Source organism: Molossus molossus, unplaced genomic scaffold, assembly GCF_014108415.1.
Source record: "Molossus molossus isolate mMolMol1 unplaced genomic scaffold, mMolMol1.p scaffold_m16_p_2, whole genome shotgun sequence".
Classification (NCBI taxonomy): domain Eukaryota; kingdom Metazoa; phylum Chordata; class Mammalia; order Chiroptera; family Molossidae; genus Molossus; species Molossus molossus.
The window spans coordinates 69,965,045-70,037,133 of record NW_023425355.1 but is presented as its reverse complement, the minus strand read 5'-3'; the positions used below and the strand labels follow the sequence as shown (position 1 = coordinate 70,037,133).

At 37.1% G+C, this 72,089-nt stretch overlaps 1 protein-coding gene and 2 non-coding genes across 8 annotated transcripts; all 3 read left to right on the top strand.

Annotated features, from left to right (window-relative positions):
* The first annotated feature begins 14,669 nt into the window (after positions 1–14,669).
* Positions 14,670–55,406, top strand: FAM122B (family with sequence similarity 122B). 6 transcript variants are annotated; one of them, XM_036271168.1, is made up of 9 exons: positions 14,670–14,767; positions 17,352–17,430; positions 22,628–22,671; positions 22,756–22,810; positions 23,081–23,182; positions 24,596–24,681; positions 25,662–25,723; positions 29,546–29,642; positions 55,337–55,406. In XM_036271168.1, exons 1-9 carry the CDS (start codon positions 14,670–14,672, stop codon positions 55,404–55,406), a joined length of 693 nt encoding a protein of 230 aa, XP_036127061.1. The 6 variants fall into 6 exon arrangements, with proteins under 6 accessions (XP_036127061.1, XP_036127059.1, XP_036127060.1 ...); XM_036271166.1 differs by having other exon boundaries at positions 25,659–25,723; XM_036271167.1 differs by having other exon boundaries at positions 17,352–17,442.
* Positions 29,277–29,422, top strand: LOC118636867. Its single transcript, XR_004960831.1, has one exon. It is a non-coding gene; the product is annotated as a small nucleolar RNA U109 (small nucleolar RNA).
* Positions 33,084–33,217, top strand: LOC118636866. Its single transcript, XR_004960830.1, has one exon. It is a non-coding gene; the product is annotated as a small nucleolar RNA U109 (small nucleolar RNA).
* Positions 55,407–72,089: the final 16,683 nt, after the last annotated feature.

The window sequence follows — 72,089 nt, the reverse complement described above, 5'->3', positions numbered from 1 at the left end:
AAATAACACACATGCACACAAAAACTAGGGCTAATAGGACTAACAATCTCAGAGTAAAATATAGAACCTTCCAGGAAAAGATAATTGGCAACTACATAACCACATATTTATTTTTTCTGTATTGCATTTTTTAAGAACACAGATTGGTGAAAATGTCACCTGGGATCAGCAATGATTAGCAGATAGACATATAGGAGCCAGTGATGCAGGCAGAGTTGACCAGCTATCTGTAATACAGCTTAGCATTTCTGCTTCCAGTCCTGTTCCATATACTTGGAATGCTGACACAGCTCTCCAACCCCCTTTCTTTTAGTCTGTATCCTATCAGTCCATTGGGATCCATCTCAAATGCCACCCTCTCCAAGAAACTTTTCCTTTCCCTCACCAATTCCACTGTAATTTCTCATTCTCTTCTTTGAATTCCTCTGGTGCTTTCTTTCCCTGCTAAGCACAGGTCTAACTCTACCATACATTTATGTCCTTTGTGTCTTTATTTTTTCTATTAAATTAAAAGCTTATTGAGCCTTGAGATACATTTTTGCAGCATGGTAATTTGCATATAATAGGCGGTAACAATTTTTATTTATTTATTTTATTTTATTTATTTATTTCTTTGAAATAAAATCAGCACTATTTTTATTTTTTCATTTAATTAATTTATTTATTTTTGTTACCGATGTCTCAATGTCTCTCCTTTCCCCCCACTAATTCCTCCCTCCCCCTCCCTCCCCGCCCTGTCCCCAGCTTTGTTGTCCATGTTCATTGCTCATGGTAACTCAATTTTTATGAGAGGAGATTTTATATATATATATATATATATATATATATATATATATATAAATTTTTACTTCCTTTCCCAGTTATGTTCCCTATAAAAACAGGAATATATTCTAGCAGTCACTTATAAGGAAGTTGGGGGATATTAATGGGTTATATATTTCAACTATCTTTTGTGTGAGTATGGAGGTAATTCTTAAGGCTGGCAATTATATTCCCCCCTAAAATTTTGTCTGCTGATTTTATTTAACAAAACTATAAGTAAAAGAAATTGAGGCATCATATATTCAATTGGTATAAATCACTCAACATGAATTCATAAAATCTTAGGTGATATCTACAACTGAATTAAGTGCTATACAACTTACAATGTGTAAAAGGTAAAGGTAATATAACTAGATAGATGTTTAATGCTCCACATAAAATGATCAGTAAGCAGCTCTGTCTAAACTACAATATATTTATGTCAGTTATATTGCCCAATCATCTTTCATGATCACTATTTCTCTTTCAGGTTTGTAATAGTTTACTAAATCAGGTGATTGGCAAACTTTTCTTACAAAGAGCCAGATAATAAATACTTTGGGCTTTGTGGACTACATAATCTCTGTTGCAACTACTCTGCCATTGTAGTGGAAAAGTGGCTCTGAATAGTAAGTGAACATATGGGCATGGCTATGTTCCAATAAAACTTTGTTTACAAAACCAAGTGACAGGCTGGATTTGACCCAAGGGCAGTAATGTGACTTTCAAACAGAAGTGATTCAGTGACAGTTTAAATGCAGGGATCAGGCTAGAAGTATTTAAAGTGGGAAGGCACTGGAAGAAATCCAAGAACTTAATTTCTAATTCTGATAAGAGCCAGAGAAGAAGAAAAAGCTACTACCTTTAAATACAGTTATTGACACCAGTAGTAAACTGAGCCAACGAGAGGGCTAAAGAGTATAAAGAATCAAGAGGTGCAACATTTTAGACATTTGTATTTCTAGTAATATAAGATGTACACAAAACAATGCGGAGGGGGGGACTTCTTAAACACAATAACACATGTATTAAAGAACTGACATTTAAGGACATTTAATTTTGCAAATACTGGTGCAAGAGAGGTTGAGTCTTTATATACAGGAAGTATCAAGCAAAAGTGAAAAATTACTTTAAAGACATTCAACAATATTTTATGACCTGTAAAAGAGGCAAGGCAACAAGTATTAGAGGCCCAACTAAGGGAAGGTGAGAAAAGTGAGCAATGTACATGTGTAACTGAAAAGAACTTGGGTGAAAATAAATTCAACTAAGGCTTAATGTAATTCTACTATGACCTTTTCTTCCTTCAGGTTAACCTCTCTGACCACACACTAAATTTGCTAAAACAACACAAAATATGCCCATAGATCATTGGGACAAGTTTCCTGACCTCAGGCATGTCATATATCATTCCTATGTTACTTCTTTTTCATAAACAAGAGGCTTGGGGTTGGTCCACTTTGTGGTTTCTTTACCTTTAACTTCTTCTAAAGACACAATTGCCCCACAACCCTTCTATACAAATTTCACTTTATGAATCAGGATCTTAAGCTATAGAATTTGATACTGCAACCATGCTCTCATTATGATAAAAATAAAAATTTCAAATCCTTTTCAGAACAAAGCAAAGTATGAAGGGATAACTAAGATCACTCTCTTTGTTTCTAGGACTTTGGAGGTTGGGGAAGGGTTCTGCCACCTGTGCCCTGCTCCAGCACTTAATATATTAAACAGGATCCACATGTTCCTTCAAGTCTATATCCTCTATAATCTATTTACAACTTTTTTTTTTCATTTCATAAGGCTTCCAGGAAAACCAACATTCTCCCCAAGTGTTTTCTTCTACTAGCAGAGTGAGTCCATACCAACTAATTTGAACTCGCTATAACAGGATTACAGTAAAATCCTGAATTTATAGGATGTTCTTGTTTTCAACAGAACATGCAGAGTTTCCCCCCATCCTTTATTTTTCTATCTACCCATTAAAATGGTAATTTATTATTTTCCTTTGGTCTTAGTTTGCTTTTCATTTGAGAACAATATATTTTCCCTTACCTCAAATGACCAGAAAGCTGCATTTGTTTAGAGTTAATCAGCTTAGATGTTGATTAGTAGTGGACAAAGCACTAGCTTAGGAGTCAGGAGACACAGATTCCTAATACTGGCTCGACTACTTTGTTAATTTGGAGGTTTATGAACCTCAGTTTCCTCATATGTTAAACAAGGAAGGTAGATCTGGTCTCTGAGTTAACTTTTAACAAGTTGTGATTTACAAATACAGATTAGTTTGATGCCAGAAAAAGGCGAGGAGCAAAGTTAATAACATATGTAATCAATATATTTTTGACATTTTTACAATATTGAGAAAACTTTGATACTGGGATGTGAAATGTGAGATTTCACAGCGAAAGATACAATCATCAAAACGGAAAGGCTACTCACTGTATGGGAGAGCATAATTGCCAATGATATATCAGATAAGGGGTTAATTTCCAATACATATAGAGTGCTCATACAACTCCACAAAAGGAATACAAAGAATCCAATTAAAAAATGGGCAGAGGAACTAAATAGACACCTCTCCAAACAGGACATACAAATGGCTAAGAAACATATGAAGAAATGCTCATCATCACTAATCATCAGAGAGATGCAAATCAAAACAACAATGAGGTATCACCTCACACCTGTCAGAATGGCCGCCATCAACAAATCATCAAACAACAAGTGTTGGCGAGGGTGTGGAGAAAAGGGGACTCTAGTGCACTGCTGGTGGGAATGCAGACTGGTGCAGCCACTATGGAAAACAATATGGTGTCACCTCAAAAAATTGAAAATTGAACTTCCATTTGACCCAGTGATCCCACTTCTAGGAATATACCCTAAGAAGCATAAAACACCAATCAGAAATAATATATGTACCCCCATCTTTGTAGCAGCACTATTTACAATCGTTAAGACCTGGAAACAGCCCAAGTGTCCATCAGTAGACGAATGGATCAAAAAGCTGTGGTTCATATACACAATGGAGTACTACGCAGCGGTAAGAAAGAAAGATCTTTTATCCTTTGAGACTACATGGAGGGACCTTGAAAGTATCATCCTAAGTGAAACAAGCCAAACAGAGAAAGACAAGTTTCATATGATCTCACTGATTTGTGGAATATAATGAACATAACAGTTTGAGGAATGGGTAGTCCCAGAGATGCGGAAGCGGGGTACAGACTGACAATCCCCTAAGGAGTGGGGAGGTGGGGGAGGGATGAACCACAGAACTTATTCGCATGTATGCATGAACAGTGGACATGGACAACAATCTGGGGAAGGGGCAGGGAGGGAGGGAGAGGGGGGAATCAGTGGAAGGAAAAGGAGAAACATCTGTAACAAAAATTAATCAATAAAAAATAAACAAACAATAAAAAATAAAATAAAATTCTATTTTAAGAAATAATAAGCTTGAGTCATGCCAGACCTTTGGATATGTGAAGAAAATACAGTTTAACTATCAGTTAGGTCAGTGTTTCTAAATCATATTTGTTTTATTATCAGTCCTCTAAGGAGCCTTTATATACATTTCTCCCTCAATTTCACTCCCTTGAAAATCCCCACAAAGTTTCCATATATATATATATATATATATATATATATATATATATATATATTTCTTATTTACACATAAAAAGAGTTGTTTTTTTGTCACACACACCCAAGATCCAAGTTGTGGGCTATATTGGGCATTGAAAATGCAAAACTTAGATCAGCTTTCTGCAGTACTTAAATTTGGGGTTCCAATAAAACCTAGGTATAAAAAAGGCCCAAGCTTATTTGCTTGTCAACCATTTTCATTTGTTGAAGGTGAATGTCAGAGGTGACAAAGCAGCTGAGAGAATAACAAAAATTAGTCATCACAGAAGATGTGGAGGTGAGGGTGGGTGTTTTCAGTTTCTTCAAAGAAATAGATAAGAGATGAGGTGAAGTTAGAAAGAGTCAAGCTCCACAATTGGTTGATGCTTTTGGGTGCCGGTAGACTTTCAGAAGAGGAGGTTCAGGTTCACATCAACCTCAGGGTGGGTGTGCTCTCCCTCTGGCCAATCCCTCCCACTACCCTCCCCTCTAGACTGAGCATAGGATCTTTGAGCACCAAAACCAAAGCAGATACCTGCAGAACCTCAATGAATACAGGGATGGGGATTTTTCGGAACTCACTTTCTCCAACTCTTGCCACCCACTCCCTTGCTTGCCTCCTCCAGTATCTCAATCCTGCTCACCCAAACTCGTTGATCAAAGGGGTGTTGTTGGATCTTCTTGGGATATTGCCGGCTGTGATGGTTGAACTTGGCAGCAGTTCCACATCTAGTGCATTTTCTCCTGTGACATATCCATGTTGAAGAAGAAGCTACTGCTTAGTTCTAAGATCTCAAAGTTTTTTGGCTCCTGTTCACATATGGGCAGGTCAACTTGGTGAGGAGATGATGTAGGGAGAAAGGGGGAGAAGAGAAGAGAGGAGGAAGCTATTAGACAACAGAGGTGCTCACCTTTGCAGCCCTACCAGCCCTAACACTAGCAGGAGCAAAGTGGGACAGGGCTGCCTCCGAACCGATACTCCTCACCGCCCAGCCTTCAAGCTCAGGTCCACTAACGCTGAGCTCTTCCACCTCCAAACCTATAATGAAAATGAGGAATTTATCTTAGTCATGTCTGCAAAGCCTTCTCTTTTATTTCTCTCAGCCAAGGGAAAACGAAGTAAGCCTTTCCGGCTAAAGCAGACAACAACCTATTATTTCCGTATATCAGTTGGGCACCGTTCCTCTGTGCATGTGCCTAGTGCCTGCCCCTGGGAGTAGGCTTACTAGGAAAGCAATGAGCATTATTGCTGTCACCTTTGTCAGCATGGCTAGGGACCATGCCCAGTCTGGGAGCTGCCATTTTTTTTTTCTTTTCTACTGTATTTTATTTTTATTTATTTATTTTTTTAATGAATTTTTATTTATTTTTTTGTTACAGACATTTTACCTTTTTACCCCATTGGCACCCCCCACGACCACCCCCTCCACCCTGTCCCCGGCTTAGTTGTCCATGTCCATTGGTCACGCAGACATGCATATAAGTTCTGTGGTTTATCTCTTCCCATCCCCCCACCCCCCATCCCCTCTTCTGAGGGATGTCAGTCTGTGCCCTACTTCCATGTGTCTGGGTCTACTGTATTCCTCAGACTGTTATGTTCATTATATTCCGTATATAAGTGAGATCATGTAGTATTTGTCTTTTCTGCTTGGCTTCTTTCACTTAGGATAATACTTTCCAGGTCCCTCCATGTCGTCTCAAAGGATAAGAGATCTTTCTTTCTTACCGCTGCATAGTACTCCATTGTGTATATGTATCACAGCTTCTTTATCCATTCGTCTACTGGTGGACACTTGGGCTGTTTCCAGATTTTAGCTATTGTAAATAGTGCTGCTATGAACATGGGGGTACATATATTCTTCCTGATTGGTGTTTCAGGCTTCTTAGGGTATATTCCCAGCAGTGGGATCACTGGGTCAAATGGAAGTTCAATTTTTAATATTTTGAGGTAGCACCATATGGTTTTCCATAGCGGCTGCACCAGTCTGGATTCCCACCAGCAGTGTATTAGAGTCCCCTTTTCTCCACACCCTCGCCAACACTTGTTGTTTGATGATTTGTTGATGGCGGCCATTCTGACAGGTGTGAGGGGATACCTCATTGTTGTTTTAATTTGCATCTCTCTGATGATTAGTGATGTTGAGCATTTTTTCATATGTCTCTTGGCCATTTGTATGTCCTGTTTGGAGAGGTGTCTATTCAGCTCCTCTGCCCATTTTTTAATTGGGTTCTTTGCCTTCCTTTTGTGGAGTTGTAGGAGCACTCTATATATATTGGAAATTAACCCCTTATCTGATACATCATTGGCAATGATGTTATCCCATACAGTGGGTTGCCTTTCCATTTTGATGATTGTTTCTTTTGCTGTGCAGAAGCTTTTTAGTTTGATGTAGTCCCATGTGTTCATTTTCTCCTTTATTTCTGTTGCCTTAGGTGATGTATCAGTGAAAATTCTGCTCCGTATGATGTCCGAAATTTTGTTGCCTACATTTTCTTCTAGAATTTTTATGGATTCACGGGTCACATTTAAGTCTTTTATCCATTTTGAGTTTATTTTTGTGTATGGTGTAAGTTGATGGTCTAGTTTCATTTTTTTGCATGTAGCTGTCCAATTTTCCCAACACCATTTATTAAAGAGGCTGTCTTTACTCCACTGTATGCTCTTGCCACCTTTGTCAAATATTAATTGAGCGTATTGCCTTGGGTCCATTTCTGGGTTTTCAGTTCTGTTCCACTGGTCTATATGCCTGTTCTTGTGCCAGTACCAGGCTGTTTTGGTTACAGTTGCTTTGTAGTATAACCTGATATCTGGTATTGTGATCCCACCTACTTTGTTCTTCTTTTTCAAGATTGCTGTGGCTATTCGGGGTCTTTTTTGGTTCCAAATGAATTTTTGAAGTATTTGTCTAGTTCTATGAAATATGTCGTTGGTATTTTGATGGGGATTGCATTGAATCTATAGATTGCTTTGGGTAGTATGGACATTTTAATGATGTTAATTCTTCCAATCCATGAACAGGGTATGTGCTTCCAGTTTTTTATATCTTCCTCTATTTCTTTTTTCAATGACCTGTAGTTTTCTGAAAATAGGTCCTTTACTTCTTTGGTTAAGTTTATTCCTAGGTATCATAATTTTTTTGGAGCGATGGTAAATGGGATTGTTTTTTCAGTTTCTCTTACTGTGAGTTCATCATTGATGTACAAGAATGCCGCCGATTTCTTGACGTTAATTTTGTATCCTGCTACTTTGCCAAATTCATTTATTAAGTCTAATAGATTTTTGATGGAGTCTTTAGGGTTTTCTATGTACAATATCATGTCATCTGCAAATAATGACAGTTTCACTTCCTCCTTTCCAATTTGGATCCCTTTTATTTTTTCTTCATGTCTGATTGCTGTGGCTAAGACTTCCAGTACAATGTTAAATAAGAGTGGTGAAAGTGGACATCCCTGTCTTGTTCCTGTTCTTAATGGAAATGTTTTTAGTTTCGGTCCATTGAGTATGATGTTGGCTGTAGGTCTTTCATATATGGCCTTTATTATGTCTAGATATGATCCCTCTATTCCTACATTGCTGAGCGTTTTTATAAGAAATGGATGCTGGATTTTGTCGAATGCTTTTTCAGCATCTATTGATATGATCATGTGGTTTTTATTCTTCATTTTGTTTATGTGGTGTATCACGTTTATTGATTTGCGAATATTGTACCAGCCTTGCATCCCTGGAATGAATCCCACTTGGTCATGGTGAATAATTTTTTTGATGTATTTCTGGATCCGATTTGCTAATATTTTGTTCAGGATTTTGGCGTCTATGTTCATCAGGGATATTGGCCTGTAGTTTTCTTTCTTCGTAGTGTCTTTTTCTGGTTTTGGAATTAGAATTATGCTGGCCTCATAGAACGTGTTTGGAAGTCTTCCTTCTTCTTGAATTTTTTGAAATAGTTTGAGGAGAATGGGTGTTAGTTCTTTTTTGAATATTCGGTAAAACTCCCCCGTGAAACCATCTGGGCCTGGGCTTTTGTTTGCTGGGAGAGTCTTGATTACCTCTTCAATTTCCTTAGTTGTTATTGGTCTGTTCAAGTTTTCGATCTCTTCCGGGAATAGTTTTGGGAGACTGTGTGTTTCTAGAAATGTGTCCATTTCACTTAGATTGTCGAATTTGTTGCCATATAGTTGTTCATAGTGGTTGTTAACGATCTTTTGTATTTCCGTGGTGTTGGTTGTTACTTCTCCTCTTTCATTTCTGATTTTGTGTATTTGGGTTCTCTCTCTTTGTTTCTTGGTGAGTCTAGCTAAGGGTCCATCAATCTTGTTTATCTTTTCAAAAAACCAGCTCTTTGTTTCATTGATCCTTTGAATTGTTTTTTTGGTCTCTATGTCATTTATTTCTGCTCTGATCTTTACTATTTCCTTCCTTCTACTTGCTCTGGGGTTTTCTTTTTGTTTGCTTTCTAATTCTTTAAGTTGTGAGGTTAGACAGTCAATTAGAAATTTTTCTTGTTTTTTGAGGTAGGCCTGTAGTGCTATGAACTTCCCTCTCAGAACTGCTTTCGCTGCATCCCATAGATTATGTGTTGTTGTGTGTTCATTTTCATTGGTTTCCAGGAAGTTTTTAATTTCTTCTTTGATCTCCTCGGTGACCCATTCATTGTTTAATAACATGCTATTTAGCCTCCATGTGTTGAAATGTCTTTGCATGTTCTTGTTGCAATTGATTTCTAGTTTCATGCCATTGTGATCTGAGAAGATGCTTGATATGATTTCAATCTTCTTGAACTTGTAGAGATTTAGTTTGTGTCCTATCATGTGGTCTATCTTTGAGAATGTCCCATGTGCACTTGAGAAGAATGTGTATTCTGTAGTTTTGGGGTGTAATTCTCTGTAGATATCTATTAAATCCATTTGGTCTAGAGCTTCATTTAGAGTCTCTGTTTCCTTGCTAATTTTTCGCCTAGAGGATCTATCCAGTGCTGTCAACGGGGTGTTGAAATCCCCTGCTATGATTGTATTGTTGTCGATTTCTCCTTGGAAGTCCTCCAGAAGATTTTTAATATATTTTGGTGCTCCTATATTGGGTGCATATATGTTTATCAAGGTTATATCTTCCTGTTGTATAGATCTTTTCAATATTATGTAGTGGCCGTCTTTGTCTCTAGTTATGGTCTTCATTTTGAAATCTGTTTTATCAGATATGAGAATTGCTACCCCAGCTTTTTTTTGCTTTCCATTTGCTTGGAAAATTTTTTTCCATCCCTTCACTTTCAACCTATGTGAGTCTTTTGTTGAGAGGTGGGTCTCTTGTAAACGACATATAGATGAGTCATGCTTTCTTATCCAATCAGCTACTCTGTGTCTCTTTATGGGAGCATTCAATCCATTTACGTTTAAGGTGATTATTGATATTTACTTATTTATTGCCATTTTTGTTTAGTGTGGTTCTATTTTTCTTCCCATTTCTACTGCTAATTACAGCAGTCCTTTTAACATTTCTTGCAGTGCTGGTTTGGTGCTAATGTATTCCCTTTGCCTTTTTTTTGTCTGGGAAGCTCTTTATTTGATCTTCTATTTTGAATGATAGCCTTGCTGGGTAGAGTAGTCTTGGATTCAGATTCTTGTTTTTCATGACTTTGATTACTTCATGGAGCTGCCATTTTTTGCCAAGCTCGGTCCTCCTTTTCCTTTTTCTTTTTCCTTTTCTTTTTCTTTTTCTTTTTCTAGTGCAGATTCACAGTGGCCATTACTCTACTCCTATGTTAACTTGGAATCATTTTGTTAACCATTATTTAGGAAAGAATGGGTGGGTAGGTGTATGCTCCCCACCCATATGGGAGAGCCATCCTTTCTGCCCTATGTCTGATAATTTTCTCAGTTTTGGTTAACCCATTAATCCCTTATGATTGAGGCTAACAACCTTGTAATCTCCCATGACTAATTTTCCCACCTTGTTACAGCAAACACACTGCATCTTTGTAATTTTTAAAAAGTTGAAGCCTGGGGGAGAAAAACAAAACCACTTTTAAGTGCATAGAGGCCACATACTCACAAAAAGCCCTAACCCAAATGAATCAATTGTGCAGACAAATCATTATTTTTTTTACTATCATCATACAGTGTATAAAATCTAGCTCTTTAAAGCTATTCATCTAAGAAAAATATTAGAGTTAAAGCAGGAGGCTTATTTTCTTAAATATCTCACAATTTAGTATCCATCCAAATCAGTGTTTCCATTTAACAATGCTTAAAATATTTTAAGAACTGTTTTTTTTTTGTTTGTTTTTTTTTTACATTTTGAGTACTGAAATCTTAACTCCATGCTAACAATTTTATAAAACCACTAATTTTAAGAATCAAAGAGAACTGGCAGAGAAGACAAGTGCAACTAGTGGCATCAGAATTATTAAAATAGTCATAACATGATATAGTACTTTAAAGTTTAAAAAATGATTTCACATACTGTGTCAATCGGTTCAATAATTAACCCTGCTCAACTGATTACAGTGGTGAACTTAAAATAATGAGATTATTTTGAAGAGTTCAAGGCAAGTTATGACATGAAAGATTATAATAATTTTTCATTCATTCAGAGAATAGAATAGAATAAGGAAAGCTTAATTATATTAGGCAAGATTAGGTTACCTAAATCCCAGATACGAGGACAATTTGGAATCATCAGTCTTGATGTAAGACAGATTAACAATAGCTACCATTTTTTGAGCACTTACTCTGTCCCAGGTACTGTCTCTCCTAAGCACTTTAAATATGTGATTGCATTTAAGACTTACAATAACTCAAGATAGATACCATCACAATACCAATTTTTCAAGGAAGACACCAAAGCCCAGAGTAGTTACTCAAATTACAACTACTAAGTGGAAAAAGCCTTTCTGTTTAAGCTAAAAGACAGACAAAGTGATTCTTGATATTTCTCTGGCCACTGTTTCTGTACTCATAAGCACTTGGTTGCCACTTATTAAATTATTTCATGAATAAATGAAGGTGCAAATAATGTGTCCTTCACAGCTATCTTATGAAGTAGGTAAATCATTTCTATTTTACAGTTGATAAAATCCCAGAGAGATTAATGTCACATAATTATGTAGCAGTAGAATCTCAGCTAGTACCAAGATCTCCTGAAAGCCAATGTTAAGATTCCCAGGATACTTGGAAAGTTTATAAAACATGACAGCTAAATGTGAGTAAAGTCAGAATGTATGCAGGAGGCAATAGTTATATACAGAACAGAGGATCAAAAACAGTCTAATTAGCAGGAAAATATGGAGTACATCAGAGAACAAGAAGGTCTTACCTCCACTTTGCTGCTCATTATACTTTTTAAAGAGTTTGTTAATATTCTTGGCAGGTAAGAATTATTAATGGATATATTTTGAATGACTAGACAAAATCTCATCATGCTTAAGCATTATAGATATCTAATTTAAAAAATATAAATACCATAACACTAAAAAAATAGGTATAATAAAACAAGAAAGAGCAACTAAGAGACTGTTTCTGGAAAGGGGGTAGTAATATGAAATGACTAAGTACATGAGATGGCAATAAGTTCCAACTATTACCAAACAGGAGAAATTCTCTTTATAGTGCAGCTACATGTGAGGAAACAAAAACCTGTAAAGATATAGATGGAATTCATAATACATACACAAGTTGGAATGTCAAAAGGAACAAGTACTACAAAAACAAATAATTCTGTATACTATTATAGTGGCAAATACATTTAAAGAAATTATTTTTGCTACTTCTCATTTCTACCCACATATTATTACTGTGTTTTATGATCAGTTCTTGGTGTTCCATAATAATATGACATCATCTCAGATCCCTGGTTTGTTTAGATATACCTTGACACTTATGCTGCTCCTCTTTTTATGGCCCAATCTGCTGCCATCTGCTCCAGGTCTCTTGTAAAAGATGTCCCACAAACGTGTCATAATTAGCTCTTTATTTTACCAGTTGTCATGGCAACTTTTAAGCAACATATTAAATCACAAGAGCAAGTTGACCCCAAGCCCACAATTCACAAACACCCCAAACCTCCCAAAAGTTTATATGGAGAATAAAAGAAACTAGGTAGGCAAGAGTGATATGAATAAAACCTGGTAATAATGGCCAAGGTAGTATCCATTTTCTAATATATCCTTCAGTTTCTCCTAATGTTAAGCTCCTGAAAATTAGGGATTCTACTGAATTGTTTGACTCCTCAGAGGTAGGGACTGTGCATGTGGTCAACAAATGATTGTATAGTTGCTATTGTGAACAGTAGAATGTACTATAATTTTTTCTAACAAATTGGGTGGGGGGTTTGCTAAGACCATGAGATAAAGAGGTACACACATTGATCAAAAACAGAGTTTGCATTTCTAATCTAGCTGGCAGGAGAATATAGGCAAAATTAAAGGAAACTTTCCAAAAGTACTTTTAAAAACTCTCATATTACAAGTAGAAAACATAAACATTGAGAAATAATATGATGACTGGGCTTGGCAAGTTTAATATGAAACTACTGAATTAAAGGCCAGGTAAAAATAATTTTGCTAAATTTTGAAACCAACTTTATAATTATTAAATTTCTTGAACTTTCTATATATTTATAATTAACACAATACAATCATCATATTTCTCTCAGGGTCGTTCCATTGGTGAGGATTAAATGATTTAATATTTCTAAAGCTCTTAAAATAGTGCCTAGCACACAGTAACTGCTATCTAGATGTTTGTTAAATAAAATAATTCCAGGTCTCACACATGTTGAATCATGATGATTAGGGTTTCAATAAATCTTAGAAAGAAAAACTTATTCTTCAGGATTTTTCGTAATATCTATGAAGTAAACAGCACTTGTAAAGTGGAGATGAAGTGCTTCTTAGTATGAACACTCATTAGACTCTTTGTTTTTACACCATTGCTTTTTTACTTCTTCTTCACTTTCCTTTACTCTAGTGCACCCAAATAGATCATCGGGGGAAAAACAGGCCTCTCCTGACAAAGACCAACAAAATCGAAGGGTTAAAAAAATGAGTGGGGATCACAGAAATCAGAGCACACAAATTGGTAATGACATTTAGCGGAAGCCGCTTGTTTCTGTTTTCCTTGAATATTGGCTCAAACTTCTGAAACACTATGCTCCACTGTCTCTAAGCTATTGGTTCTATTCAAAATCGGGAGCCAGGTTCCCCGGCCAATTCCATCTAGGAAAACGCCAGGACCCCAGGAAACGCTTCTTTCCTTTGGAGGAGGCTTTCGGGGCAGGACTCCCACGCATGCTTCGTGCCCCCAGGACAATTGCTGAGGCTGCTGGGCACATGCATAGGACCCAATGGGTGCCCCAACACGGAATATCTGGCTTTGCGGCGTTTTCCGCTTCAGCAGCGTGGGAGGAGCAAGAGAGGGCAGGCTGTAGATTTTGGTCTTGGCTGGAAGGGGTTCCCCCGGGCCATTAGAAACCAAGAAAGGAAGATAAGGCACCGGAGTGGTGGCTAAGGGGGCGAACCGAACCTCCCACCTGTCCTCCAGGTGGGAGGGGGGAAGGAGGGGAGAAGTACGGATAACAGAGCTGAGGAGGGTGTGAGACCAGGTCCTGGAGGATGGGTGCTGGACCCCGCCCCTAAGCATGGGGAGCTGGAGCCTCCCAGGGCGCCCGGCTGGGTCCTGCTCAACTGTCAGTTCCTCAGCGATAGCGCTGCCTGGCCAGCTGTGTGTCTGTAGCTAGGCCTCGCTAGAGGTTGTTGGCCACAAGATAGCAGGGGTTTTGCCGCTGCCTCCTTTTCTTCTTCCCCTGTCCTGTTTCCTCTCCTTCCTCTTCTTCACAGTCTATCCTTCTTCTCCCCCCTCCCGCGTCTCTTTCCTCCTTGCCCTCCTCCTTTCCCCCTATTTTTCCATATTCTCCCTTCTGCCCTCCACCTTTTACACTGTTTTACTGCTTTTCCATCTATCCTTTCCCCTTCCTCACTTCCATCCTCTTTCCATCCCTCTCTTTCTTCCATCCTTTTCTCTATTACAACCTCTCCATTATCCTGCCCTCCTTCAATATAACCCCTCCTCATCCTCACCCTCCTTTCCGGCGATTCTCTGCCTTTTAGCCCCGCCCCCAAGCCTCCGCCCCTTAGCCCCCGCCCCCAGCTGCCAGTCCCTGGCCACTCAGTCCTGCCTTGAGTATATTGGGAGACTATACCTAAGCACCAAGAGCTGAGCACTGTTGCTGTGCCTGCCTGCAAGTCTCCAACATGGCTCAGGAGAAAATGGAGCTGGACTGTGAGCCTGATACATCTAATGGGGGCAGCCTGAGGAGATCCAACAGCGCTCCCCTGATCCATGGGCTCAGGTGAGCAGGGATGGGAAGGATGGACTACAGGGTTCAGGGGCTCCTCAAGCCCCTGCAAGCAGTCTTCCCTAAAGTGAGAGTTGGAGCTCTGCACTCTCCAAACTTGAGGGGATGATGACTTGTCTGCTTGACAGTGTCTCATGGTGAAGTGCAAGTTTGACCCCAGGCTCTGCGCAGTGGGGACAAAGGAGCCCTCTCTACCTGAGACTCTGTTAGCTCACTCTAAAAGTAATGACAAAAAGCTTCTGGCTCTTCTAACAGGTTGCCTGCCTTGCCTAATGTACAGCATTGAATGTCAGACAGAAAGAAACCCCTGGAACTAGACTTGCAATCTGACACCTGTCTCTAAGACCTGCTATTTCTAAGCCTAGTTTAGGAACCCTGGTATTAACAGTGGTTTACTTCAATAAATCACAGTTTATTTAGTAACTTGAAATTAAATGGTGTGCTCATGCCATATTAAGTGATTCAGATTTGTCATAATGTTTTCAGATCCTAAAACTGCCTGAAATGCATTCTAGTGAATAAAAATGAAGGATAGCATGTAGCTTAGGTCAGAGAAAACACAGGTTTTAGAAAACAATATAGAGTCCACCCTTGAATTTTAGTAGTAGGGTCTTGTGTTTTCATGGGAATAAGTCATCAGAGAGTCTATTTTAAGGTAGAATATTGTGATAATGAAGATTAGGTTGGCAGACCTCCTGAGTCTACTACATTTCACTTTATAAGTAGACAATTTATCTTAGGTAGAGAGCCAATTTGCAAGACCCTGTAGAAATGGAATTAGTCCAAAAAGGGGGATAGGAGTAGAGTTAGCCAAAAATATTAATCAAGCACAAGGAAGACAAAGATTAATGTTTATCAAACTGGTTATAATATCCTAATTTGGGGGAAAAACAGGTTTGCTTTTTTTCTTTTATTTAATGTTAAAACTGCAGATGATGGAGTAAACCTTTTCTAATGCTGACTTTGGTTCTACATTTATTTTTGATACTGTAGGAATAAATGGTCTTTTTTGGTTGTCTTTTAAAATCTAGTAGGCAAGCAATTGCTAGGGACTAGGGTAATCCTGTTGACTTGAATTTAGACTACTGTAGAAATAACATACTGTTTTTGAATCACTATTTAAGTAATTACTTGAAAGGTAGCATGATGACAGAAGAAGGGTGAGGAGACCAGGGCCAGTCCCAATTTTATCCCTGATTGGCTATGATTATGAATGAGACATTTAGCCCTTTTGAATCTGTTTTCTCACGTAAAATGTAAGAGAGTTGGATTAGGTGATACCTATATCCTCAATTCCAATAATCCTTCTTGAGCTCTTAACATGGGCATGACACTCTGCTGGGCATTGCGGGATATTGTACAAAGAAGAACAAAACACCTCCACCAAGGGGTCTTAAACACATACATAGTTTTAACTTATAAAAGGTAAAGTTGGGCTCGACTGGTATGGCTCAGTGGTTGAGCGTTGACCCATGCACCAAGAGGTTGCCGGTTCGATTCCGGATCAGGGCACATGCCCAGGTTGTGGGCCAAATCCCCAGTGGAGGGAATGCAGCAGGCGGCCAGTGGATGTTCTCTCTCGTCAATGTTTCTATCTCCTCTCTCTCTCTCTCCTTCTATCTCTAAAAATCAATAAAGGAAAAAAAGGTAAAGTTGGTATCTCAGGAAGCATCTAATTTTCCATTGTGCTCTTTGGGTTCAGAGGAGGGAAAGATTTCATTAGGTTTATGGAATGAAAAGACTTCATGGAGGGCATGGCATTTGAGATGGGTGTTGAAGGAAAGGAAGAATTTTTTTTATCTTCACCCAAGGACATTTTTCCATTTTTTTGTTCAAATAGAGTGGGAGTAAGAGAGAGAGAGAGAGAAACATCGATGTGAAAGGGACACCTCGAGTGGTTGCCACTCACATGACCCAACCAGGGCCGGAGACAAACTGCAACCATGGTACATGCCTTTAGTGAAACTAAACCCGGTCTCTCTGGACCGCAGGTCGACGCTCTAACCGCTGAACCAAACCAACCAGGGCAAGGAAAGGAAGAATTTTGACAGATGGTGTTTGGAAGGAGGGCATTTGACTCAGAAGAGGCAACATGAGCAAAACTCCAGATACACTTATTTATTTGGACACTGGTATTCAAAAATAGAACATGTGTTTAGGACAATAGAGGGAGATGCTGATTGGGCTCACATTGTAGAACATGGCTCCCCAGTCCTTGTCATATCATGGCATACACAGTACTGATTGTAGATCCTCTGGAATAAACAGATGAGGCTGCCAGTTTGAATCTGGTGGTAACCAGTTTGGAGGGGGGTGGTAAGTCCTGAGCAGAAGCAGCTGGAGTTCCACCCCATACCTCTCCTAGCTGTCCCCCAACCATTGAGGAGATCAGTATCTCCACCAATCTCTAATCTACAGCACACCACTCAGGAAGCTCTGAAGAGGACAGTGAGGAGTTTATCCATTGTTTGATATGAGAAGCCATCAAATATTTCATTGTTAACTAGAGAATTGGCATTAATGTAGTTGAAGGATATCTTAAATGAGAAGACATTAATAATTTTATTTTTATTTTTAGTGACCTTTCACAGGTTTTTCATCCTTATGCATTTAGAACTCGGAGAAATAGTGCAACGATTATGAGCTATCACAGCCTGGTGAGTATAGAAGTAAGTATCCTTAGTGGTTTCCATTGGGGAAAACATTTTCAAATGCACAATTGTTTACAAAAGAAAACTTAATTTATCTATCTTGTTTGCTACTTAATGCTATGGTCAATTTCCGCTTTCAGTGCAAAAGAGAAAACCTTGTTAAAATATTTCTTGGCTGTAGAACTTTGTATTTTTAAACATTGTTCTTTGTTTTGTGCCAGTACTTGCATCATGGTTGTAAGGTAAGTCAGGATTAACTTCTAATTGTAACTGAGAGCAGTGGTCTTAATTTGTCCTACAGTACAAAAGTCAAATAACTGGTGGTAGAGTGTTTATTTCTGTTGATCAGTGCTGTTTATCCAAAGAAAGACTCCTTTCAAATGCTTGTATTTGTATTCTCAGTAGAGTTGCTAATCCTGACTGTTCTATATAGCCAGAGCTGTCAAGGATCACCTTATTAGTTGGTTGTGTTGGGAGAAATTATGATGAGGTTTTTATATAGCAACACTTCACATGTGGAACCCACTTATGCTGTAGCTGCATTGCTCTGGAATATATCGGAGATGTACGCAAACCAAATTCTAAATGGCTGGACTAGATTTCCATAGTCTGTTCACAAATGTTCATCAGTTTATTTATATGAGAGCCTCTCTGACCTCTGAATCATCTAAAATTTAGGCACAATTATAAGAAGCTTCTAATCCAGTAGTGTGTGAGAAGCAGCAAATCAGAAGAGGTACATTTGAGTTAAAGGTATACTGACAGCTGCTAGCAAAGGAAGAGAAGGGAAAACTAAAAAACAGAGACTTTCTAAAAAAAAATATCTGTGGCTGAGTATAAGGGCTAAGAGTCTGTGAATGGACCTTGAAGTGCTAATGTCATAGAACCGTAAGATAATATATTCTTAAGGATACCTGGGTCTTCCACCTTTTCTTAAATTATAATAATACCTATTCTTGTATGATATTTTACATGTTACAAAGTACTTTCACACATTTAATCTCATAGTATCCCCATTGAAGTAGGCAGGGCAGAAGATGTTTTTCCAATTAAAAGAAGCAGCAGCTAAGACTCAGCTGATATAAGTGACTTGCTCAGAATCACACAATTAGTAAGTGGAAGATCTGGGATTAGAATAGATTTTTCTGTGCCATTCTATTTGGTATAATCTGTTTAACAAGGGGGAAAATATCACACTTATAAGAAAGATTTTCAGCTGAAGTGGCTAAAAATACTTAAAGGGGAAATGTTAGCTATCTGGAGGTTTAATTCATTTCACCTCCTTCCCTGAGGATACTGGAAAATATAAGTACTTATTTTTTGCTGTATATATGAAAAATATTTCTGCATCAGTAATATAGCAAAGAAGGGAAAATGAATTTGTCTCTCTACACTTCACTTTTCTATTTGCTATGATATGAATATTCTTACCAACTCTGTCTAGGCTCAGTTTTCACTGCTTTCTGACAGATACCTACCACTCTAGGCTCTGGCTACACTAAAATATCTAGTTTGCTGAAGGGATTTTATTGATTCATTGCTCTTTGTTAATCCTTATAATACCTTTCACCCCTTCCTCTTCTCCTTTCTAGCTATCTGGTGTGGGAAGGATTCCACAGCACCATTTGGGTACTTATATCATAATATTAATCCTACCATATACAGTATATCACAATGTACTCTATAAATCTTAATACCCTTACCTATGGGCCTGCAAAAAGTACGGTATTGAATGAAAGTAAAAGAAGAGGACCAATGAAGGAGACATGGAGAAGTAAGATCTTCATGATTTGATAGCTTATTAGATAAAACGACAGAGAGAAGGAGGACTCAAAGTGACTGCAATTTTATTTCTTGGTGACAAAGGGAAAAGTGTTGCCTTTATTTTAAGATGGGAAAATGAGAACAATTGGACAGAAGATAAATTACTTCTTGGCATGTTGGGTTCAAGATGCCACTGGCCCCATGCTCTTTTCCAAAGCAATATTCTAAATCCTTTTCTTTTCTTTTCTTTTCTTTTCTTTTCTTTTCTTTTCTTTTCTTTTCTTTTCTTTTCTTTTCTTTTCTTTTCTCTTCTCTTCTCTTCTCTTCTCTTCTCTTCTCTTCTCTTCTCTTCTCTTCTTTTCTTTTCTTTTCTTTTCTTTTTTCTTTTCACTCTGCAAGCTTCCTATCTCACTACCTTTCACGTTCAGTAGATAACCCTTCTCACTTCACAGAAAAGGCAGAGACCTATCTTGTATTTATGTCAGCTCTATTCTCCTTAAAACATTTTTATTTTCACATGTGGTGCTTTCTCCTAGAGTTTCATATATTTTTTGACTCTCCTGTCACTTTGCTTGGTCTGTCATCTTCTCTCTATTTTGTGTCTTCAGTCTGTTCCTCACTGGCTCCTTTCTTCCACCTTCTCCCAACTTACACCTCTAATATCTGGAAAACAAACTGTTCTTTGTTTCATGGGTCTCTCCTTCCCTTCCCCATACTCCAGGAGCTTTTTCAAAACTTAATCTACACTCCACTGCCTCTAATTCCTTGTTAACTATTCAGACAGTTTGCAATCTCATCATTCTTACCACAACCTGTTCTTGCAAAAGTCACCAATACCCATTTGATTGCCAAAGTCAGGGACTTCTTTTCTTATCACACTTGAGCTCTTTACTTAATATCATTAACCTGCACCTCCTTGAAGTTCTTGGCTTTTTTCTCAGCCTGTACCTTACTCTTGTTTCTGGGACTAGATATGGCTTTACTCCTCTGTCCCACTTTCGCATCAGCTTCCCAGTTCTGTCTAAAATTGACAAGTTGTACACCATGTAAATGCAGCATCTAAATTTCTAACTTTCTCCACAAGTAGGTTTGGCAATCTTATTTTGGCTTTCCTGATTATTTCACTGCCTTTGGGTTTCTTTTGTTGTGTGACAGACACATCTATGCTCTCCTTTATATTATCCTGTTAGAGTCTTTCTTGCCTTATTTACTTGCCTAGTAGCTTAGTGTTTTTCAAATGACCTTACTAAGAGTTGACCAGTAAACATGTATTGCTTGCATAATAGAAAAAAAGTACATTTTAAAAGGATTTTACTAATAAAGTTTTTTTTTTTCTTTGCAAAGCCTAGGAAAGGAAAAAGTCAAAGAAAGGGGTGGGTAATGAAGTAATATCTTTTGAAGTAAAATCATATTTGAGTGAATAACTTAAAAAAATTTCACCTGAGCCATGGCCAGTTTGGCTCAGCAGTTAGAGTGTTGGCCTGTGGTTCGGAGAGACCTGGGTTCAGTTCCCGCTAAAGGCGCATACCTCAGTTGCAGTTTGTCCCCAGCCCTGGTTGGGTTGTACAAGTGGCAGCCACTCGATGTGTCCCTTTCACATCAATGTTTCTCTCTCTCTCTTTCTCTTCTCTCTCCCTCCCACTCTATCAGAACAAAAAATGTCCTCAGGTGAGGATAAAAAAAATTTTACCTGAATTGTCATTTGCCTAAATAACTTAAAACGGTTTATCACCATTTTATACTACATACTCCATTAGTATTCAAAGAAGTTTTAATAGGATAGTGACTATTGTAATAGGACAACTGTCTTATTCGGTTTTATAGTATTATAATTTCATCAGGGGATAAATAGTAGTTATTTATACTGTGGCTATCAGAACCCTGTAAGATCCATTGATATGAATTTTATCTTACATTTTATGATCAGTTTGTGATTATTTTGAAGGAACATAATTTAGCCCCCTAAATCATTTCAGCTTTGTGTTATTAAAAAATGGTGGTCTAAGGGAAAGCAACAGTTATTTTAAAAATACATCTTGCCTTCCATGATTTTTCTTAACTACTAAGGTTTGTGATGATAGTATTAGTGACCAAATTTTAGAATTGATTTAGGTCATGAAAACAAAATCTTACTAAAGTTTTATATTTATTTTTTATTTAATTAATTAATTTATTTTTGTTACAGATGTTTCTCCTCCCCCCCCACTGATTCCCCCTCCCCCTCCCTCCCCATCCTGTCCCCAGCTTTATTGTCCGTGTCCATTGTTCATGCATACATGCATATAAGTTCTGTGGTTTATCTCCCCCCACCCCCTCTTCTGGGGATTGTCAGTACCCCACTTCCACGTCTCTGGGACTACCCCATTTCTCAGACTGTTATGTTCATTATATTCCACAAATAAGTGAGATCATATGAAACTTGTCTTTCTCTGTTTGGCTTGTTTCGCTTGGGATGACACTTTCCAGGTCCCTCCATGTCATGTCAAAGGATAAGAGATCTTTCTTTCTTACAGCTGCATAGTACTCCATTGTGTATATGTACCACAGTTTTTTTATCCATTCATCTACTGATGGACATTTGGGCTGTTTCCAGATCTTAGTATTGTAAACTTATTGCAGTTTTAAATAAACATAAACCATAGATACAATATTATATTGGGCTTCTTAGTCTGTCTTTGTCCATTGATGAATTGGTAATAAAAATGAGTAAAATTAGTTTTTTCTTTCCCTTCTTGTATGGTTCCTTATTTTAAATTAGTATGGTAATGGGTATTTCCAAGGCCTAGAGGTTTTTGTTTGTTTGTTTGTTTGTTTTTCTCTTTTTTTTACATAAATGTACGCAGCTCTGCATTCATTATGGAAAAGTGTTAAAGGCAGTTCCTGTCTAACAACATATAGTTCCTTGAGGTTGGACACTTGGTGTACTTTCTAAAGACTGAATGTATTGCTTCTAGTGCATCAACGTTTAGTAATTTAAAGAGCTAGTTTTCGAAGAAGAATATGAAAAATTATGAAGAGGTCATACACTGCTACTGACAGCAGATTGCTGCTTTGTGATTCAGAAAATAGTAAATGTTTACTTTTTCTTGCCAATTGCTGTCATCCTCACCTAACTGGATTTCTAATAGCAGACTGCATCAAATCAAAAGGGTAAATTTTAATTTCTAGCTCAGATCTACAATTTTCTGAATGTTACAGTTTGGTTTTATTTTCATTTTGAACATTTAGATATGAAAAATGCAGTAGACTGATATAGTTTAGTTGTAGACAGATCAAAATTCCTCTGTGTGTTGAGATGTGTTATGTATGACAGTCTTAGAATGCCATTTCTGCTGTACTGTGATTATGTCAAATAAGGCAGAAAACTCTTTTTTCTTTTCTTTGAAATAAAGAACTTTGTGGATAAATATTATGTTTCAGTACACATTTGTCTTTGCAGGAGAAAGGTGTAGATGTGATGAACAGAGAAACTTCCCCAGAAAGGTTAGTGCTTCAAAAGAGTAGGGGACAGCCTGGTACGTGTCTTGTTTCTGAGCACTGATGACCTTTCATTTTTGTTTGTTTTAGAGAAGTGCAAATGGCTATGCAGATAAGCCAAACATGGGATGAAAACTTGAGCCTGGTAAAGTTTTCACATTTGCTTTTTTTTTTTTTAAATTTATAGAAACCTTTGTAGTGTTCATTGGCTTTTTTAATATTTTTATACATTTCTGTCCCTTCTACTTCCAAACATGTATTTATTTTTATCTCTTATTTTCCACCAGAGTTAGTATATTGCAACATTTTGGAGTCTATACATTTGTACTCTTAAAATATAGGCACGTTTGAGTAGTAAAGAAGAGTTGTGATATGCTGAATTGTGAATTATGATGAAATAACACTATATTTGCAGAGTGATAGTGATTTCGACAAGCCAAAGAAATTATACTCTCCTAAAAGGATTGACTTCACACCAGTTTCTCCAGCACCATCACCCACCAGAGGATTTGGAAAGGTAGGCTCATGGACAAGATATTAACTCTCTTTCATATACTGAACTTTTTACTCTCTAAAACACACACACACACACACACACACACACACACACACAACCTCACTTTTTCTTTCTGCTGCCAGGATCCAGGTGGTGGTAACCCCTAACCTCCCTCTACCCCAGATCCCCAAGCCTGAACCTCAACCTCTTCTCCCTCACCCCACATATGGCTGTGGTCAGTGCCCATCCCCCAGGGGTCACCTCCTCTGTGCCTTTCCTGGTGGGCAGTGTGCCCAGCAATCTCTACTAGCTGGATGCTACTGGTGGAGGCTTTGCTCTAGGAAGAATCTGGGTCACAGATATTGAGGGCAGATGAAGCCGCAGCAAGAGGGCTTTCAGATATATGTCAAGAAGGACATCCCCTTGGGAAGAAAATAGAAATGATCAGACAGAAGTGCCTCATTATCTACTTTCCAAGGTTCCTGAGGAAAGCAGGGGATGTCCCCACCAAGCCCTTGGTGGCAGGGAATCTCTACTCAGTGGTGGCACACTGTCTGCACCAGAGAGGAGTTTGTTCCAATACCTGATTGCTAAGAGCTCCATAGGGGTGAGTGGGAATCCTTAGCAGGTCAGGCAGATGACTGACTACTGCCAGGCAGGCCCAGGGGTCAGGGGTTGTGAGAAGTCTCAGAAGCAGCCATGGTCCTGTGCTTGCAGGCAATGCAGCATGAACATCCCACCATCTAGACCCCAAAGCCTAAGCAGGCTGGTGGTGGAGAGGTGGGCAGGGAGAAGAGTAAAGAGACACAGGGGCTGAGTGATGGAGACACAGAGGGGGAGATGGAGACATGGAAAAAGACAGAGATACAAAGGGTGGGAGGAAGACATCTGTAATACTTTCAACAATAAAGATAAAAATAAATAAAAAGAAACTTAAAAAAAGAGAGAGAGACAGAGATATAGATGGAAACACAGAAGAAACAATGAGCAAAAAAGAGGGAGAACGAGACAGGAAAATGTGGGCATAGAAGGCAAGATGGAGCCCCAGGGGAGAGAGGCAGATATAAAGACAGGAAGACAGAGACAAGAGGGACAGAAACATAAGGGGATGATAGAGACTCAGGGAAAGGAGATGGAAACAAATGAAAGCACAGAAACATGTGACAGAGACAGACAGATATGAAATCACCTCACTCTTAGAGAATCCAATTGCTGGAAGAAAAATCTGTTGAAAGCCTATGATAGTAATTTGGGAAAAGAAGTATATATGTATATGTGTGTGTGTGTGTGTATTCTCATTCATAAATATATGTATATATGAGAGAGATAGACAACTAACAATTCTAAGGATGTTGTTTCTGTCGTTTTGAGAAGAATCTTTTGAAAACTGGAGCATTAGAGCTAATTATTTTAATACAAAATATATTTTTCTAGCAATGTTTTTCACCATCCTTACAAATGTTTGTGAGCAGCAGTGGGCTACCACCAAGTCCCATTCCTAGTCCGAGACATTTTTCCAGGTAGGTAAACCTGCTTTTTAAATGTGGGTGAAATGCTACTTATTAAAATTGTTTCTCTGATGACCTTTTTTCCCTGACATTTTATTATGGAAAATTTCAAACAGAAAGCAGAATCGAAAGAATTGCATAAGAGAACATTCATCTACCTATCACCTCTATTCTACCATTAACGTTTTACCACATTCATTTTTTGAGACTTAGGGCCAGTTTATATTTAGAGGACACACATGTGCACACGTGATAGTATGTTTTTTATATGTAAGAAGTTTAAGCTTGTAGACTAGTCAAATCCAAACAATTTTTTTTAATCCTTATCTAAGGATATGTTTTTAGTATTGATTTTTAGAGAGAGGGCGAGAAACATTGATCAGTTGCCTCCCATACACACCCCAACTGGGGATCAAACCCGAAACCTTTTGGTATACACAACAGTGCTCTAATCAACTGAAACACTTGGCCAGGGCACACATAACTTTTTAAAAATATGTTTTTATTGATTTTCATTTTTTTAGAGAGAAAGGAAGGGAGAGAGAGATAGAAACATTGATATGAGAGAGAAACATCAATCAGTTGCCTCCTGCACGCCCCCTACTGGGAATTGACCCCACAACCCCAGAATGTGCCCTGACCAGGAGTCGAACCGGGACATCTCAGTCCATGGGATGATGCTCAATCCATTGAGCTACACTGGCCAGACACAAATATCTTTTTAATAAGGTTTCTATTTTTTTAAAAAAAACTGTGGTTGATATTTTGTGTTATAGAACGATTAAAACAGCTTAAAACACCATGTTCTTTCCTGTTGCCATATGACAGGTCAGATCATGTATTGACATTTCATTTACTCAACCTACAACACATGCATTTTCTATTTTCCCTATATGAATATTAATTTTATTGACGTATTTGGTGGGCTGTGGTGTTAATCTTGCATCTTAGAAGTACTTCTTGCCGTTGTGCTTATTTGTTCTTTGAAGCAGGAGGAGTCAGAGTCCAGTCAAGTGCATTAGGCCCAGTGTTCTTGGTCCTCTTAAAAGAAAAGGTAAATATTACATTTCTGATATTAAACCTAGTTGAACTTGAATTACAAATTAGAATTTTTGTCTGAAATTAATTTCAAGGCAGGATTACATTTTTTTCTAAAGAAATATGCAATACTCCTATCCATGTATGCTTTACTAATTCTAAATTTTGTAAATTAGTTATTTTATACTGCCCATCTTTTTTATATTTCATAACTGAATCATATTCATATATTTGTAGTATCAATATATATTCCAGAATTTTGCCTCTTGGTGATCTGAATATAAAAGAGATGCAAATAGATATGTTGCAGAAATATATGCTTATGTCATAGAAAATAGGTTTATAAGCAAGCTGTATCAAATATGAGCCACCACCAAATGACACTTTGACAAAGAGAATGGCCTCATATTCAAGTCTATAGGGTTTTTGCTATAACTATGGTATTCTCTTAATTACCTTATTTTGAACCACAAAGCACTAAATTAAAATGATCTCCCTCAATGCTGTTTTTAGGTTCTTATGGGCACCTGATGTAGTCTATTTAAAAAAGGCAAAGAAATGTAACATAGTTTTAGTCATTATTCCTGGGGATATGACCACATGTTTGCAAGTATTTGGATGTCATTTTAAACAAGAGTTTTAGCAATAATTTTTAAAAGCAATTCAGTAAGTGGTTTCTTTGTGCAGATAACTTTTAGGGCCAGTAAACAAATCAACTCTCCTCATGGTAGGTAAACGGATGCATGCCAGCTTTGGTGAAAATTTTCCAGGGACAGCTTCATACAGAATTTTAAAAAGTGCTGAATTTCAGACAACTTAAAAAAGATGGTGTGTTCTGGAAAACAGATCTTGAGACAGTGACAATATTTGTATTAATGAATAAATTTATTTTATAAACCAATAGTTTTTTCCCCTTAATTCTTTAAGGAATTATTTACAACCCTAAGAACCTTCTCAGGAGCTATTATGTGAAAATAACACTTGGAAAGTAAAGCTATTATTATTGTTGTTATTATTATTAATTTTAAATTTGTTGCAGGAAATCAATAGAATTAGTTGTTTAATTTCAAAGCTATTCCAAAATATACCAGCAGATGGAGGAATCCTTTGCTAAAAAAGGGCTGAAGTGTTTTGCTAATAAGGCGTCTCAAGCCAGGTGGCAACTTTTAAAAATTGCATATTAAAGTATGGAAAGAGCCCAGAGACATGGAAGTGGGGTACAGACTGATAATCCCCAGAAGACGGGGTGGAGGGAAGAAATAAATCACAGAACTTATATGCATGTATGCATGAACAATGGACATGGACAACAAAGCTGGGGACAGGGCAGGGAGGGAGGGGGAGGGGGAATCAGTCGGGGGGGAAAAGGAGAAACATCTGTAACAAAAATAAATTAATTAAATTAAATAAATAAATGAATAAATGAAAATAAAAAAATAAAGTATGAAAAGAGCATATAAAAATACAACCTTTCTTCAATTTTAGTAATATTCAGAATAGCTCCAGAGGAAAGATACTATGAATTAATTGATAAAAGGAAAAAATTTGAATGTTGAATTTGTTTTCACTTGATCTTTTTCTATCATAAGAATCTTGCACAGGTTTAAGTTCACAGTTATTAATTTTCTACTGGAGTGTAGATAGGTTCATGATTTAAAATTTCTTTAATATTCTATTTTAAGGCTCAGATAAAGAGCTTCAAAACCAAGGTATGTGCATGTTTTAAATTATAGTTTATTTGGAAAAGGTCTTTTTTTTGTCTAACTTAGGGTTGTTAGTGTTTGCACTCTTGGTGGCAAAATGTTAAGCACTGCTCCTTTAATGCAAAGTTTTTCTATTACCAGTTCTGAGAAAATCTATAGATTGAGGTAGCCAGCATAATACCTATTTTGTGAATTCGTTAATAATTGCTTTCATTTACAGATGTGCTTTCAAACTTATACAGTCAGGCATCCCTTAATAATGGGAGTATGTTCTGAGAATTCGTCAGGTGATTTCATCATTGTATGAACATTATAGAGTGCACTTACACAAACCTAGATGGTATAGCCTACTACACATGTAGGCCCTATGGTATAACATATTGCTCCTAGTATACAAGTCTGTACTACATGTTACTCTGCAAAATAGTATGAGATCAGATCTAACACAAGAGAAAATAATGCAATCAAGACACATGGTAAACATGAGATGTACAAAGTTGCTACTGGTGCAACACGACATACTGTTTTTCAGCAAACTTTTTTTTTTTTTTTAAATCCTCACCAGAGGATGTTTTTCCATTGATTTTCAGATAGAGTGGGAGGGAGGGAGAGAGAGAAACACTGATGTGAAAGAAACACATCAATTGGCTGCCTCCTGCGCGACCCTGTCCAGGGCCAGGGATCAAACCGCAATTAAGGTACTTGCCCTTGACTAGAATCGAACTCATGACTCTTTGGTCCACAGGCCAATGCTCTAACCACTGAGCAAAACTGGCCAAGGCTTTTTTGAAAAAACATTTTTAATTACATTTATTAAAGCTGAAACACTGACACAAGGATGTGCTTAGGATAGAAAAAGCAACAGGAGTGCCTAGGAAGGGCTGATTTAGCTCTCCAGAAAGTTAGAGAAAAGGGGTTCTTGGAGACAGGTTATGGGGTTAGCCTGGGACAGCCTGCCACTGCCTGTTGCTCCCCTGGTTATAAGTCTCATGGGGTTCCTTAGAGTTTAGGAAATGCATGCCTGAGGGGGAAAAAGAGAGGAAAGGGAAAGGCACAAGCATGTTTTGGGGAGGGAGAACACACCAGCCGACTTTTTAAAAAATAAATACAAAGAATAGACTCTAAAAATAATGATAAAAGGTATCATATAGTAAATAAACCAGTAACATAGTCGTTTATTATGATTATTAAGTATTATGTACTATACATTGTTGTAAATGCTATATTTTTATATGACTGGCAGTGCAGTAGGTTTGTTTACACCAGCATCACCACAAACACATGAGGAATGCTTTTCACTAGGACCTTATGATGGCTGTGACCTCACTAGGTGACAGAAATTTTTCAGCTTCTTTATATTATGGAACTACCATCTTATACGCGGTCTGTCATTGGACAAAATGTCATTATGCAGCCTATGACTGTATTTTAACCTTTATTTTCACTAAGTAGTCTAAAGCAACCTTTGATTTATACAGTCTTTATAAGACTGAATACTTTTTTAATTGATATTTCAGAGAGAGGAATGGAGAGAGAGAGAGAGAGAAACATTGATGTGAAAGAGAAACATTGATTGGCCGCCTCCCTTACATGCCCCAATAGGGATCAAACCCACAGCCCAGGCATGTGCTCCGACCGAGAATCAAACCCACCACCTTTCAGTGTATGGGACCATGCTCTAACTGAGCCACACTGTCTAGGGCGAAACTGAATACTTTTCAACTCATTTGACTTCAACTCAGGAAATGTTCTGCAATTAAAACATAAATTCAAGTCTTTACTAATCATCTAATATAATTATTATTTGCTGTGAATTTCAGCTATTTGGAAATACTTTATTTCTACAGTGGTTAGTCATGATTAATTTTGCCTGATGCAATTTGTGTTCTACTCTTCTATTAAAGAACATGACTATATCACTATCATGATACATATAAAAAATGAGAAGGTTTGCTTTAGGGCTGCTGACTTTTTGGCTGAGGTTATGTGGAAGTATATTTCATGTTAAACACATAGAAATGTATCTTTCAAGCAACAGCTTCAAAAAGTATGCTGAGCTTTGGTTAAACAAAGATCATCCCATTTTAGCACTAAGCCTGAAAACTGTTTTACTGTAGTATCTCTTTTTGTTTTAGGTGAAATGGAGACCGAAAACCAGACCAAGAGGCTATTTCAAGGCACTACCAATATGCTGTCTCTGGAGACTGCACAATTGTCTGATCTCAGTTCATGGTAAAACAGGAAATAAAATTAAAAGAATATTTTAAAGGAGCCACATCAAAAGTATATAGGAATCATTTAAAATATATTCAGGTTTTCATCCATGCTCCATAGAGGGGAAATCTCCTGGAGTTGTAGATGATGTGGAAAAGCAGATCATTTGAAAGTCATGAGTACTTTTATGGAAGTGTGTTTTTTTTGGCATCTCCACCTTCATTCCTAGCTCCTGTTAGGTCAGCCTCTCTCAGTAGATGATAATGGTGTGGGAGAGTGTGAACAGCTGGATAGTGTGGGAGTTTCTGGGTTGCTCTGGGTAACTGTGCACTGATTGTATACCTGCATTTTGTGTTATATTTTTTTGACTTAGTAGAGAATACCAGTATTATCTTCAGCATGGCATTTTCTAAATAGCATTATCTGTTGTTATAAAATATTTTTAAAAATTTTCAGGTATGGCCCTGGCTGGTTTGGCTCAATGGTTAGAGTGTTGGCCTGTGGACCAATGAGTTCCGGTCAAGGGCATGTGCCTCAGTTGCAGTTCATCCCCGACCCTAGTCAGGGTTGTGCAGGAGATGACCACACGTTGTGTCTCTCTCACATCGATGTTTCTCTTTTTCTCCCTTCCTTTCACTCTTTCTGAAGATAAATGGAAAAATATCCTCGGGTGAGGACTAAAAAGTAAATAAATAAATAAATAAATAAATTTTGGGGTATTTCATCACAGTGCTAATGAGGGTTTCATTTTTTTTTAATCTCACTGAGGATATGTTTTTTTTTTTAATTGATTTTAGAGAGAGGAGAAGGGAAAGAGAGAGAGAAACAGTAATGATGTGAGAGAGAAACATCAATTTTTTGCCTTCTGTATGCATCCAGACTGGAGATTGAACCTGCAAACTAGGTATGTACCCTGACCAGTAATCGAACCCAAAACCTTTTGTTATCCAGGATGACTCTCTAACCAACTGAGCCACCTGGCTAGGGCTAAGGTTTCATTTTTATTGTAACACTTCCTGATTCTTATAGCCTATTCACATATTTTCTAGCTTAGGTGTCTAACATAAGGCCCTTCAATATTTTTGTGCTAGAGTTAACCTATTTTACTGTATCTGAAGTTGAGCACTTGGATACTGATGGATGTATTGAAAGGAAGGGGAAGGAATAGCAGCAGTAGCCACATAACAATTTGAAAGTTTTAAATACATTCTAATCAACTCACCGAGCACCCATGTTCTAGACATGATTGTGTATTGCCTTTCAGAACTTTCTGTTCCCCAAGTATTAAGGCTGAGGGTCTTTTTAAAAAAGCCCACAAGGGCATTCACTTTAAAATGGAAGAATTGTGTGAGCCACTTATAAAATATAAGGATCAACAAGCCCTTCTTTTCAGATCATTTATTCCATCTTTTATGGAAGATAACCTGTACGTCCAGTTGACCAGGAAGTCAGATTTTTCTAGTTTATTAGACTCATTGGAACAGATGCCTTTTATATTGTTCTAGCTATCTTAAGCCCCACAGTTTTTCTTCTCTCTCATCTCTTTCTGTCCTTGGTAGCTCAGTGTGCTAATTTTGGTCCCAAGTACCTTTCCAGGTATGTAGATGATCGCAAAGAGAAAACCTCTAAAGCTTGTCAAGATGACTAGTGGATGAAACTCTATACTTAGTGGAAAGTACATACCACTTTTACTCAGTTATTAACCAAGTAACCAAATTAGGTAAAATATATGAAAGGTTTGCCAAGTTAAAAACATACAGACAGAGTGAGGTGATTTATAAAAATATTGTCTTAGACTGACTGTGCAGGATGCCATAAAACAAGTTCATTCAAATAAATAAGAAATGAAAAAGAAGGTGTGGTATTTACCAAGGGCCCTCTTCCTTTGTTCAGCCATTTATTCCTCCAAACAGCACAACCTAAGCTCCAGATGATGGTGGCTGTTGTGAGGTTTCTATTTCTGTTGCCATTACTTCCATTCTTCCAGGACCTGTGACTGGCTTTGAGAGCTCTGGGAACATTGACATTGATGCTGAAGGGCACTTTAGATCCATAAACACAGAGTGTTCCCTCACACTGGAGAGATTTGTTTTATTCACTGTCACTCATAGAGCACTAACAAGCCAACATGTGGCTCAAATGATATGTTAAAAAGAAATTTATTACTAAAAATTCACAAAACTATGTTTCAAATATATTTAAGCAATTATAATTTTAAATGACAATTTTAGTAAGTTATAGCATCTGTACTTCCAAGGATATTAAAAGTTAAGATTTCAGTGGCTAAGACTTCCAGTACTATGTTAAACAGCCCAAGTGTCCATCAGTAGACAAATGGATAAAAAAGCTGTGGTACATATACACAATGGAGTACTATGCAGCTGTAAAAAAGAAAGATCTCTTATCCTTTGAGACTACATGGAGGGACCTGGAAAGTATCATCCTAAGTGAAACAAGCCAAGCAGAGAAAGACAAGTATCATATGATTCACTTATTTGTGGAATATGATGAACATAGCAGTCTGAGGAATGGGTTAGTCACAGAGACGTGGAAGTGGGGTACAGACTGACAATCCCCAGAAGAGGGGGTGGTGGGGGAGAGATAAACCACAGAACTTATATGCATGTATGCATGAACAATGGACATGGACAACAAAGCTGGGGACAGGGAAGAGAGGGAGGGGAGGGGGAAATCAGGGTGGAAAAAGAGAGAAGCATCTGTAACAAAAATTAATTAATAAAAAATAAATTTAAAAAAAACTTAAGATTTCACCAAGATTTTTGGGACACCTTGTATATAATATTGCTGACATTTGTGTCTACAACTAAGAGATTTTAAATAAGAATTATTCCTGATCTGTAACATTTGGATTCTGCCTTTGCAAAAACGTTTTTCTGTCTCTTTAATGCATTTTCATTGATCAGACATTTATATTCCTAAAAATGGAAGAAAGACAGGAAGTAGCTGTGTTCTGGTTTTTATTGCCAAAGATAGGAATCTACTTATTAATGAAACTAAGGAAATAATTTTTATACATTTTAGGGAGTAGAAAAAATATCAGATCATTAGTAAATGATCATTTAAACTGTTGTAGTTCATTCCTTGCCCTACCATGCAAAAAACAACAACAACAAAAAAAGAGTTTTAACACTTTGAAGTTTATATACTAGATAATAACCTTTAAAATATGACATCTTTGAAGTCTAAATTAAATGTGAAGTTTGAGTATGGACTCATTTAGAATTGGTGTCCAATGTGCCAACTGCTACCCAAAGAAATAGTAAGACTGTTCTTTATGTCATATTTTTTACGAACTGAAAATCCTGAAATCTCTGCTAAATGTATCTGGAGAACATTGTCATCATGGGCAGGAATTGTCATTCTGCATTTAGCCCTCATGAAAATCAAGAGTTTGATCACATCGTAGAAGTGCACCTTTGCATGGTGCTTTAATTCTTTTTGCATATGGGAAACTCATGTTCTGCTCCTCATTCTTTTGGGAGTAAGACTATCTATGGCACAAAGATAAAGGAATTTTCAGGACTGCTAGTCAGGTAGTGAAGATTAAGTGGTAGTCTATTTCTCCTACAGAAAAGGAAAAAGTCTTCCATGAAGTTTCTTGCCCTGTGCATCAGTGTTAATGTGACTTCTAATTTAACTTTTATGATTTTATTTTAACATTTTTATTAAATTAATCTTTGTGATTTTAATATTATTTTTAATATTATATGTGTCGTGGCATGAAAATTCATAGTGAATATGTGGCATACCAAGGATAAGGTTTAATCATGATTTATTTAATAATAGAAATGTATTCATATACTTTGAAGATGTTTATGTGAACAGCTTAGATATCTGTTCAGATACTTTTAAACTCCTATTCCCAAGGTGACTGTGGAAATGATCATATTTAAATGTGTGATCTTGAAAACTTAGAGGTTATACAGGAAGATAATCTTGGGCCTTCCTAAGGTGAAATAGAGACCAGAGAAAATGCCCTATGGAACAGTTTAACTCACACCAGAGGGTGGAGATGCCCTGTAGTCTTACCTTGTACCAACATCTGCTGGGCTTGTTAGGGCTGTGGCTGATTTGTAGGACACTTACCTGTCTGCCATTAATCTGACAGAACCTAGTTTATTGACTGGACAAGGTAAAGTGGCTCAACCAGATGGGGTAAGAGTACGAGTCACACTGGACGTTCTAATTTTGTTGTTTGAGTGTTTTAATGATTCTCTTACAATTTCACCCTTAGTTTTTTTCTGACAGAGGGCACTACTTTAATAGTCATAAGTATTTTTGGTTGTATGTTTCAGATATTGCCTCAGCATGTATATTCAGTGGCTGGAATAAATTTGTTCACTTTTCTTTCATGTACTCCTATGTTCAATTTGAATTGTGTAGGTCCTTTGCTTTCCTGCCATTGTCTGGCTTTTGGCCAATAGTCTAAGGCTCATTAACAACTCCATCAGAGAGCCTAGGTAGGAAAGAAAGAAGAGAGAAACTCAAATTGGATCATACTCTGTTGCTTTTAGAAACCCTGGTAGAGGTTTACTAGTAGACACTGTGAAACTTACTTTTGTTTACTGATCTATGGATTAAAATATCACATAAATCTTGCTTTATGGAGATATACTGCCAGTAATTCACTGATACACTACCAGTAATTTATGACTTGTAGTCTGTGCTTCCAGATGATGTGTAGTAGTGCCGGATTAATTAGAATAGAAAATAGATTTTAGATTAGTGAAAATATCTAGTGAAAGGTTTACTAAGTTCTGAATCTGAATTGCACTGGTGACTAAATATAAGTATTCTAGTTTTCTGTTAATGAACAATAATTTATATGTTTATATTTAATAATGGAAAATAAATTCTTGAAAAGACATGAAATGAAATGTTCAGATTTATTTATTTTTCTTGGTAACTTTCCCATTAAATTATTTCTATTAAGTTATCAACAGTGTTAGATGACAGATTTCTCTGCTCTATGTTTTTTTTTAATTAAATTTATTGGGGTGACATTGTTTAATAAAATTATATAAGTTTCTAGTGTACAATTCTATAACACATCATCTGTATATTGCATTATGTGTTCACCACTAACATGTTCTGTGTTTTTGAGTGAATACAAGATTTACCGAAGCAAGTAGGTCTTGTTACAAATGGAATATTTTAACCCAGGGCTCACCATAAGTCTGGTGGTTGGAATAAGAAAGTCTTTATTTATATTCAGATTATCTGCTTAGTGGCTAAATTTTAATCAAAGCCTGATTCCTCCTGCCAAGCAGCACAGAGCATGTCCTTTGGCTGCCTAGCCAATATGTGCTCTAGGAAAACAAATTCATTTTAATATTAGTCTAAGCCAAATGTTGCAGGAAGAACAAATCATGTATGTTCTAAAGAAAATATAAACGTGTTTTGATTTTCCAATGTCTTAGATTATCTGTGCAACTTTCTTTCAATAGTTTGACTAATGCGTCTTTTAGACCTCTTTTGCCTTTTGGTTCAAAAAATATCTGAGCTAGCTAAATAATCCAAATTTCAATCTTAAAAGTGATATTATTAATGATGCATTTGACAGCAGTGAGCATAGAGTAGGAGTACTGTGGAATATACTGTTTCCATTTTTATTCGTACTTTTCCAAAGCCTATTTGTATTTTCTCTCCACCTAAAAAAATCCGTGGAAATAGAAAGAAATGACATTTTGAAGAAAAATAGAAGAATAGAGAAGCAGGGTGGATGGGAAGTTATATTTCATTGAGGGTGGTGTAGGGCCCAGAAACTTCCAAATGTACCAAATATAGTAACTTAAAATTAATAAAAATTATAATATTAAAGACTCATAATATGTAGCACATTAGATCAGGATGGGCTTTTGCAAAGGAGCTACTGACCCATATTTCCTGATTCATAATTCTTTTTTTATTATTAATTTATTATTGTTACAGATGTTTCTTTTTTTTCCCTGCAGACACTCACCTCTCTATCCTGCCACCCCCACCAAGCATTGTAGTTTGTGACTACTGGTTACGCATACAGGAATATAAATTATTTGGTTTATCTCATCCCTCCCCACTGCCCCTTTCCTCTGAGGTATGTCAGTCTGAACCATACTCCATCTCTGGATCTGTTCAGTTCATTAGCTTCTTCTGTTCATTATATTCCACAAATAAGTGAGATTATGTGGTATTTGTCTTTCTCTGATTGGCTTATTTCACTTAGCATCATACTCTCCAGGTCCTTCCATGTCATCTCAAAGGATACACGATCTTTCTTTCTCACAGTTGCATGATGTTCCATTGTGTATATGTATCACAGCTTTTTTATCCATTCATCTGTTGATGGACACTAGGGCTGCGTCTGGATCTTAGCAATTGTAAATAGTGCTGCGATGAAGATCAGGGTACATACATTCTTTCTGATTGATGTTTTATGCTTCTTAGGATATATTCCTAGAAGAGGGATCACTGGGTCAAATGGCAGTTCAATTTTTAATTCTTTTGAGGATGCACCATAGTATTTTCCATAATGGTTGCACCAGTTTAAATTCCCACCAACAGTGTACTAGAGTCCCCTTTTCTCTACACCCTTGCCAGCACTTGTTGCTTGATGATTTGTTGATGGCGGCCATTCTGGCAGGTGTGAGGTGACACCTCATAGACGTTTTCATTGCATCTCTGATGATAAGTGATTTTTGAGCATTTCTTCATATGGTTCTTGACCATTTGTTCTGTTTGGAGAGGTGTCTATATAGGTCCTCTGCACATTTCTTAATTGAGTTCTTTCTCTTCCTTTTGTTGAGCTATATGAGTACTCCATATATTTTGGAAATTAACCCCTTATCTGATGTATTATTGGCATTTATGCTCTCCCATATAATAGGTTCCCTTTCCATTTTAATGGTTGTTTCTTTTGATGTAAAGAAGCGTTTTAATTTGATGTAGTCTCATGTGTTCGTTTTTCCCTTTGTTTCTGTTGCCTTAGGTGATGTATCAGTGAAAATTCTGCTGTGTGTGATGTCTAAAATTTTGTTTTCTACATTTTCTTCTAGGATTTTTATGAATTCATGAGTCACATTTAAGTCTTTTATCTATTTTAAGTTTATTTTTGTGTATGGTGTAAGTTGGTGGTCTAGTTCCATATTTTTGCATGTAGCTGTCCAATTTTCCCTACACCATGTATTGAAGAGGCTATCTTTATTTATTTATTTATTTTGGTATGTCCCCCTAACAGGAACTGAACCTGTTCCTGGGACTCTCTGGTCCACAGGCCGACGCTCCAACCACTGAGCTAAACTGGCCAGGGGAAGAGATAAACCACAAAACTTATATGCATGTATGCATTAACAAAGGTCATGGACACCAAAGCTGGAAACAGGCTGGGGAGGGAGGGGGAGGAGGAATCAGTGGGGGAAAAAGGAGAAACATCTGTAACAAAAATAAATAAATTAATTAAAAATAAATAAATAGGAGATTCCAAAATGGCGGCAGAGTGAATGGAAGCTACACAGACCATCTCCCAGGACCGAACTGGAATTACAATGAAAATAAAGACAAATAATCAGGAAACAGAAACAGAAAAGGAGCTTGGAGGACCAAAACCAGGGACATTGACTCAATCATGGTAGGCTTGCAGAGACGCGAGACAGGGGCTGGGAGCCCACAAACAGCAGTGGCCTTAGTTGTGAGCAGTGGCCTTAGCTGTGAGCAGTGCCCTTGGGTTAAACTCCCAAGCAGCTCCACAGCGCAGCAATGGGATAGAGGTTAAAATAGCCACAGCCACTCTCCTTGGGCTCCAGGAGAGGGAGGGAAGACTGGACTGGAACTATGTGGGGACACTCAGGATTTGGAGGGCGATCAGAGCTTTTGCAGATTTGTGGCCACACAGCATGGTGGTCATCTTACTCCTTCCCAGGGCTCTGGGGAGAGGTGGTGGCCCCTCCGTCAGAGTTTCTACCCCATCCAGTGGCCACTGAAATGCAAATTGAGGCCCATTAACAAGCAGCATCTGCCCCACCCTTGGGAAATACCAATATGCTGAACACCTGAGGGAGTTTTTACTCAACTGAGGAAACAAAGCTCTTCAGGTAACCACAACTGATAGCCTCCAGGCAAAAAGCTAAAGGATAACTGTACCATCCTTGGGCTAGCAACTATAACCAGGAAAGTAAGACTTGACAGTGGTGTTTAACATGCGTCCTTTCTGGCTCATTCGAACCCAGGAAAGAAAGCCACAAACAGCAGAACACCAACACAGACAGGGAACATTTGGCAGGCTCCAAAGCCCACAGTGATAGCCAAAATGGTGAAACACAAAAACAAAACCCTAATGAAAGAACAAGAGACCTCTACTGAAGATGAGATGAATGAGATGCAGTTAAGCAAGTTAACAGAACTAGAATTCAGAGCCATGATCTTGAGAAGGCTCAACAGCATGTGTAAGGACATGAGCACCATGAGTAAAGACATAGAAATGTTGAAAATCAACCAGTTGGAAACTAAAAACCAGCAAGAAGAAATGAAGAATGGCATATCAGAAATAAAGAACACATTGGAAAGTCTAAACAGCAGAGTAGAGGGAGGTGAGGACTGGATCAGTGAATTAGAAGATAGGGTAGAAAAAATCAACCAATCAGAAAACCAAAAGAAAAAAACAATTAAAAAACAGGAAGACAGCTTAAGAGAACTATGAAACAACTGGAAACATAATAACATTCGATTCATAGGAGGCCCTGAAGAAGAAGAAAATGAACAAGGGTTAGAAAATATATTAGAAGAAATAGTGACAGAAAACTTTCCTAATTTGGTGAAAGAAGAAGGCATTCAAGTTCAAGAAGCAGAAAGAACCCCTAATAAGAAGAATCCAAACAGGCCCACACCAAGACACATAGTAATCTAAATTACAAAAATTAAAGACAAAGAGTCCTAAAAGCAGCAAAAGATAAGCAACAGGTTACCTACAAAGAAAACCCCATAACGCTCTCAGCTGACTTCTCAACAGAAACACTACAGGCCAGAAGGGAATGGCATAAAGTAATGAAGGTCATGAAAAACAAGGATCTGAATCCAAGACTACTCTACCCAGCAAGGCTGTCATTCAAAATATAAGGTCAAATAAAGAATTTTCCAGACCAAAAAAAAAAAAAAAAAAGGCTAAGGGAATACATTAGCACCAAACCAGCACTGCAAGAAATGTTAAAAGGCCTGCTGTAATTGGCAGGAGAAATAGGAAGAAAAATAAAATCACACTAAACAAAAATGGCAATAAATATGTACATATCCATAATCACCTTATATGTAAATGGATTGAATGCTCCCATAAAAAGTCACAGAGTAGCTGATGGGATAAGAAAGCATGACTAATCTATATGTTGTTAACAAGAGACCCACTTCAGAACAAAAGACTCATATAGGTTGAAAGTGAAGGGATGGAAAAAAATCTTTCAAACAAATGGAAAGGAAAAAAAGCTGGGGTAGCAATACTCATATCTGATAAAATAGATTTTAAAATGAAGGTCATAACTAGAGACAAAGAAGGCCACTACATAATATTGAAAGCATATATCCAACAGGACAATATAACCTTGAAAAACATATATGCACCCAATATAGGAACACCAAAATATATTAAAAATCTTCTGGAAGATGACAAAGGAGAAATTGATAGCAATACAATCATAGCAGGGGACTTCAACACCCCACTGACATCACTGGATAGATCCTCTAGACAAAATTTAGTAAGGAAATAGAGACTAAAAGAAGCACTAGACCAAATGGATTTAATAGATATCTACAGAGAATTACACACAAAAACTGCAGAATTCACATTCTTCTCAAGTGCACATGGGACATTCTCAAAGACAGATCACATGTTAGGACACAAACTAAGTCTCTACAAGTTCAAGAAGACTGAAATCATACCAAGCATCTTCTCAGATCACAATGGCATGAAACTAGAAATCAATTGCAAGAACATACAAAGACATTTGAACACATGGAGGCTAAATAGCATGTTATTAAACAATAAATGGGTTACCAAGGAGATCAAGGAAAAAATTAAAAACTTTCTGGAATCCAATGAAAATGAACACAAAACAACACAAAATCTATGGGATGCAGCAAAAGCAGTTCTGAGAGGGAAGTTCATAGCACTACAGGGTTACCTCGAGAAACAAGAAAACTCTCTAGTAGACTATCTAATCTCACAACTTAAAGAACTAAAGAGCAAACAAAAAGAAAACCCCAGAGCAAGTAGAAGGAAGGAAATAGTAAAGATCAGAGCAGAAAAAACAATTCAAAGGATCATTGAAATAAAGAGCTGGTTTTTCTTTTTTCTTTTTTTTTTAATGAATTTTTATTTATTTTTTTGTTACAGATATTTTACCTTTTTACCCCATTGGCACCCCCCACCCTACCCCCCCCCACCCTGTCCCCGGCTTAGTTGTCCATGTCCATTGGTCATGCATACATGCATATAAGTTCTGTGGTTTATCTCTTCCCACCCCCCCACCCCCCATCCCCTCTTCTGAGGGATGTCAGTCTGTGCCCTACTTCCATGTGTCTGGGTCTACTGTATTCCTCAGACTGTTATGTTCATTATATTCCGTATATAAGTGAGATCATGTGGTATTTGTCTTTTTCTGCTTGGCTTCTTTCACTTAGGATAATACTTTCCAGGTCCCTCCATGTCGTCTCAAAGGATAAGAGATCTTTCTTTCTTACCGCTGCATAGTACTCCATTGTGTATATGTACCACAGCTTTTTGATCCATTCCTCTACTGGTGGACACTTGGGCTGTTTCCAGATCTTAGCTATTGTAAATAGTGCTGCTATGAACATGGGGGTACATATATTCTTCCTGATTGGTGTTTCAGGCTTCTTAGGGTATATTCCCAGCAGTGGGATCACTGGGTCAAATGGAAGTTCAATTTTTAATTTTTTGAGGTAGCACCATATTGTTTGCCATAGTGGCTGCACCAGTCTGCATTCCCACCAGCAGTGTATTAGAGTCCCCTTTTCTCCACAACCTCGCCAACACTTGTTGTTTGATGATTTGTTGATGGCGGCCATTCTGACAGGTGTGAGGTGATACCTCATTGTTGTTTTAATTTGCATCTCTCTGATGATTAGTGATGTTGAGCATTTCTTCATATGTCTCTTGGCCATTTGTATGTCCTGTTTGGAGAGGTGTCTATTCAGCTCCTCTGCCCATTTTTTAATTGGGTTCTTTGTCTTCCTTTTGTGGAGTTGTATGAGCACTCTCTATATATTGGAAATTAACCCCTTATCTGATACATCATTGGCAATGATGTTATCCCATACAGTGGGTTGCCTTTCCATTTTGATGATTGTTTCTTTTGCTGTGCAGAAGCTTTTTAGTTTGATGTAGTCCCATGTGTTCATTTTCTCCTTTATTTCTGTTGCCTTAGGTGATGTATCAGTGAAAATTCTGCTCCGTATGATGTCCGAAATTTTGTTGCCTACATTTTCTTCTAGAACTTTTATGGATTCACGGGTCACATTTAAGTCTTTTATCCATTTTGAGTTTATTTTTGTGTATGGTGTAAGTTGATGGTCTAGTTTCATTTGTTTGCATGTAGCTGTCCAATTTTCCCAACACCATTTATTAAAGAGGCTGTCTTTACTCCACTGTATGCTCTTGCCACCTTTGTCAAATATTAGTTGAGCGTATTGCCTTGGGTCCATTTCTGGGTTTTCAGTTCTGTTCCACTGGTCTATATGCCTGTTCTTGTGCCAGTACCAGACTGTTTTGGTTACAGTCACTTTGTAGTATAACCTGATATCTGGTATTGTGATCCCACCTACTTTGTTCTGCTTTTTCAAGATTGCTGTGGCTATTCGGGGTCTTTTTTGGTTCCATATGAACTTTTGAAGTATTTGTTCTAGTTCTATGAAATATGTCGTTGGTATTTTGATGGGGATTGCATTGAATCTATAGATTGCTTTGGGTAGTATGGACATTTTAATGATGTTAATTCTTCCAATCCATGAACAGGGTATGTGCTTCCACTTTTTTATATCTTCCTCTATTTCTTTTTTCAATGACCTGTAGTTTTCTGAAAATAGGTCCTTTACTTCTTTGGTTAAGTTTATTCCTAGGTATCGTAATTTTTTTGGAGCGATGGTAAATGGGATTGCTTTTTCAGTTTCTCTTTCTGTGAGTTCATCATTGATGTACAAGAATGCCGTCGATTTCTTGACGTTAATTTTGTATCCTGCTACTTTGCCAAATTCATTTATTAAGTCTAATAGATTTTTGATGGAGTCTTTAGAGTTTTCTATGTACAATATCATGTCATCTGCAAATAATGACAGTTTCACTTCCTCCTTTCCAATTTGGATCCCTTTTATTTTTTCTTCCTGTCTGATTGCTGTGGCTAAGACTTCCAGTACAATGTTAAATAAGAGTGGCGAAAGTGGACATCCCTGTCTTGTTCCTGTTCTTAATGGAAATGTTTTTAGTTTCTGTCCATTGAGTATGATGTTGGCTGTAGGTCTTTCATATATGGCCTTTATTATGTCTAGATATGATCCCTCTATTCCCACACTGTTGAGCGTTTTTATCAGAAATGGATGCTGGATTTTGTCGAATGCTTTTTCAGCATCTATTGATATGATCATGTGGTTTTTATTCTTCCTTTTGTTTATGTGGTGTATCACGTTTATTGATTTGCGAATATTGTACCAGCCTTGCATCCCTGGAATGAATCCCACTTGATCATGGTGAATAATTTTTTTGATGTATTTCTGGATTTGATTTGCTAATATTTTGTTCAGGATTTTGGCGTCTATGTTCATCAGGGATATTGGTCTGTAGTATTCTTTCTTCGTAGTGTCTTTTTCTGGTTTTGGAATTAGAATTATGCTGGCCTCATAGAATGTGTTTGGAAGTCTTCCTTCTTCTTGAATTTTTTGAAATAGTTTGAGGAGAATGGGTGTTAGTTCTTTTTTGAATGTTCGGTAAAACTCCCCCGTGAAACCATCTGGGCCTGGGCTTTTGTTTGCTGGGAGAGTCTTGATTACCTCTTCAATTTCCTTAGTTGTTATTGGTCTGTTCAAGTTTTCTATCTCTTCTGGGAATAGTATTGGGAGACTGTGTGTTTCTAGAAATTTGCCCATTTCGCTTAGATTTTCGAATTTGTTGCCATATAGTTGTTCATAGTAGTTGTTAACGATCTTTTGTATTTCCGTGGTGTTGGTTGTTACTTCTCCTCTTTCATTTCTGATTTTGTGTATTTGGGTTCTCTCTCTTTGTTTCTTGGTGAGTCTAGCTAAGGGTCCATCAATCTTGTTTATCTTTTCGAAAAACCAGCTCTTTGTTTCATTGATCCTTTGAATTGTTTCTTTGGTCTCTATGTCGTTTATTTCTGCTCTGATCTTTACTATTTTCTTCCTTCTACTTGCTCTGGGGTTTTCTTTTTGTTTGCTTTCTAATTCTTTAAGTTGTGAGGTTAGACAGTCAATTAGAATTTTTTCTTGTTTTTTGAGGTAGGCCTGTAATGCTATGAACTTCCCTCTCAGAACTGCTTTCGCTGCATCCCATAGATTCCGTGTTGTTGTATGTTCATTTTCATTGGTTTCCAGGAAGTTTTTAATTTCTTCCTTGATCTCCTCGGTGACCCATTCATTGTTTAATAACATGCTATTTAGCCTCCATGTGTTGAAATGTCTTTGCATGTTCTTGTTGCAATTGATTTCTAGTTTCATGCCATTGTGATCTGAGAAGATACTTGATATGATTTCAATCTTCTTGAGCTTGTAGAGATTTAGTTTGTGTCCTATCATGTGGTCTGTCTTTGAGAATGTCCCATGTGCACTTGAGAAGAATGTGTATTCTGTACTTTTGGGGTGTAATTCTTTGTAGATATCTATTAAATTCATTTGGTCTAGTGCTTCATTTAGAGTCTCTGTTTCCTTGCTAATTTTTTGCCTAGAGGATCTATCCAGTGCTGTCAGTGGGGTGTTGAAGTCCCCTGCTATGATTGTATTGTTGTTGATTTCTCCTTGGAAGTCCTCCAGAAGATTTTTAATATATTTTGGTGCTCCTATATTGGGTGCATATATGTTTATCAAGGTTATATCGTCCTGTTGGATAGATCCTTTCAATATTATGTAGTGGCCGTCTTTGTCTCTAGTTATGGTCTTCATTTTGAAATCTATTTTATCAGATATGAGAATTGCTACCCCAGCTTTTTTTTGCTTTCCATTTGCTTGGAAAATTTTTCTCCATCCCTTCACTTTCAACCTATGTGAGTCTTTTGTGGAGAGGTGGGTCTCTTGTAAACAACATATAGATGAGTCATGCTTTCTTATCCAATCAGCTACTCTGTGTCTCTTTATGGGAGCATTCAATCCATTAACGTTTAAGGTGATTATTGATATGTACTTATTTATTGCCATTTTTGTTTAGTGTGGTTCTATTTTTCTTCCCATTTCTACTGCTAATTACAGCAGTCCTTTTAACGTTTCTTGCAGTGCTGGTTTGGTGCTAATGTATTCCCTTAGGCTTTTTTTGTCTGGGAAGCTCTTTATTTGATCTTCTATTTTGAATGATAGCCTTGCTGGGTAGAGTAGTCTTGGATTCAGATTCTTGTTTTTCATGACTTTGATTACTTCATGCCATTCTCTTCTGGCCTGTAGTGTTTCTTGTGAGAAGTCAGCTGAGAGCCTTATGGGGTTCCCTTTGTAGGTAACCTGTTGCTTATCTCTTGCTGCTTTTAGGATTCTCTCTTTGTCTTTAATTTGTGGCATTTTAATTACTATGTGTCTTGGTGTGGGCCTGTTTGGGTTCTTCTTGCTTGGGACTCTCTGTGCTTCTTGAACTTGAATGCCTTCTTCTTTCACCAAATTAGGGAATTTTTCTCTCACTATTTTTTTGAATATATTCTCTATCCCTTGCTCATTTTCTTCTTCTTCGGGGACTCCTATGATGCGAATATTATTACGTTTCCAGTTATCCCACAGTTCTCTTAAGTTGTCTTCCTGTTTTTAATAGTTTTTTTCCTTCTCTTTTTCTGATTGGTTTATTTTTTCTACCCTGTCTTCTAATTCACTGATCCGGTCCTCAGCTTCCCCTACTCTGCTTTTTAAACCTTCCAATGTGTTTTTCATTTCTGATATGTCATTTTTTATCTCTTGTTGTTAGTTTTTAATTTCCAATTGGCTTATTTTCAGTGTCTCTATGTCCTTACTCATGCTGTTCAGCTTCCTCAAGATCATGGCTCTGAATTCTAGCTCTGTTAACATGCCTAATTGCTCCACATTGATCTCATCTTCAATGGAGGTGTGTTGCTCTTTCATTTGGCTTCTGTTTCTGTGTTTCACCATTTTGGCTATCACTATGGGCTTTGGAGCCTGTCAAGTTCTCCCTGTGGGTGTTGGTGTTCTGCTGTTTGTGGCTCCCTCTCCTGTGTTTAGATGAGCGAGGGAGGACCCACGTTGAACACCACTGTCAAGTCTTACTTTCCTGGTTAAAGTTGCCAACCCAGGAAACATACTGTTATCCTCTAGCTTTTTGCTTGGAGGCTAGCAGTCTAGGTTACTTGATGAGTTTTGGGTTGCCCGTTGATTGAAAAACTCCCTCTGGTGCTGAGCCAAGGGGCTTTCAGGAGGGTGGGGCAGATGCTGGTTGTTAGTGAGCCTCAATTAGTACTTCAATGGCCCACATAGTGGGGTTGGATCTCCGAGGGAGGGGCTGCTGCCTCTCCTCTGAGCCCTGGGAAGGAGCAATGTGGCCACCGTCCTGAGTGGCTGCACTAGCAAAAGCTCTGAGCGCCCTCCAAACCCCGAGTGTCCCGACACAGTTCCAGTTCAGTCCGCCCTCCCTCTGCCTGTGCCCAAGGTGAGTGGCTGTGGCTTTTCAGCCTCTGTCCCGTCTGTGCTGTGGAGCCACCTGGGAGTGTGACCCGAGGGCGCTAAGAGCTGGTTTTTCGAAAAGATAAACAAGATTGAATGACTCTTAGCTATACTCACCAGGAAACAAAGGGAGAGAACCCAAATACACAAAATTAGAAATGAAAGAGGAGAAGTAACAACCAACACCACGGAAATACAAAAGATCGTTAACAACTACTTTGAACAACTATATGGCAACAAATTCGAAAATCTGAGCCAAATGGACAAATTTCTAGAAACAGTCTCCCAATACTGGACCAGGAAGAGATAGCAATCTTGAACAGACTGATAATAACTAAAGAAATTGAAGATGTAATCAAGACTCTCCCAGCAAACAAGCCCAGGCCTGGATGGCTTCATGGGGGAGTTTTATAGAACATTCAAAGAAGAACTAACACCCATTTTCCTTAAAGTATTTCAAAAAAATTCGGGAAGAAGGGAGACTTCCAAATTCATTTTATGAAACCAGGATAATGCTAATTCAAAAACCAGAAAAATACATTGCAAGGGAAGAAAACAAAAGGCCAATATCTTTGATGAACATAGACGCCAAAATCTCGAACAAAATACTAGCAAATCGGATCTAGCAATACACCAAAAAAATTATTCACCATGACCAAGTGGGATTCATCCCAGGGATGCATGGCTGGTACAATATTCACATATCAATAAATGTGATACACCACATAAATAAAATGAAGAATAAAAACCACATGATTATATCAATAGATGCCGAAAAAGCCTTCGACAAAGTACAGCATACATTTTTGTTAAAAACGCTCAGCAATGTGGGAATAGAGGTATCATATATCGACATAATAAAGGCCATATATGAAAGACCTACAGCCAACATCATACTCAATGGGCAAAAAATAAAACATTTTTCTTAAGAATAGCAACAAGACAAGGATGCCCAATTTCACGACTCTTATTTAACATAGTACTGGAAGTCTTAGCCACAGCAATCAGACAGAAATTAAAAATACAAGGGATCCCAATTGGAAAGGAGGAGGTGAAAGTGTTATTATTTGCAGATAACATTATACTATCTTTAGAAAACCCCCAAGACTCCATCAAAAATTTACTAGACTTAATAAATGAATTTCGCAAAGTACTAAGATACAAAATAAATGAAACTAGACCATGAACTTACACCATACACAAATATAAACTCAAAATGGATAAAAGACTTAAATGTGACTCATGAATCCATAAAAATAATAGAAGAAAATGTAGGCAACAAAATTTCAGACATCATACGCAGGAGAATTTTCACTGATACATCCCCTAAAGCAACAAAAACAAAGGAGAAAATGAACAAATGGGACTACATCAAACTAAAAAGCTTCTGCACAGCAAAAGGTACAATCATCAAAATAGAAAGGTAACCGACTGTATGAGAGAGCATAATTGTCAATGATATATCAGATAAGGGGTTAATTTCCAATACATATAGAGTGCTCATAGAACTTAAAAAAGAACAACAAAGAACCCAATTAAAAAATGGGCAGAGGAACTAAATAGACACCTCTCTAACAGGACATACAAATGGATAAGAGACATGAAGAAATACTCAACATCACTAATCATCAGAGAGACCCAAATTAAAACAACAATAAGGTATCACCTCACACCTGTCAGAATGGCCGCCATCAACAAATCATCAAACAATAAGTGTTGGCTGGGGTGTGGAGAAAAGGGACTCTAGTACACTGTTGGCAGGAATTCAGACTGGTGCAACCACTATGGAAAACAATATCGTGTTACCTCAAAAAATTAAAAATTAAACTTTAATTTGATCCAGTGATCCCACTACTAGGAATATACCCTAGGAAGCCTGCAACACCAATCAGAAAGAATATATGTACCCCCATGTTTGTAAAAGGACTATTTACAATAGCTAAGATGTGGAAAGAGCCCTAATGTCCATCAATAGATGAATGGATTAAAAAGCTTGGTACATATATACAATGGAGTACTATGCAGCTGTAAGATAGAAAGATCTCTTATCCTTTGAGATGACATGGAGGGACCTGGAAAGTGTCATCCTAAGCAAAACAAGCCAAACAGAGAAAGACAAGTATCGTATGATCTCACTTATTTGTGGAATATAATGAACATAACAGTCTGAGGAATGGGGTAGTCCCAGAGACGTGGAAGTGGGGTACAGACTGACAATCTCCAGAAGAGGGGGTGGTGGGAGAGAGATAAACCACAGAACTTATATGAATGTATGCATGAACAGTGGACATGGACAACAAAGCTGGGGACAGGGTGGCGAGGGAGGGGGAGGCGGGAATCATTGGGGGGAAAAGCAGAAACATCTGTAACAAAAATAAATAAATTAATTTAAAAAACAGCATTGTGAGGGGGGTTAAAGGTGAACTTGCTACTCACTGAATCTAGAAATGACTAATTATTCATCAACCTGAAGAAAATGTCACACAGGTCTATAATGTAAATTTATTTTACCCATTTGGTGCTGATTCCAGCATCGGACTCTTCCTCTTTTTGCACAGATGCAAACTATAAATGAGTCATGGTTGGATGATTCTTGTGAGAATTATTTTTTTTCTTCAATAAAAATGAAGGCCAGGGATATCCTTGTGTTTTTCTTCTAAAGTTCAAAACTTTTAATTGAGATACTCTTACTGAATAAGTTACTTTTCATTGACTCTACTTTAAGACATTTGTATTTTGATTTTAATTTTTTTTATCCTCACTTGAGGATATTTTTCGATATTTCGTTCAGATAGAGTGGAAGAGAGAGAGAGAAAAGCATCGCCATGAAAAGGACACATCGAGTGGTCGCCACCCACACGACCCAACAAGGGCCGGGGACAAACTGCAACCGAGGTACACACCCTTAGTGGGAACTGAACTCGGGTCTCTCTGGACCACTGGCTGACGCTCTAACGGCTGAGCCAAACTGGCCAGGGTAAGACATTTGTATTTTGAAAAGAGAAACATCTGTAACAAAAATAAATTAAGAAAAATAATAAATAAATAAAAATAAAATAAATAAATAAATAAATAATGTAAAAATTAAAGAAAAAAAGAGACTATCTTTACTCCATTGTATGCTCTTGTCACCTTTGTCACATACTTGTTGAGCATAATGTTTTGGGTAGATTTCTGGGTTCTCTGTTCTGTTATATTTATCTATATGCCTGTTCTCATGCCAGTACCAGGGTGATTTGATTACAGTGGCTTTGTAGTATAACCTGATATTTGCAATTGTGATCCCTCTTACTTTGCTCTTCTTTCTAATATTGCTGTGGCTATTTGGGATCTTTTTTGGTTCCATATGAACTTTTGAAGTATTTTTTCTAGTGCTGTGAAATGTCATTGGTATTTTAATGGGGATTGCATTGAATCTATAGATTACTTTGGGCGGTATGGCCATTTTAATGATGTTAATTCTTTCAATCCATGAACAAGGTATGTGCTTCCACATTTTTATATCTTCCTCTATTTGTTTTATCAATGTCATGTAGTTTTCTGTGAATAGGTTCTTTACTTCTTTGGTTAAGTTTATTCCTAAGTATCTTAATTTATTTTGCCACAATGCTAAATGGCATTTTTTTCCTGTGAGTTCATTGTTGGTGTATAAGAATGCCGTCAATTTCTTGATGTTAATTTTGTATCCTGCTGCATTGCCAAATTTGTTTGTTAAATGTAGTAGATATTTGTTAGAGTCTTTAGGTTTTTCTATGTACAGTATCATGTTATCTGCAAATAATGACAGTTTCACTTTCTCCATTTCAATATGGATCCTTTTTATTTTTTCTTCTTGTCTAATTGCTGTCACTAAGACTTCCATTACTATGTTAAATAAGAGTGGTGAATGTGGGCATCCCTGTCGTGTTTTGGTTCCAACATTGCTGAGCATTTGTATAAGAAATAGGTGCTGGATTTTGTCTAACATTTTTTCAGTGTCTATTGATAAAATCATGTGGTTTTTATCTTTTATTTTGTTTATGTGGTGTTTCACTTTTATTGATTTCCAAATCTTATACCAGCCTTGCATCCCTGGGATGAATCCCACTTTGTCATGGTGAATGATATTTTTAATGTATTGCTGGATCCGATTTGCTAATATTTTGTTAAGGATTTTGGCATCTGTGTTCATCAGGGATATTGGCCTGTAGTTTTCTTTCTTTGTAGTGTCTTAATCTGATTTTGGAGTTAGAATTATGCTGGCCTCATAAAATGAGTTTGGATGTCTTTCTTATTCTTGAATTTTTTGGAATAGTTTGAGGAGAATGGGTGTTAGTTCTTCTTTGAATGTTTGGTAAAACTCCCCCATGAAGCCGTCAGGGCCTGGGGCTTTTGTTAGCTGGGAGAGTCTTGATTACATCTTCAATTTCTTTAGTTGTTATTGGTCTGTTCAAGTTTTCTATTTCTCCCAGTTCAGATTTTGGAGACTATGTGTTTTTAGAAATTTGTTCATTTTGTCTAGATTGTTTAATTTGTTGGTGTGTAATTGTTCATAGTATTTGTTAATGAATCTTTGTATTTCTGTGATGTCACTTGTTACTTTTCCTCTTTCATTTCTGATTTTGTTTATTTGGGTCCTCTCTTTGTTTCTTGGTGAGTCTAGCTAAATCAATCTTGTTTATCTTTTCAAAGTATCCACTCTTTGTTTCATTGATCTTTTTCATTGTTCATTTTTTAGTCTCTATGTGATTTATTTCTGCTCTGATTCTTACTATTTCTTTCCTTCTACTTGCTCTGTTTTTTTTATTTTTGTTTGCTTTCTAGTTCTTTAAATTGTGAGGTTAGATATAGTCAATTAGAATTTTTTCTTGTTTTCTGAAGTCGACCTATAGTGCTATGAACATCCCTCTATGTACTGCTTTTGCTGCATCTCACAGATTTTGTGTTGTTGTGTGTTCATTTTCATTAGTTTCCAGGAAGTTTTTAACTTCTTCATTGATCTCCTTGGTAACCCATTCATTGTTTAAAAACATGCCATTTAGCCTCCATGTGTTTACATGTTTTTGCTGTAATTGATTTCTAGTTTCATGCCATTGTGATCTGAGAAGATGCTTGATATGATTTCAGTTTTCATGGACTTGTAGAGACTTAGTTTGTGTCCTAACATGTGGTCTATCTTTGAGAATGTCCCATGTGGGCTTGAGGAGAATGTGCATTCTGCATTTTTGGGGTGTAATTCTCTGTAGATATCTATTAAATCTATTTGATCTAGCACATCATTTAGTGTCTCTGTATCCTTGTTAATTTTTTTGTCCAGGGGATTTATTTAGTGATTTCACTGCGGTGTTGAAGTCCCCTGCTATGAATTTATTGCTGTTGACTTCACCTTTGAAGTCCTCGAGAAGATTTTTAATATATTTTGGTGTTCCTGTATTCAGTGCATATATGTTTATAAGGTTATATCTACCTTTTGCATAGATCCTTTCAATATTATGTAGTGGCCTTCTTTGTCTCTAGTTATGGCCTTCTTTTTAAAGTCTATTTTATCAGGTCTGGGTATTGCTACCCCAGCTCTTTTTTCCTTTTCTTTTGCTTGGAAGATTTTTTGTCCATCCCTCCACTTTTTACCTATGTGAGTCTTTTGTTGTGAGGTGGGTCTCTTCTAAACAACATATTTGTGAGTCATGCTTTCTTTTCCAATCAGCTACTCTATGTATTTTGGTCGGAGCATTCAGTCCATTTACATTTAAAGTTATTATTGATAAGTACTTCTTTAATGCCCTTTTTGTTTAGTGTGGTTATATATATATTTTTTTGTATTTCTTCTACTAATTACTGCAGTCCTTTTAACATTTTTTTGCAGTGCTGGTTTGGTGCCAAATATTCCCTTAGCCTTTTTTGTCTAGAAAGCTTTTTATTTCACCTTCTATTTTGAATGATAGCCTTTCTGGATAGAGTAGTCTTGGATTTGGATTCTTGTTTTTAATTACCTTGATTACTTCATGCCATTCCAGTCTGGCCTGTGGTGTTTCTGTTGAGAAGTCAGCTGATAGCCTTATGGGGGTTACTATGTAGGTAATCTATTTCTTTTCTCTTGCTGCCTTTAGGATTCTCTCCTTGTCTTTAATTTTTGCCTTTTAATTACTATGTGTCATGGTGTGGGCCCTTTTGGGTTCTTTTGACTTGGAGCTCTCTCTACTTCTTGGACTTGTATGCCTTTTCCTTCCCAAAGTCAGAGGAGTTTTCCATCACCATTTCTTCAAATATATTTTCTAACTCTTGCTCATTTTCTTCTTCTGTAATTTCTATAATGTGTATGTTGTTAGTTTCATGTTGTCCCAGAGTGCTCCTAGGCTGTCTTTCTGTCTGTTTTTTAATTGTTTTTTTTTTTTTTTGATTTTCAGATTGAACGATTTCTTTTACCTTGTCTTCTAACCCATGGATCTTATCCTCGGCCTCCTCTACTCTGCTGGTTATTTTTTCCAATGTGTTCTTCCTTTCTAATTGGTTGGTTTTCAATGCTTCAACATCTTTACTCATGCTGTTGAGCTTCCTCATGATTATTACTCTGAACTCTCCCTTTGATACCTTGCTCAATGCACTTTCATTTATTTCATCTTCTGTCAAATTATTGTATTCTTTCATTTGGGATTTGTTTCTTTGTTTCACCATTTTGGCTGTCTCAGTGGGTTTTGGAGCCTGCCCAACTTTTCCTGTGGGTGTTGGTGTTTCCCTGGTTGTAGCTTCCTCTACTGGGTTTTGATGAGTGTGGGATAACCCATGTTAAACACCACTGTCAAGTCTTAGTTTCCTGGGTAGATGTGAAAGCCCACGAAAGATTCAGTTATCCTCTAGCTTTTTGCCTGGAGGCTATTAGCCTCAGTTACTTGATGAGCTTTGGGTTGTATCCATCAGCTAAATGACAAAAATGCCTCAGGTGTTCAAGGTAAAAGGATTTCCAGAGGGTGGTGTAGATGCCTGCTGGCTCTTAATGTGCCTCAATTTGCATTTTTCTCACCTGGTTATGTGGTGCTAAATTCCTGAGGGAAGGGCTGTTGCTTCTCCTTGGGGCTCTGGGTAGGGGCTCTTTGAGCAAGATTGCTACTGTCCTGTGAGTGAGTAATCCAGTACAAAACTCCCAATGCCTTCCCAGCTCTCCAAGCTCCCCTGTCTGTCCACACAGTTCCAGTCCATTCTGCCCTTCCTGTGCCAGAGACCAAGGTGAATGGTTGAAGCTAATTTAGTGCTTTGTCCTGGCCCTCTGTGCTGTGAAGCTGGCTTGGGATTTTAACCCCAAGGGAGGTGCTCACAGCTGAAACAGCTGCTGTTCGTGGGGTCCCAGCTCCCCTTCTTGTGCCTCCACAGTTCCTATCAGGCTCAATTTCATGTCCTCTTTCTGATCGTGGTTATATGGGTCCTCTCCAGCTATTTTTCTGTTATTGTTTGTACCAAGAATTTGTGTTTATTTTAGTTGTAATTCCAGTTTGGTCCTGGGAGATTATCTGTGTAGCTACCATTCACTCCACCACCATTTTGGAATCCCTTGATCCATCATTTTTTCTCCAAGTGTATGCTTTGTTTCATTTTCAAAAATAAAAAAGTATGTCTTTGTAAATCCTAAGACTGCCTGACGACCTCTCTAGCTTTGTTTCTTATTTTGTTCTTATCGTCTGTCATACTATAGCCACATTAGCCTGCTTTTGGCTTCTAGAACCACCCTTGCTTCCTCTTAAATGTTATCTAGTTCATGCCTACTCATCTTTCAGATGACAGCTCAAATATCACTTTTAGGGAGCCTTGTTCCTCCCTTTTCCTCCAAATTAGATAAGATTACCCATGTTATATACTCTCAGAATCCCTTGTGCAATTCCTCTGTTGCTTTGATCACAGATTATAAATTTACTAGCATAATTGTTTCAATGTTTGTATTCTACACTGTTCTACAAATGTGATGAGGGCAGAGGTCATGTCTGTCTTATACACCATTTTTTTTATGTCTAGCATACTTCTTGCACTCGGCAGGAACTCAGTAATATTAGAATAAATGAATGAGTGAATTGGGGCCACATATAGAGCACAGAACTTGGACTGATGGGAATCAATGCCAGCATGGCAACTTGATACCAAATAGTGAAGGCTATTGGCTGTGAATGATGAAGTATGAAGGCAGATTTATTAGGCAGACCAGGTTGATTGTTGGGAGCCAGGAGGGCTTGGGCTGGATGGGTAAGGTATCCCTGTGCTGGACTGTAGAGGCTCATAATACCCAGATCAGGAGTTTCAGTGGAAGTGTAGGAGTAGAAGCCAGCTGTCAGAATTAAAGAGGTGAACGGACTGTAAGGGTATTGGGTCAGTGTATATAGAGCATTCCTTTTAGAAGCTTAACTGTATAGTAATAGAAGGGATTAAGGAAAGGAGCCTTTTAGAAATTTTAGGGAGATTTTGGGGGGTTGAAAGCAAGAGAAAAGGAAACAGTGTAAGGAATTCATAAAATGAGAAGAATATAAAAGGCAAATAATGGGGGAAAATAGAAAAATGTTTTTGAATCAAAGGTCTTTTGGGAGTGAGGAAGTGGTAAAATCTAGTTAGTTTAGTACTAAATCTACACTTGGTTCTGGAGTAGAGGGACCATGAAGCAATGTACTTGATGGGATACTTCATACAATTCAGGGTAGGTACCTGAATGAGTAACCATTTCCTTTTACTGAGAGGCTGATGGGAAGGTTAAGAAGATAAATATAATGATAGAAATCTCTTTAGCTGAAGGTAAGGGAACAACCTCACAAAAACCATGATGCTTATTGTATGTTGGACATTCTGTTGCCTCCTGGAGAGCACTAAAATGATAGAGAACCTTGAGTGTCTTACTTTGGATCTCTGACTTTGTGCTTTCTCAGGTTTCTGAATACAGTACATGATGTAGTTCATTGTTATTGCTTTTATACTTTTTATTGTTTACAAATGCTGTACTGATTTGTGAGTTCTTGAAACTGTGTTGTTGCATGTTATGTTGACTTTTACCCTGATAGACACATCTGCTTATAATTCATTTTGCTTTGTCTTCAGTTCAGACATTTTGGATGGCAGTAGTAGCAGCAGTAGCAGCAGTGGCTTATCCTCAGACTCACTGGCTAAAATGACAACTGCAGAGTCTCCAGTAGCATGCTCCAATTCATGCCCTCCGTTCACCTTGATGGATGATCTCTCACCCAAGTGATTTGCCCATTTCTGATTCACTGTTTTAACTGCTGTTTCCTACATAAATCATTCAATGAGAGGAACGCAGAGAACTTTGATCCATAATGAGGATTAAAGTATTACATTTTAAAACCATTTTGACACCATTCTATTTTGGCATCTCTCTTCTCTTAAGTTCAATGTTATGAGCATAGTGACCTTACTTGTTTCTCTTTTTGTTGGTCACATTTTGCATCTAGTGACTAAATATCAAATACTAATTTTAATTGCTTAGAATATATACATGTGTATTCTCAGTGCCTCAAAGAGCACCCATTTTAGAGTCTATACATTTAAGGAAAGCACTGATATGTATTCTCATTAATGGTTTCTTCTCCTAGCAGTGATATGACAGCTAAAGTTGCTGTTTGAGCTGCTTACTTGCCATTTCTCACAGAGCGGAAGAAACACGTAGTTGCTTTCATTACTACCCATATTGCTTGTTTGCTTTTGTGGTGTTTGAGGTGAGGATTGATTTTAGTGCTGAAACTGTAAATGGATTTACAGGATGCCTGGAGTAGTCACTACAAGTTCTTATGACTTAGCTACCACAGTTTATATTTTTCTCCCAAATCTGTTACCCTAAGAAATATGTAAAATATTATTAATGTTTCTAGGTGGTGTTATCAAGGAGAAGAAATTCCTGCCTTGACCAGATGTGTGGAGCATCTACAAATGAATGAATAATGTTATTTATACACAAACCACTGTCTAGAAAAGTAAATGTGAAGCTTGACAGCTTGTCTTGGGTTATATTATGAGGCCGGAGGTGCCTTGTGGCACAGTGCTGTGCTATAAAGATGTGCTGTAATGATTATAAGGTAGAGTAGAAGAGGAGACATTAAGTGACTTCCACATGCTGCCTTGATTGCTGCTTTTTTCTGATTATTTTCTTCACAATATTATTTTACTTTGTCATGGGTAAGTGGCGCTGCCAACTGTGTTTTGGTCATTGTGTTGCCAACAGAATCAGAATCCAGTTCTTGTTCATGCTGCCTTATAGCAAGGGCAGTTTAATATCTATGAGGATATTTTAGGAGTCAAAAAATATCAATGTTATTATGAATTCTGCTTTAAAGAAGCTGTTTGAGCTATGAACATTGTACATGATAGTGAGTCTGAGGTACCATAAGTTAATTTTTAAAAGGAAAATCCTGAAGGGAGCTATTTTAAAAACCTAAGTGTGGTTTATTGTTGTGTTATTTAATGATTTAAAACTATTTAAAAATGTCTGTCATGATATATTTATTTTAATGTTCAGATATTGTAGGTGGATAGTTTGTATTTAACATGCAAATTTGCCTGCTAGGATCGTAGTATTCCATTTTTTAATGTATGTAAGAAACAAAAACGACTGCACTTAATGTGTTTTAAAGGCAAAGATCCTTGAATCTTGAAAGAAGATGTTGTATTTTGCAGGTACTCACAGACTAGTAATACTGTATGGCTTGAAGGGAAACCTATTCTCTTTGAATTTTAAGATAGCATCACTTAGCTAGCAGTAAGTAGTTCTGTTACAGCATCAGATGCATTATTTTAAATTGTATTAACCACCATAGTGGTCACTAATGGCTTTATTTCTCATATTGCTTTCACCTGTGCAAAGGCCATAATCTTTCAAACCTAACATAAATGTGTATACTATGAAGATTTTCCCCTAGAATGCCAATTTAAAGAAACTTTACTTCTATGGTATTCAGTGTATGTATTCTGTTTATGAAAGAACCATGTTAAGATGTTTCTGCCTATATCATACTGAGATGGTTTGATCTTATAGTATACTTATGCACATTCACTGTACTATCTTTTTGCCTTAAAGGGCCACTTTTGGCCACTTTTTGGCTCTAATTTAGAACTCTCAAGAAATAACCTTTGGAATGTGATTATATATTTTTTTCAAATTCAGTGGTGGGGTAGAATTAGAGTAGGAAAATGAAATTGTTCCAATGGTACGAGAACTAGGAAGGAAGATGATTCACTTTGTTTTTCAAACGGACTACAAACTTAAGTTTGTGCAGGGATTGTTTTGAAATAAATGAAAGGTAGAGATGCTAATCTTTAGATTAGCTTGATTGACATTACCCCTTTATTTTTATATAAAGTTTAATATGTGAAAAGTAATCATTATTATAAATTAAAATGATTTCTTCCTACTCTATATTATATTATATTTTAGGTTTTTATTTGAAAATAAATATAAGAGATGATATGGTAAGAAAATCTTATAGATGATGTTCTTTTTGCTTGACTGACTTATATAATCACTGTATTTCATGGTAACTGTTTTTGGAATAATAGAAAATTTTGTGAAATGCTTACCTTGTATATACCTTAGAATGCAAATTTAATAAACTGTGTACAAATGCATAAAATTCTGTAAAATTTATAAAAGTGTATTTCTTTTATTCTAATTAATAATGATTTTCTGCCTCTGTAGCCCAGTCAAGTTTTGAATAAAAGGGTATCAAGAACACAAAGGAACTAATAGCTATACTAAAGTTTGGGCTGTTTCCAAAAACAGAGACCTCTCCCCATAATCTGTCAAATGTTCAAGAGCAGTTTTTAGATTTTGACAATTTAGAAGTTCTTGCCAAGACCACATGTATTTCTTACTTGTTTTCAGTTTATTTTATCTTGTTTGTTTTTACATATTCATAAGACTAAATTGTTTCCAGAACTAGATGGAGGGGTAGACAGGCAAAAATAAAAGCCTTTTTGTATGACTCAGGTTACAAATACTCAATTTTCTTTTCAGTATTTTTAAATTATGTGAACTCCTTTATTTTACACTTACAAAAAAGTTGTATGAATAGCCCAAAGAATTCCCATATATCCTTCACCTAGGTTTCATAATTGTTGACATTTAATCACATTTGCTTTATCACACACACACTCTCTCTCTCATATGTATGTGCATATATTTTTGATGTGCACACTTTTTTTTTTGAACCACCTAAGTGATATACCCCTATTATCCTTAAATGTGTCAATGAAAATTTTCTCAAGACTTGGACACTCTACATAACCACATTACAACTATCAAAATTAGGAAGTTAACTTTGATACTATTTAATCTATAGACCCCTTTCAAATTTTGCCTATGGTCCCAATAATGGTATTTTAGTAAAAGGAAATATATTTTATCTGGCCCAAGATTAAAGTCAGCATTATGTATTACATTTAACCATCATGTGTCTGTGGTTGTTTTCCTCAGTCTAGAAGACCCCAGTCTTCCCTTGTCTTTTGTGACCACATTTCTGAAAAGTGCTGGCCAGACATTGTGAAAAATGTCTCTTAATTTAGGTTTGACTGATGTTTCCTCGTTATTAAATTCAGGTTTTTTTGTTTTTTTTGTTTTTTTTTTGCTTTGGGAAGAAATACCACATAAGTGATGCTATGTTCTCAATATATCATTGCAGGAGGCACATGGTGTCACTGTCCTATTACTGGTGATGGTAACCTTGATCCTTTGGTTAAGTTGGTGTCTACCATGTTATTCCACTGAACAGTTAGTGTTTTCCCTTTGAAATTAATAAAATATTTTGTATAGAGATACTTTATTTATTTTATTTCATTTTTTTGTGGTATGTGCCCCCAGCAGGAACGGAACCTGGGACTCTCTGGTCTGCAGGCCGACGCTCAACCGCTGAGCCAAACTGGCCAGGGCTGTATAGAGATACTTTGAGAGCATATAAATACTTTGTTTTCTCATCAAACTTTCACTCACTATTATTAGTATCCACTGATCTTTCTTTCCTGATGGTATTATGATGGCTACCTAATGGTGACTCTCTATCATTTCTATTACATTTATTAATTGGTATTCTACTGTAAAGAAAAAATTTCCCTTCTCTATCATTTATTTAAATCAATGTGGACTCATAGACTCCTATTTTAGTCAATAGGTTTTAATCCATTACCATGATTATTTTGATATTCATCTCTAAGATTTGGACAGTGAATGCCCCTCCAAACCAGCTCCTATGTCCTGTTGACAAATCCTTATAATTTTTTGAGCAGTGTTATACTTTATGGCATAAGATGTCTTAGATTAATAAGTTCCTTGCCTCAGCCCTAGGATCAGCAATTTCTCTAAGGAGTTCTGATTAAAAGGCTCTCATTAAAAGGGATCATGGTATTTCAAAATCAAGGTATAGGCTAGGCACTGGTATAATCATTGCCACTTGGGCATCATGGTTTAAAGGCCTTCTCAGCACAGGTGTATAAATCCACACATATTTATATCTATTTATCTATATAAAAATAATGAGTTCAAACTTTTACCTACAATTCCAGTTCAATAGCAAACAGTTTATTTCAGTGCCTACCCTATTCATATTTATAATTCCATTCTCAGGTAGTGACAAACCTAGTTCCCTTTACCCTCAAAATAATTGCTCAATTATACTATATGTAACCAATTTCTGACCCTGCTACCCTGGCTACCTTGTCAGCCCACCCACCTCTTCGACTCCAACCCTCAGGCCCCTCCAGCCCTGGCTGCCTCTATGAAGTGAAAGGGAAGAGGATCTAAATACTCAAGTTTTATGCATTGCTTGGCATTGCAGCAAGAGCTGGAGGGGCAGCTTTCTCCCAGACAGACATGCTGGTGGAGGTAGCTGTTGCTTTGCTGAGCCCTTTCCCCACAGGGCTGGCAGGAAGACACCATATCTGGGACTTCAACAACCTGGTTCACAGTGTTTGCCCTGGTGACTCCCTGAGGCCCTGCCCAACCCAACTTTTGGGCCCACCCAAGCTGTTTCCAGTGGCTTTACCATAGGAATGGCCTGTCTTGGCTCATGCTTTGGATTTTCCTAAAATTTCTCAAACAAGCAACATCTGGCCTCAGCAAGCCCCATACCTCTTGCTAAGTGGCCCCAGGGCCAGCACTAGCAGCAGCCAGCCTTGGTTCATAGCCGGTCCTTTCCTGGGCACCTCCAAACCCAGTACAAGAAGTACCTATCTGCAGATCACTTTGTAGCTTATGTTTAGTGGCCCAGGGACACAAAATGGACAGTTTCCAATGATGTTGAATAGCCACTCGCTCAAAGAATGGACTCAGTGGGACCAGAAACCTGCTGAAGTAAATCTTACTCTGGGTGGTAGGCCCTTGCACATCTGATCCTCCAAGGGGGTCAGAGGTCTTTGGTCAGTGGGCACAGCCAGTTTCTGCAGCTGATCAACTGAGTAAATCTCTCCCATTGATGTGCCAACAGCAATCAAAAGTCAATAACAACCCTGGCCAGTTTGGCTCAGCAGTTGGAGCAGCGGCCTGCGGACCAGAGAGTCCTGGGTTTGGTTCCCACTAGGGGCACCTACCAAAAAAATAAAATAAAATAACACAGTCAATAACCAAATAAAGGTGGACAGCCCACACAGGGGGTGCACTTCAAGTGACTAGCTGGAGTGATCAAGGAAGTTGTGTCACTGGACCCTGCAGGATTCCTACTACAAAAGGCCACCTTACCAAGCCTAAGAGACATAGTAGCTCTACCCAATACTTATAAACAAACACAGGGAGGCAGCCAAAATGAGGAGACAAAGAAACAGTTTCCAAATTAAAGAACAGAACAAAACTCCAGAAATAGAACTAAACAAAATGGAGATAAGCAATCAATAAGATACAAAATTCAAAACAGTGGTTATAAGAATGCTGAAAAAACTTAGTGAGGACCTCAGGAGCATAATAAAGGACCAGTCATAAATAAAATATACACTAACTGCACAAAAGAATAATTTACAGGGTATTAACAGTAGAGTAGTTGAAGTTGAGAATCAAACCATCGATTTGGAATACAAGAAAGAAAAATACACCCAATCAGAACAGCAAAATGAAAAAAGAATCCAATAATAATAATAATAATAATAAAGACAGTGTAAGGAGACTCTGAGAAAATTTCGAGAGTACCAACACTCTCATCATGGGCGTGTCAGAAAAAGAAGTGAGAGAGCAAAAAATTGAAAACCTATTTGAAAAAATAATAACAGAAAAGTTTCCTAACTTGTTGAAGAAAATAAATATACAAATCCAGGAAGCACAGAGAGTCCCAAACAAGATAAACTCAAAGAGGCCCACACCAAGGCAAAACATAATCAAATGCAAAAGGTTCAAGACAAGAGAGAATCCTAAAAGCAGCAAGAGATAAGCAACAGGTTACCTACAAAGGAAACCCCATAAGGCTCTCAGCTGACTTCTCACAAGAAACACTACAGACCAGAAGGAAATGGCATGAAGTAATCAAGGTCATGAAAAACAAGGATCTGAATCCAAGACAACTCTACCCAGCAAGGCTGTCATTCAAAATATAAGGTCAAATAAAGAGCTTCCCAGACAAATAATAATAAAAAAAAAAGGCTAAGGGAATACATTAGCACCAAACCAGCACTGCAAGAAATGATAAAAGGACTACTGTAATTAGTAGAAGAAATAGGAAGAAAAATATAACCAAACTAAACAAAAATGGCAATAAATAAGTACATATCCATAATCACCTTAAATGTAAATGGACTGAATGCTCCAATTAAAAGACACAGAGTAGCTGATTGGATAAGAAAGCATGACTCATCTATATGTTGTTTACAAGAGACCAGCCTCACAACAAAAGACTCACATAGGTTGAAAGTAAAGGGATCAAAAAAAATTTCCCAAGCTAACTAAAAGCAAAAAAAAGCTAGGGTACCAATACTCATATCTGATAAAATAGATTTCAAAATGAAGACCATAATTAGAGAAAACAAGGCCACTACATAATATTGAAAGGATCTATACAACAGGTAGATATAACCTTGATAAACATATATGCACCTAATATAGGAGCACCACAATATATTAAAAATCTTCTGGAGGATTTCAAAGGAGAAATCGACAGCAATACCGTCATAGCAGGAAACTTCAACACCCCACTGACACCACTGGATAGATCCTCTAGACAAAAACTTACCAAAGAAACAGAGACTCTAAATAAAGCACAAGACCAAATGGATTTAATAGATATCTACAAAGAATTACACCCCAAAAGTACAGAATTCACATTCTTCTCAAGTGCACATGGGACATTCTTAGAGATAGACTACATGATAGGACACTAAGTAAATCTCTACAAGTTCAAGAAGATTGAAATCATATCAAGCATCTTTTATGGTCACAATGGCATGAAACTAGAAATCAACTGCAACAAAAACATGCAAAGACATTTGAGTACATGGAGGCTAAATAGCATGTTATTAAACAATGAATGGGTTACCAAGGAGATCAAAGAAGAAATTAAAAACTTTCTGGAAACCAATGAAAATGAACACACAACAATACAAAATCTATGGGATGTTGCCAAAGCAGTTCTGAGAGGGAAGTTCATAGCACTACAGTCCTACCTCAAGAAACAAGAAAAATTTCTAATTGACTGTCTAACCTCACACCTTAAAGAATTAGAAAGCAAACAAAAATAAAACTCCAGAGCAAGTAGAAAGAAGGAAATAGTAAAGATCAGAGCAGAAATAAATGACATAGAGACCAAAGAAACAATTAGAAGGATCAATGACACAAAGAACTGGTTTTTCTAAAAGGTAAACAAGACTGATGGACCTTTATCTAAACTCCCAAAGAAACAAAGAGAGAGAACCCAAATGCACAAAATCAGAAATGAAAAAGGAGAAGTATCAACTGACACCACAAAAATACAAAACATCATTAACAGCTACTATGAACAATTATATGGCAACAAATTCGACAATCTAAGCAAAATGGACAAATTTCTAGAACCGCATAGTCTCCCAAATCTGAACTGGGAATAGATAGAAAACTTGAACAGACCAATTACAACTAAGGAAATTGAAGAGGTAATCAAGACTCTCCCAGCAAACAAAAGCCCAGGCCCAGATCACTTCACGGGGGAGTTTTACCAAACATTCAAAAAAGAACTAACACCCATTCTCCTCAAACTATTTCAAAAAATTTAAGAAAAAGGAAGACTTCAAAACTCGTTTTATAAGGCCAGCATAATTCTAATTTCAAAAACAGAAAAAGACACTACAAAGAACGATATCCCTGATAAAAATATCCCTGATAAAAATTGACGCCAAAATCCTGAGCAAAATGCTAGCAAATTCGATCCAGCAATACATCAAAAAAATTATTCACCATGACCAAGTGGGATTCATCCCAGGGATGCAAGTCTGGTACAATATTCGCAAATCAATAAATGTGATACACCACATAAACAAAATGAAGTATAAAAACCACATGATCATATCAATAGATGGTGAAAAAGCATTTGACGTAATGCAGCATCCATTTCTGATAAAAACGCTCAGCAATGTGGGAACAGAGGGATCATATCTCGACATAATAAAGGCCATGTATGAAAGACCTACAGCCAACATTATACTCAATGGGCAGAAACTAAAAACATTTCCCTTGAAAACAGGGATGTCCACTTCAGCCACTCTTATTTAACATTGTACTGGAAGTCTTAGCCACTGCAATCAGACAGGAAGAAAAAAATAACAGGTATCCAAATTGGAAAGGAGGAAGTGAAACTGTCATTATTTGAAGATGACATGATATTATATATAGAAATTCCTAAGGACTCCATCAAAAATCTACTAAACTTAATAAATGAATTTGGGAAAGTAGCAGGATACAAAATTAACATCAAGAAATCAACGGCATTCTTATACACCAATAATGAAGTTACAGAAATAGAAATTTAAAAAACAATCCCATTTACCATTGCTGCAAAAAAAATTAAGATACCTAGGAATAAACTTAACCGAGGAAGTAAAGGACCTATTTGCAGAAAACTAAAGGACATTGAAAAAAGAAATATAGCAAAATATAAAAAAGTGGAAGCACATACCTTGCTCATGGATTGGAAGAATTAACATCATTAAAATGTTCATACTACCCAAAGAAATCTATAGATTCAATGCAATCCTCATCAAAATACCAACGACATATTTCACAGAATTACAACAAATACTTCAAAAGTTTATATGGAACCATAAAAGACCTAGGATAACCACAGCAATTTTGAAAAAGAAGGACAAAGTAGGTGGGATCACAATACCAGATATCAGGTTATACTACAAAGCAACTGTAACCAAAACAGCCTGGTACTGGCACAAGAACAGGCATATAGACCAGTGGAACAGAATAGAAAACCCAGAAATGGACCCAAGGCAATATGCTCAATTAATATTTGACAAAGGTGAAAAGAGCATACAGTGGAGTAAAGACAGCCTGTTCAATAAATGGTGTTGGGAAAATTGGACAGCTACACGCAAAACAATGAAACTAGACCATCAACTTACACCATACACAAAAATAAACTCAAAATGGATAAAAGACTTAAATGTGACCCGTAAATCCATAAAAATTCTAGAAGAAAATGTAGGACACAAAATTTTAGACATCATACGCAGCAGAATTTTCACTGATACATCACCTAAGGCAACAGAAACAAAGAAAAAAAAATGAATACATGGGACTACATCAAACTCAAAAGCTTCTGCACAGCAAAAGAAACAACCGTCTAAATGGAAAGGCTACCCACTGAATGGGAGAACATCATTGCCAATGATACATCAGATAAGGTTTAATTTCTAAAATATATAGAGTACTCATACAACTCAACAAAAGGAAGACAAATAACCCAGTTAAAAAATGGGCAGAGGAGCTGAATAGACACCTCTCCAAACAGGAAATACAAATGGCCAAGAGACATATAATGAAATGCTCAACATCACTAATAATCAGAGAGATGCAAATTCAAACAACAATAAGGTATCACCTTGCACCTGTCAGAATGGCCACCATTAACAAATCATCAAACAAGTGTTGGTGAGGGTGTGAAGAAAAGGGAACTCTAGTGCACTGCTGGTGGGAATGCAGACTAGTGCAGCCACTATGGAAAACAATATGGTGTTATCTCAAAAAATTAAAAATTGGACTTCCATTTGACCCAGTGATTCTGCTTTTAGGAATATACACTAAGAAGCCTGAAACACCAATCATAAAGAATATATGTACCCCCATGTTCATAGCAGCACTATTTACCATAGCTAAGATCTGGAAACAGCCCAAGTGTCCATCAGTAGATGAATGGATAAAAAAGCTGTGGTACATATACACAATGGAGTACTATGCAGCGGTAAGAAAGAAAGATCTCTTATTCTTTGAGATGACTTGGAGGGACCTGGAAAGCATTATCCTAAGTGAAAAAAGCCAAGCAGAAAAAGACAAATCACACATGATCTCACTTATATATGGAATATAATAAATATAACAGTCTGAGGAATAGGGTAGACCTAGAAACACAGAAGTAGAGTACAGACTGACAACTCTCAGAAGAAGGTGGGTGGGGGGTGGGAAGAGATAATCCACAGAACATATATGCATGTATGCATAACCAATGGACATGGACAACAAAGCCTATTATGGGGTGGGGGGATGGAGAGGAGGGTGTCAATGCGTTAAAAAAGGAGAAACATCTGTAACAAAAATTAAATAAAATAGATAAAATATAGCCAGAATAAAAATAAAAAAGGTTCAAGACAAAAAGAGCATTTCAAAAGAAGCAAGAGAACAGTAGTGATTTACCTACAAGGGAACTCCCGTAAGACAATCAACTCGTTTTTCAAAAGAAACTTTGCGGGCCAGAAGAGAGTAAGTAGTAAGACATAGTCAAAGTAATGAAAAGCCAAGAAATATAACCAAGATTACTCTGTCCTGCAAAGCTATCATTTAGAATGAATGGACACATACAGAGTTTCCCAGACAAATAAAAGCTAAAGGAGTTCCGCACCACCAAACTAGTATTATATAAAATGTTGAAGGGTCTTCTTGAATAAAAAGATAAAAAATATGAACAATAAAATGGCAATAAATACATATCTATCAGTAATTGAATCTACAAAACCAAAATGAACAAGCAGAACAGAAACAGACTCAGAGAAAGTTTTTGTTGTTCATAGTATTAAAGATGTCCCCCTTTTTCCACCATTGACCCCATCCTCTCTGCTCCCATCCATGTCCAAACTAATGTCTGTGTACACTGGTTGTGCATATATGCATCTAAGTTATTTGGTTTATATCTTCCCATTCCTCCACCTCTCATACCCTCTGAGGTTTGTCATTCTGTTCCGTACTTCCATGACTCTAGACTAGATCTATTTTGATCTACAGCTTATTTTGTTCATGATGCACCATAAATAAGTGAGATCATATGGTACTTGTCTTTTTCTGACTGGAACATTTTTCTCAGGAAAATATACTTCAGGCACAATATACTTCAATGTTGTCTCAAAGGGTAAGATATCTTTCTTACAACTGCAAAGTATTTCATTGTGTATATGTACCACAGCTTTTATCCTCTCACCTACTGATAGACATTTGGGTTGTTTCCAGATCTTACCTATTGTAAATAGTGCTGCTATAAATATAGGGGTGCATATATTCTTCCTGATTGGTGTTTCAGGCTCTTAGAATATATTCCTAGAAGCGTAATCACAGGGGCAAATGGCATTTTTATTTTTATTTTTCTCACCCCAGGACATTTTTTTGTTTTTTGTTTTTTGTTAAGATGGAGTGGGAGGGAGAGAGAGGAAGAGAGAGAGAGAAACATCGACGTGAAAGGGACACATCGAGTGGTTGCCACCTGCATGACACAACCAGGGCCAGGGACAAACTGCAACCGAGGTACGTGCCCTTAGCAGGAACTGAACCCGGGTCTCTCTGGACTGCAGGCCGACACTCTATCCGCTGAGTCAAACCAACCAGGGCTCATTTTTCATTTTTTGAAGAAGCACAATATTATTTTCCATAGTGGCTGCACCAGTCTGCAAACTCACCAGCGGTCACTAGAGTACTCTTTTCTCCACCTCTTTGCCAACACTTGTGTGAAAATTTGTTGATGGCAGCCATTCTGACAGGTGGGAGGTGATGTGTCATAGTTATTTTAACTTGCACCTCTTTGATGATTATTGATGTTGAGCATTTTCTTATGTCTTCTGACCATTAGTATGTCCTGTTTAGAGAAGAGTTTATTCAGGTCCTCTGCCCAATTTTAATTGCATTTTCACTTCCTTCTGTTGAGTTGTATGAGTACGCTATATATTTTTTATATTAAACCCAGATTCAGTGTATCATTGGCAGATATGTTCTCCCAGAGAGTGGGCCCCATATTTATTTTGACAGTTGTTTCTTTTGCTGTTCATAAGCTTTTTAGTTTGATGTAGTCCCATGTGTTCATTTTTTTTCTTGTTTCTGTTGCCTTAGGTAATGTATCAGTGAAAATTCTGCTGCGTATAATGTCTGAAATTTTGTTGTCTACATTATCTTTTAGGATTTTTATAATTTCATGACTCACATTTAAGTCTTTTATCCATTTAGTGTTTATTCTTGTGTATGTTGTAAGTTGGTCTTCTAGTTTTATTTTTTTGCATGTAGCTGTCCAATTTAGTCCAACACCATTTATTAAATAGGTTGTTTTTACTCTATGGTATGCTCTTGCCACCTTTATCAAATATTAATTAAGCATAATGTCTTGGCTCCACTTCTGGGTTCTCTGTTCTGTTCCACTGGTCTGCATGCCTGTTCTTGTGCCAGTACCAGGCTGTTTCAATTACAGTGGATTTGGAGTATAACCTGATATCCAGTATTGTGGCCCCACCTACTTTGTTCTTCTTTTTCAAGATTGCTGTGGCTATTCAAGGTCTTTTTTTGGTTCCATATGAACTATTGGAGTTTTTGTTCTAGTTCTGTGAAGTATGTCATTGGTATTTTGATGGGAATTGTATTGGATCTATAAATTGCTTTGAGTAGCATGGACATTTTAATGATGTTAATTCTTCCAATCCATGAGCAAGGTATGTGCCTCCACTTTTTTATATTTTCCTCTATTTCTTTTTTTTTTTTTAATGTCCCATAGTTTTTTGCAAATAGATCATTTATTTATCCTCCCCCCCCCCTTTGGCTTTTATTCCTAGGTATCTTTATTTATTTGTTGCAATGGTAAAGAAGATTGCTTTTTTGTTTGTTTGTTTACCTTTCTGTTAGTTCATTATTGGTGTATATGAATGCTTTGAATTCTTGATGTTAATTTTGTATCCTGCTACTTTGGCTAATTTGTTCATTAAGTCTAGCAGATTTTTGATGGTCTTTAGAGTTTTCTGTGTACAATATCATGTCATCTTGGAATAATGACAGTATAACTTCCTCCTTTCGAATTTGGGTCCCTTTTGTTTTTTCTTCATGTCTGATCTTTGTGGCTAAGACTTTCAGTATTATGCTAAATAGGAATGGTGAAAGTGGGCATCCCTGTCTTGTTTCTGTTCTTAAGGGAAATGGTTTTAGTTTTTTCTCATTGAGTGTGATGTTGGCTGTAGGTTTCTCAGATATGGCTTTTATGGAGATATGATCCCTCTATTCCCATGTTGCTGAGCATTTTTATAAGAAATTGGTGCTGAATTTTGTTGAATGCTTTTTCAGCATCTATTGATATCATTATATGTTTTTTGTCTTTCATTTTGTTTATATGATATATCACATTTATTGATTTGTGAATATTGTACCAACCTTGGATCCCTGAGATGAATCTTACTTGGTCATGATGAATAATTTTTGATGTATTGCTGGATCCGATTTGCTAATATTTTCTTAAGGATTTTGGCATCTGTGTTCATCACGTATATTGGCCTGTAGTTTTTATATTTGTAGTGTTTCATCTGGTTTTGGAATTAGAACTATGCAGGCCTCATAAAAGGAGTTTGGAAGTCTTCCATCTTCTTGGATTTTTTGGAATATATTGAGGAGAATGGGTGTTAGATCTTCTTTGAATGTTTGATTAAAGCCCCACAAAGCCGTCCAGACTTGGGCTTTTGTTTACGGAAAGAATTTTGATTACCTCTTCAATTTCTTTTGTTGTTATTGGTCTGTTCAAGTTTTTTATCTCTTCCTGGTTCAGATTTGGGAGACTATGTGTTTATAGAAATTTGTCCATTTCACTTAGATTGTCCAATTTGTTGCCATATAATTGGTCATAATATTTGTTAATGGTCCTTTGTAGTTCTGTAGTGTCAGTTGTTACATCTTCTTGTTCATTTGTTATATTGCATATTTGAACTCTCTCTGTGTGTTTCTTGGTGAGTCTAGCTAAAGGTGTATCAATCTTATCTATCTTTTCAAAGAACCAGCTCTTTGTTTCATTGATTTTTTGAATTGCTTTATTTTTTTATCTCTATGTTGTTTATTTCTGCTCTGATCTTTACTATTTATTTCATCCTACTTGCTCTGGGGTTATCTTTTTGTTTGCTTTCTAGTTGTTTAAGTTGCGAGGTTAGATAGTCTATTAGAAATTTTTTCTTATTTTTTTCAGGTAGGCCTGTAGTGCTATGAACTTCCCTCTCACTGCATCCCATAGATTTTGTGTTGTTGTGTGTTCATTTTCATTGGTTTCTGGAAAATTTTTAATTTCTTCCTTGATTTCCTTGGTAACCCATTCATTGTTTAGTAACATGCTATTTATCCTTTATATTTTCAAATGTCTTTGCATGTTCTTGTTGCAATTGATTTCTAGTTTCATGCCATTGTGATCTGAGAAGATGCTTGATATGATTTCAGTCTTCATGAACTTGTAAAGCCTTAGTTTGTGTCTTATCATATGTTCTATCTTTGTTAATGTTTCATGCACACTTGAGAAGAATGTGAATTCTGCAGTTTTGGGGTGTAATTTTTTGCAAATATTTATTAAATACATTTGGTCTAGTGCTTCATTTAGAGTCTGTTTTCTTGCTAATTTTTTTGTCTAGAGGATCTATCCAGTGATGTCAGTGGGGTGTTAAAGTTCCCTGTTATGATTTTATTGCTGTCAATTTCTTCTTTGAAGTCTTCTAGAAGTTTTTGAATATATAATGGTGTTCCTATTTTGGGTGAATATATGTTTACCAAGGTTATATCTTAGTGTTGGATAGATCCTTTCAATATTATGTAGTGGCCTTTGTCTCTAGTTATGGCTTTCATTTCAAAATCTATTTTATGAGATATAAGTATTGCAACTCAGCTTTTTTTCTCTTTTTGTTTGCTTGGAAGGTTTTTCTCCATCCCTTCATTTTCAACCTATGTGTGTCTTTTGTTGTGAGGTAGGTCTCTTGTGAACAACATATATATATGAGTCATGCTTTCTTATCTAATCAGCTACTCTGTGTCTTTTGATTGGAACATTCAATCAATTTACATCTAAGAGTATTATTTATATGTACAGATTTATTGCCATTTTTGTTTATTGTAGTTATATATTTTTCCAATTTCTTCTGTTAATTACAGTAGACCTTTTGACATTTCTTACAGTGCTGGTTTGGTGCTAATATATTTCTTTAGCCTTTTTTCTTTTTTTCTCTTTTGTCTGAGAAGCTCTTTATTTCACCTTCTATTTTGAATAATAGCCTTACTGGATAGCATAGTGTTGGATTCATATTCTTTTTTTTTTTTTTTTTTTTTTTTTTTCATGACCTTGATTACTTCATGCCATTCCCTTCTGGCCTGTAGTGTTTCTGTTGTGAAGTCAGCTGAGAGCCTTATGGAGGTTCCTGTATAGGTAGCTTGTTGCTTATCTCTTGCTGCCTTTAGGATTCTCTCTTTGTCTTTAATTTTTGGCATTTTAATCATTTTGTGTCTTGGTGTGAACCTGTTTGAATTCTTCTTTCTTGGGACTCTAAGTGCTTCTACTACTTGAATGCCTTCTTTCTTCCCTAAGTTAGTGAATTTTGCTGTCACAATTTCTTCAAATACATTCTCTAACACTTGCTCAGTTTTGTCTTCTTTGGGAACTCCTATTATGCAAATGTTGTTACATTTCCAGTTGTCCTACAGTTCTCTTAAGCTGTCTTCCTGGTTTTTAATTGTTTCTTCTTTTTGGTTTTCTGATTGGTTGAATTTTTCTACCCTATATTCTAATTTACTGATCTGGTCCTCAGCTTCCTCTACTCTGTTGTTATTCTTAGCAATGTGTTCTTTATTTCCACTTGGTTGGTTTTCAATGTTTCTATATGTTTACTCATGGTATTATGCTCCTTACTCATGCTGTTGAGCTTCTTCAAGATCATGGCTCTGAACTGTACCTCTGATAACTTGCTTAACTGCATTTCATTTATCTCAATTTTGGTAGAGTTGTCTTATTTGGATTTGTTTTTTTGTTTCACTATTTTGACCATCTCAGTGGGTTTGGGAGCCTGCCAAATTTTCCCCGTGGGTGTTGGTGTCCTGCTGATTGCAGCTGCCTCTTCTGAGTTTAGATGAGTGTGGGAGGACCCATGTTAAACAGCACTGTCAAGTTTTAACATTTCTGGGTAGATTTGCAAACCCAGGAATTGTTCAGTTGTCCTGTAGCATTTTGCCTGGAGGCTGTCAGTCTTAGTTACTTGATGAGCCTTGGGTTGCACCCCTCAGGTGTTCAGGGTAAGAAGATTTCCAGAGTGTGGGGCAGATGCTGTTTGTTAATGAGCCTTGATTTACAGTTCTGTGGCCCAGCTGGGTGGGGTTAAATCTTTGAGGTAGGGGCTGCTGCTTCTCACCAGGGCACCAGAAGAGTTTTCTGAGCAAGATGGTCACTATCTTGTGAGGGCATGACTCAGCAAAAACTCTCAGCACTCTCCAAATCCCACGTGTCCCCACACATTTCTAGTAGTCTGCTCTTTTTTTTTCCCCAGAGCCCAAGGTGAGGGACTGTAGCTAATTTAGTGCTCTCTCCTGACCCTCTGCACTGTGGAGCTGGCTTGAGATTTTAACCCCGAAGGAGCTGCTGACAGCTAAAACAACTGCTGTCTGTGGGCTTTCAGCTCAGCTCGCTCTCTTGTGCCTCCACAGACCTACCAGGCTTGATTCAGTGTCCTTTTCTTCTTTCCCTGGTTATATGGTACCTCTCCATATGCTTTTCTGTTGCTTTTCCCCAGCGATTTTTCTTTATTTTAGTTGTAATTCCAGTTTGGGTCTGGGAGATTGTCTGTGTAGCTTGCATTTACTCCATCGCTATTTTGGAATCTCTCCAACACCATTTTTTGAAGAGACTGTTTTTTTTATTCCTTGTATGCTCTTGGTTTGTCAAATATAATTGAGCATACTGCCTTGGTTTGATTTCTGTGTTCTCTGTTCTGTTCTATTGATCTATATGCCTGTTCTTGTGCTAGGAACAGGCTGTTTTGATTATGATGTCTTTGTAGAATAATTTGATATCTGATATTGTGATCCTTCTCACTTTGTTCTTCTTTTTCAAAATTTCTTTGGTATTTTTAGTCTTTTTGGTTCCATATAAACTTTTGGAGTATTTTCTCTAGTTCTGTGAAATATTCCATTGGTTCTTGAATAGGGATTGCATTGAA

Coding starts and splice junctions, on each gene's coding strand:
- FAM122B (XM_036271163.1), top strand. CDS start 14,670: ATGGCTCAGGAGAAAATGGAGCTGGACTGTGAGCCTGATACATCTAAT. Junction 14,768..17,351: donor CCCCTGATCCATGGGCTCAG/GTGAGCAGGGAT, acceptor TTTTATTTTTAG/TGACCTTTCACAGGTTTTTC. Junction 17,431..22,627: donor TTATGAGCTATCACAGCCTG/GTGAGTATAGAA, acceptor TTGTCTTTGCAG/GAGAAAGGTGTAGATGTGAT.